At 31.9% G+C, this 72,089-nt stretch overlaps 5 protein-coding genes across 10 annotated transcripts; 3 read left to right on the forward strand and 2 right to left on the reverse strand.

Annotated features, from left to right (window-relative positions):
• Nucleotides 1–3,551: 3,551 nt before the first annotated feature.
• Nucleotides 3,552–8,357, forward strand: LOC123203492 (G-box-binding factor 4). 2 transcript variants are annotated; one of them, XR_006499307.1, is made up of 4 exons: nt 3,552–4,558; nt 4,646–4,717; nt 6,551–6,706; nt 7,731–7,865. XR_006499307.1 is itself a non-coding variant. In XM_044619844.1 (4 exons), exons 1-4 carry the CDS (start codon nt 3,830–3,832, stop codon nt 7,809–7,811), a joined length of 912 nt encoding a protein of 303 aa, XP_044475779.1. In that variant the 5' UTR covers nt 3,556–3,829; the 3' UTR covers nt 7,812–8,357. The 2 variants fall into 2 exon arrangements, 1 of the variants encoding a protein (XP_044475779.1); XM_044619844.1 differs by having other exon boundaries at nt 3,556–4,558; nt 6,551–6,580; nt 7,731–8,357.
• A 9,147-nt stretch (nt 8,358–17,504) lies between these two features.
• LOC123203102 lies at nt 17,505–21,149 on the forward strand. Of its 2 annotated transcripts, none has more exons than XM_044619281.1 (5): nt 17,505–17,638; nt 19,139–19,389; nt 19,472–19,587; nt 19,686–20,090; nt 20,787–21,149. In XM_044619281.1, exons 2-5 carry the CDS (start codon nt 19,251–19,253, stop codon nt 20,853–20,855), a joined length of 729 nt encoding a protein of 242 aa, XP_044475216.1. In that variant the 5' UTR covers nt 17,505–17,638; nt 19,139–19,250; the 3' UTR covers nt 20,856–21,149. The 2 variants fall into 2 exon arrangements, with proteins under 2 accessions (XP_044475216.1, XP_044475215.1); XM_044619280.1 differs by lacking the exon at nt 17,505–17,638 and adding an exon at nt 18,763–19,029.
• A 1,635-nt stretch (nt 21,150–22,784) lies between these two features.
• Nucleotides 22,785–24,685, forward strand: LOC123203665 (cilia- and flagella-associated protein 251-like). The gene is made up of 2 exons (XM_044620111.1): nt 22,785–23,171; nt 23,242–24,685. The coding sequence occupies exons 1-2, from the start codon at nt 23,021–23,023 to the stop codon at nt 24,576–24,578; spliced, it is 1,488 nt and encodes a 495-aa protein (XP_044476046.1). The 5' UTR covers nt 22,785–23,020; the 3' UTR covers nt 24,579–24,685.
• A 1,543-nt stretch (nt 24,686–26,228) lies between these two features.
• On the reverse strand, nt 26,229–33,573 carry LOC123203514. Of its 4 annotated transcripts, XR_006499310.1 has the most exons (6): nt 33,032–33,573; nt 31,930–32,415; nt 30,649–31,161; nt 29,978–30,090; nt 28,016–28,275; nt 26,229–27,094 (listed from the first exon to the last, which is right to left on the reverse strand). XR_006499310.1 is itself a non-coding variant. In XM_044619892.1 (5 exons), exons 1-4 carry the CDS (start codon nt 33,476–33,478, stop codon nt 30,007–30,009), a joined length of 1,530 nt encoding a protein of 509 aa, XP_044475827.1. In that variant the 5' UTR covers nt 33,479–33,573; the 3' UTR covers nt 26,229–27,094; nt 29,978–30,006. The 4 variants fall into 4 exon arrangements, 3 of the variants coding, with proteins under 3 accessions (XP_044475827.1, XP_044475828.1, XP_044475825.1); XM_044619892.1 differs by lacking the exon at nt 28,016–28,275; XM_044619893.1 differs by lacking the exon at nt 26,229–27,094 and having other exon boundaries at nt 27,744–28,275.
• A 5,711-nt stretch (nt 33,574–39,284) lies between these two features.
• On the reverse strand, nt 39,285–40,863 carry LOC123203711 (protein ROH1-like). Its single transcript, XM_044620159.1, has one exon. The coding sequence runs from the start codon at nt 40,714–40,716 to the stop codon at nt 39,541–39,543; it is 1,176 nt and encodes a 391-aa protein (XP_044476094.1). The 5' UTR covers nt 40,717–40,863; the 3' UTR covers nt 39,285–39,540.
• Nucleotides 40,864–72,089: the final 31,226 nt, after the last annotated feature.

Below are 72,089 nucleotides of genomic sequence, written 5' to 3' on the forward strand. Positions count from 1 at the left end.
CTATGTTGTAGTTGTATATTACATCTATATTAACTATATACATACGACATGTGAAAGGTCCCGATGAGTTTTAATAAACGTCATCAAATCGTTCCCTGCATAGACAATCTATTTGGGCAATAGTATTGTATAGTGGGTGTGTGCTATATCACCACAATATATCAATGGATGACATTAGACATGGTAGATATACACATGGGTAAACAATGGAACCATTTGATAGTTAGAGAACTGATCAAATGTTATTATATTATATTGTTTATCGAACGTGACCGCTGAACGATGATCACATGGACATTAATATGTAGTCAATGATACATCGTGAATCATACTAGTGTATAGATCCTTTGACTTGAGATATCACAGTTGTGCTTTGTTCCGGAACGTATGATTCATACGGTGTATACCACAAGGCTAATCATGTCTCGTTCAGAAGCCGCTTTGATCATATGTTGCTTGAGCGAGAGGACAAGTGATGATCATACAGGGATCCATCAGCTCGACTGCTCCTGAGTTCCCATACGAATATCGAGAAACATGAAAATCTAATACACTGGCCAGTGTAGATAAAAGAGCACATGAAGAGAGTTTCGATGTGACACGTTATGATATATTACTTGATATTCGAAAAGATTAAATATTGGATTTTGACATTCCATGAATCCAAGTTTAATCGGGATGTAATGACGGAGGGATTGGACTACATGGTAAGTGTGAGTAAGAAATGTTCATTTGATATTATGTGAAGCTTGTATTTCATTGTGATGTAGGGGTCATGGGACATTGCTAGATGATACCACATGATCAATGGAAGCTTCATTTTGTAGCGCAAAATAAAGTATATCGGTTAACGACAGTTTTAGGTTATATAATGATATAATGAAACGTATCGTTTGATATGAGACCCACGACTACGTCACTATGAACCTTGAAGGTCACACTTATATTTCAAAGAAGAAAATGGTGTTATGAAGCTAAAAATATTTATCCATGATTAGCTAGCACTTTCCGAAGATAAAAATTGTGTTTTTCGAATAAGATTTGGAAAAGGGGCAAAATTGTCATTTTACACCTTTTAAATTGTTTAGAAAGTTAAAATGAATAATTTTGGGCATAAATGAATTAACATGTGTCAAATTCCAATTTCTCTTAATTTTCAACCAATGAAAATTAAGCACATGTTGTAACTTGATAAATATCAAGTTTATTGTAATAAATGTGAGGCAAAAATGAAGAAATATATGCATTTTTCTTTTCTTCTTCTTCTTTGCCGGGAAAAGCTTCTCCTTTCTTCCATTTTTCTTCCTTGAAGGGTGCAAGTCAAGAGATCACTTATTTTAGTGATTCAAGCTTCTAAATTTCAAATCAAATTACAAGATACAAAATAGTTTACATGTTTCTATGTTTTATTTCTTGAAAAACCATGTAAACTTTATAATATCATTGTTACATATGATGTGAAAATAAATTAAAATTTTTAATTTTCTTACCAAATTCCTTCACTATCGACGAAGACAAAGAGATCTAGAGTCCAAATCTCTTCATCGACAAAGAGATCTAGAATCTCTTCATCGACGAAGAGACTTTGTCGTCGTCCTTTCTAGATTGTGGAAGATAGTGGTCAGAGGGGAATAAAAAAATTCTAAGATTTTGGAGGGGAGAAATGTGACTTTTTAAAGTTAAAAAACTTTAGGAGGGGTGAAATATTAGTTTTTACAACTTAAGACAAAAAATATAATAAATTTTATTATTTTTTAATATTATTAATAAAATAATGATTTTATCTCTATTTTTAACGAAAAATTTTAATTTTAGTTGATCAACAGATAAGACTTCGAGTTTTTCAAATCTCAAGGGTATGACTTTTAAAATGCAACTAAACTTGGGTGAAATAGTCCTTTGGCCTTTTAAATCAATCCGATCCTATCTATTTTCTTTTCTTATTAAAGTCTAATCTAATTTCATATATACAAATATTCAAATAAGTTTCAATAACATGAAAAAGCAATAGTATATCTACTTATTTTTAAGTGTATATGAGTGAAATTTATTTTATTTTTAATTTAAAATTATTTAATTATTTAATAATATATATCAAATATATACCCATTTATATGTTTAAAATAAATGTATATAATTTTATTAATATTAAAATAAATAATTTATATATACACTTTTCTAATACATAATTAATATATCAAATATTATTTTTATTTTAATTTAAAATTATTTAATTATATAATAAAACATCAATTATATATTTAATTGTAATAAATTATATATTTAATTACATACACTTGATTGGAGGAATTTTATGCATTACAAAAGACTCAATTACAAAAGTGACGTGGAGATCAATTAGCACACAGGTACAAGAAATCCAACGTACAAATCACCTGGATGGCTTTGCTCTTTTTTGAATTAAGGCCAAATACTTTATTCCCCCAAGGTTTAGTGTAAACCAACTCACCTTATTAACTTTTACAAACTCAAATATTTATCCATTTATTAGTTTTAATTATTATAATCAAGAATAAAATTATTATTTAAAGATTTTTATTAAAAAAATTATTCCCTTAGTTTTAAAAATTAGTCATTTCCCCCTTAACTTTATTTTAAAAAAATTAATCTTTCACCCCTATCATATATCATTTTTAGGGTTTTATATTTTAGAATAAATAGTCGTCCTCCCAAACTTTGAAATATTATACTTACACCTTAAAAACTTTATTCCATTTTTTCAATGATCGTTCTTTTTAGCTTTCCTCTCTGAAAACATTTTTCCTCCCTCCCCGACGGTTTTTCAGTGCAAAACCATCAAAAATTTGGTTGAAATGTCCAAATTTTCGTGCATGAAGCTTCCTAAAATGACAATGAATCATGACAAAGATTGTCGTAAAATGTTGATCTTCGACATCCTTCATCTTTGGGAAATGTTGATCTGAGTTTCCAGAAGACCAAGGACACCGAAGATTGACTTTTTATCTTTTCAAGAAGTTCTGTGCATAAAAATCTAGCCATTTCGATCGGTCTTGATAGTCATCCATGGTAAAGGAAGTTGCTACTAGTATCAGTGGTTGTTCGTGGTAGAGGGAGAAGGCTGTCTATCGTTAGAGAAAGCTTGTTAGAGAAGGAAAGTAAAAGAGAAACCCTAAGAGCTAAATTGTTAGTTTTCAAACTCGGGTAAAAGGGAATTTGTTAGTTTTTAAATCTAAGAAAAAAAGTAATAAAATTTTAGATTTTTTAATATTTTAACTAAATAATGATTTTACTCTTAATTGTAATAATCAAAACTAATAAATAAGTGAATATTTGAGTTTTCAAAAGTTAATGGGAGTGAGTGGGTTTACACTAAACCTTGAGTGGGAATAGACATTTGGCCTTGAATTAACAATGGGCCACTTTAATCCACAGCCCATCACTTTTACAAATATCATAAATAATTTACCGACCATTATCAAATCCACACGACACCCTAACCTAACCTCTCAAAATAAAAAATCACACATGAAACCCACATGTCACATCCCTTGTCCATCCATTTCCATCAATTCTTAATCTCACGGCCTATATCTCTCCCTTTCGTTACAACCATCACACACCACCGTCACTCTAACACGGCACCACCACGAACTCCACGCGCTCCATCACACTCACTGAGTCATCAGTTAGCCAGTTTCCCTGATCCCAACAGCATCAGAAAACCAACCAGAGACCCCAAAACAGTTCCCAAACCCTATAAAACACAGTTTTTTATTTTAATTCAAACATTGCACGTTGAAGAAGCCAATTCCAAAGGGAGAGAATCTTTCACTAGAGGACTCCTGAAATGGCGTCCTCTAAAATCATGAAATCTTCTAATTCGCGGAATTCGGATCTCTCCAAACGTCCTTCTTCTATAAAACTGCAGACTCAACAACAACAATCACCACAGCAGCAAACGCCCTCTTCAGCAATGACGGTGGACGGAATTCTCCGCGACGTTTATAACTCGACGGCAATGTCGTCGACGACGACGGATGCCACTCTGCTCGACGCGCAGATCACGTTGATCGACACGGACGATCATACTATTGGTAGTAATAATGGGACTAATAATCAGAGTGGTGAGCAGAACGGTGTCGTTTCAATGAGTTTGGGGAAGAGTGTAGATGACGTGTGGAGAGAGATCGTTTCGGGGGAGAAGAAGGAGATGAAGGAGGAGGCGCCGGAGGAGATGATGACGTTGGAGGATTTTTTGGTGAAGACCGGGGCTGTCGATGACGTGGAGAAGGAAAGTGGAGCTGACGTCGATGTGAAGTTGCCGATTACGGAGCGTTTGAGTGGCGGGGTCTATGCTTTTGATCTGGCCCCGTCGCCGAGTCCCTTTCAAGTGGAGGGAGCGATTGTGGGGTTCGGAAATGGAGTGGAAGTGATTGGTAGTGGTGGTGGAATGAGTGGAGGAAGAGGGAAGAGAGGGAGAGTGATGTTGGAGCCCTTGGATAAGGCGGCGCAGCAGCGTCAGAGGAGGATGATCAAGAATCGTGAGTCCGCTGCAAGGTCTAGGGAAAGGAAGCAGGTTGAAGATTGTGCTTTTTCTTTTGGAAATTATTTTGTTTCTTAGGAAATTTTTTTTTTATATTATTTGTTTATTTACTTTTTGCAGGCCTATCAAGTGGAATTGGAGTCATTGGCGGTGAGGTTGGAGGAGGAGAATGAGTGTCTGTTGAAAGAGAAGGTAATTCTACTGGTAGAATGATCTGAATTAAGGATTACTGTTTATTTGATTGTGCTTTTAGCTACATTCTATACTACATTTTTTATATTGGTGATAGTTATATAGTATCTGAGGTTCTTATGCTTTGGTTGTTTGGTTATGTTATTCTCTGTTTTGATTTCAGGTAACCCATTTTGAGAAATTGCCATTGTTCATTGGAGAAATATTGATCAAGATTAATGAGTAATTTGAAATTATGTGGCAGGCAATTTAGCAAATATATAAATTTTTATCTCAAATAGTATCATTTATGATCAGTAGATTTTCAAATGGTTTCACTAGTTATGAGTTCAATGTTATTGTGCTGTGTGAGCACAATTATGCTTAGCTGCCTGGTATTCTGCTGTGTAAGCACATATATTAGATATTTGTGCATATTTGTATGATTTTATTTATTTATTTATTTTTGGATGGAAGAGTGGATCATACACTAAAAGCAGATATCAAACATAGTGCATTTGTGTTCCTTTTGTGACATTGCTATATATCTTATTCTATGTGGGTTATTTGGTCAAGTTATGAAACACAAATGTATTCTTATCCCTAAGTTTTTAAGTAATTTGGTATTTTTACTATCAAGAAATATGCTTTTCCCTTTTAATCTCTTATTTTCATATTCTAGGTCTCCTCGATCTCATGTTTTTCAATTCCATATATTGGTGTGCCTTGACTTGTCTGGTCAGTCTCTGTAATGTTAGGTACAGATGGCAAAGTCAAGAACCTCTTTACGGTTATGAAATATGAATTGATTTAGTTCATTAACCTTTTCTTGGAGAACTAAACCTCATTGTTTTAATGCACATTGAATAAGTTGGTTTGGACCATCACAGTGACAATGTCATGACAACATCAAAAGCTGTATTTCTTCATTATGCTCTGTTCTTTTGTTAAGCCATTGGTCCCTAATTGAAATTTGAAATTTGAAACCCTCTGGATCTCTCAAACTTCATCAATTAAGTTGATAGGAAATTTTTGGCTCCTCTTATTAGATGGTCCAAGGAGCCAATCCAATGCATATTCGTTTTCTGTTGGCTCTGTTGATGCACATTTGGTTTTGATTTCCTAAGTTTGTCTGGAAGTATATAAAGACAATGTGATGATGATTATGTCACTGTTTCCAGAAATAGTGTGTATGCATGTTACACTACACTTCTCTTATTGTTTATGGTGTTTATAGAGGTTTGTAATGCCAGTAAGTAGGAGAGAAGACCAGGTTTAAAAAAGAGATTGAAAATTGTTTGTCTGATTGGTTAGGATGGATGTAGTTTTGGGTGAAATGGGTTTAAAAATGGAAGAACTTTTGTTATGAGTCACTCTCTTTATTGTTTTGTTCAGACCTCCCCTTTTTATTGAAACTGATACATAATGTCTCAATGAGAGTAGCCATGAGAGCCTTAGATAAATTTAGCTTTGTTATAACATTTTCTATCATTATTATATGTTTTTGCATCTGATTCATACTTTAAAAAATATATATCAACTTAGTGTAGGTCGGTAGGTGAGTTATTACTGATTCAGTTGCAGTCAAAAAATGTTGTTATATTGAATTTGTATATATTTATACTCTATTGTTTGGTGGTGCAATATGGTTTAGATTCTACTTATGTCCAGTTTGATTTATATGATAGTTAAATTTGTGTTGTATAAGTGAACAGAAATATGTTGTCATTTGTTCAAGTTGTACTATTTTTTTCAATTGATGTTTAGGACCATGTATTCTGTGTCAGTTTTCTTCAAGCCGTGTTGTCAATTTGGTTTTTCTTAATCCTGACTAACCAAAATCTTCATGTGCAGGCTGAGAGGACCAAGGAAAGGTATAAGCAGGTAGAGTTTTATCCTCTTCTTCAAAATGGCCTATCATTGCATTTGGTATGAGGAAATAATCTTCAGGTTAATGATGAAGTAATTCAGGAATTAAACAGGAGATATACACATCTGAGCTATATTCAGGTTTGCAAGTATATTTGTAATAAAGGACCAGCATAATTGAACAATTATGTGTTGAGAATGATAGCTTTGTTAGTAAGCATACAAACTTTAGAAAATCTTAATATGTTATATCATCTGTAATCATTATGATTTGGATCACTTTAAATGAAAAAAATTAGTTTTGTAAATTAAATATAACTGATTATTACATGTTATCTTCTTTAATGTTTTTTAATTTTGTAATAGTATATATTATTAATTATTTTAGTTTGGTTTTTGTGCTATGATAAATCTCTGAACTTCATCAAATACAAATGTTTTAAATTGCATGAACACAAAACTGTAGAAAGTTAAATAGGTTTGATTGGTTTAGTTTTTTGATGCAACATGTTTCTCTTTCAGAGCCCTTATCTATGATACAACTCTCATGGCGTTATCAAAATTTATCATTATCTCTTATCCAAGTACTTATGAATCTAGTTAGGTCATCCTTGGAAGTATTTTTCTTTAAATAATCTAACCTTAAGGACCATTTGTCTTCAATATGCATTTTTTATTGTATGAGTAAATTGTTGAACATGTAATTGTTGTCATATGTTTGGATTTTGATGATTGTTGGACCTGAACAAATGCAAGGGATTGATAAAATGAAATGGCCCTCGACTTACATCCCTGAGTTTATTGGTTTTATTTTTCTTAGGCCTGGGAAAGTTTTCTAGATGTTCCCCGACTAATAAATTTTGTGGTGTACAATTTTATTCTTGAGTCTCCTACGTCAACATCTTATTGTGCTTAAGAAAATTATGTTTGCATGGGTTCCCCTGTAAAATTTACTAATTTCATTTATTAGAAACTGTGAGAAGAGCTTATGTGAAGGAAACTGGTTTACTTATATTATGATTTGAAGGAAACTGGGTTTGATTTAGTTTTATCTTGTCCTTACTGAGAAAAAATGAGGAACAGGATAGATGGGAGACATTAAATTAGTAGGACCTAGTAAAGTGAGTTACTCCATATCTGATTTTGTTGTTGATTTTTCCTGTAGCTCATGGAAAAAGTGGTTCCAGTTGTTGAGAAGCAAAGACAACCTCGTATTCTTCGGAGAGTTCGCACCATGGAGTGGTAGGTCATGTTTTGTTCGGTGTGTAATGCAAAACAAAGACCTTTTGCTGACCTAGGTATGAAGTATGGCTCCAACTTCATTTCAGTGAAATATCTTTATTTTAAACGTACCATTTCAACCAGATGATCGTAAGAGAGCAGTAGAACTGATTATTATTAATACAGGTGAAAATAGATTCTGTTTTCTGAGTCATTGAGAATTCCTTACCATTAAATGAGAGAGAGAGAGAGATGCATTGCACCTAGTGAGATAATGTATATGGAGTAAGTAGATTTATGTAGTTAGGGGTTGTTGCAATGCATAACTTGTCTCTTAAAATTGCTGATATGTTTTGAGAAACAAAAGATTCCAGATTAGTATGCTGTATTTATGTGTGGATGAGTAATGTCAACTCTTTAACACAGTATAGATTGGTGAGATTTACTTTGTGAATTTTCTGGAAAATTTGTTCCTTTGTGACAAATTTATGCCAATTCTGGGAAATCTCATGTAATATTTTCTGACATGTGAATAAAGCTTTGGGACTTGAGAAAACCCAATTTCTATCAAGCGAAGGACGCCAAATTATTTGCTAATCTATATTGATTACTAGTTCAATATGAATCTGTAGATTTATAAATTTTCTGCATTCAGATCAGTTTGATTCCTTTTTCTCGTCATCGATATGATTGAAATTAGTTTCTTGTACGGCTGGATTTGAACCAAACTCGTTTGAGCTCGAGCGAGTCCGAAACGTGCCAATCCTAAATAAGCTTGAGTTGTTCGTTAAATTCATAAATTAAAAATTTTGATATAAAACAATATCATTTTGATCAATACGTATTAAAATGACGTCATTTTAATAATAAGTTAGTTAAAGCTCGAGCTCGAAACGAGTCAAGCTTAAGCTTGTTTGTAACGAGCTTGAGCTCAAGCTCTATTTTTGCAAATTGTGTTGAGCTTAAGTTTGACTTGATTCAAATCAAATCTTAGTTTCTTGTAAACCTTTATACAGAGGCATAACTAAGAATAGGAGAGTTTCCCAGCAACAATAAATGTGTTTTAACAGTTGATGTAGCCTCCAGGTAGATGCTCCCGTTGATGGAAATGAAAGAGCGGCAGCCTGCAGGTGCTCATCTAAAGTTTTGTCCTCCTGTTCCGAGGCAACTGCTTCTGAAAATTTTATTTATAAGCACTTTTGACCCTCTTCTTTTGCATATGCCTTTTTTTAACGAGTGACGGTATAAACACTTATAATGAGTACTAATTTAAACATCAATAATAATATATTATCGTGTAATTAGATATTATTTTATCATTTATTCAAAATTATTTAGTTATATAGTAAGATATTATTATTGATATCCAAATTAATATTTGTTATAAGTGTATATAATTTTATTGTTTTTCAAAGGGTTATTATCACTTAACTGCCTTTAAGTTCTGAGTTTTGTTGACACCCTACAGGGTTAGAACAGTATCTTACAACTCCCCTGACATTTTAAAAATTTGTCCCACACCTTTCTTAGTGAATGCGGTTAAGTACAAGCCACTGTAACTAGTAAGGAAAAAAATAAAGGAGAGGTCAGGGTGTTATCAAACCAACTTATTTTGATTTCAACCCTTGTGCCTAATCACAGTTAAGTTTTTGAAGATGAACACCCAACAATTCAGCAGGTATCTTGTGCTGCAGGTGTACGGATTTTTTGCGCAGCCAGAGGTAGGGGAACTTTTGTTATAGAAGCTTTTAAAGAGAGAGAGATTATAAAAGGGAGTGCAGGGAAATTTCGCTTTATAGATTTTTTTTTTTTATAATCTTTATAAGTCCATTTATTATGCAGTATTGTTTACATTGAAGAAGGATATTGAAGGAGATTTATCTTTCTTATTAATAAACGATGCAAAGGGGAGGTTTGAGAAATTTTTATGAAATAGAAGGGCAGCTGTGGAAGCTAGTTTATATTATATTTATCACAATCAAAATTTAAGTCTCGGGGATAATAATACTTTTTTAATAATAAAATTAATATATTTATTTTGAGTATATGAATAGTTATATATTTGATGTGTATTATCAAATATTAAGGTAATTTTGAATTAAAGATAAAATAACGTCAAATCTCATCGTGACATATTATGTGTGTATTTATTTGTATTTAAAATGGATACTTATAATATTGAGGTTGGTCCACCCATGAGAGGTTGATCTGACCCATTTTTACAATATTGCTCATGACAATTGAGGAAGGTTGAGGGCAGTTGGGATTATATTTAAAGTCTCAAAAGTTGTCGCTCTCAACTCCCTAGGCATGTAAACTAAAATGTAGAAAACAAAAATACTGTTCTCCTCTCTTATCATTTTTCATAGAAGAAATCACACTCAGAGAATTAATCTCAACAGTACATTAAAGAAAATTAGGTTGTGGAAATCTAATCATTATGCTTTGGATCATCATCAATCACTCGTTTATATTCTAGGTATGTAAACTTGATTTTATATTTAATTTTCAATATTGGTATCAGAACGTGGAAATTAGGTTGATGATTGACCTAAAATCATGCTTGTGTTTATGTGGAAATTGATTATGGATTGTCTTGATTTTTATGGCCTAATTTTATTAAATTTGGATTTGGGGTTTATATTCAATTTATGCGAATTATATGAAATTGGTGACTTGAATCATGTTAGGAGGAATCTTGAATGATTTTTACATGATTTGCATTTAAAATTACGTTGAATTTAGCCCTAAATCTATGAAATCAAAGCCAAAAATTATTGAAAAACCGTTACCTTTAATGCTTTAGTCTTGTTAGATTTCACGGAGTTTTTGTTGGAATTTGGTTTGAGTAGGATTGTTGGCTAGAGCTTTATAAAAGCCCCAACCTTTCATTGTCGTTCGATGGTTGGAAGACAACCAATTGAACTGATCGAAAGGTTAGGATTTTTTATGCACATATGGGTTGCAATTGAGTTGGAAAAACTTGATTATTTGACTTATTGGTTAATATGTTGTCTAAGCCCGTTGGTCAATGGGTCAACTTACATGGCAATTGGATAGCTCAATCTGAGTCAACACCTAATGGTTGGTTGACTACTCAATCGTCCATGTTTGACTGGCCACCGATCGAAGTCCTTCAATGGCATGTGAAGAACTTTTTTTTTTGGCATGTGTGACATTGTTCTAGCACATGACAGTATGTAGGAACACTGTTTTAGCACATGGCAACATGTGAGAGCTAATTCCAATGCGTGGCAATGCGTTCAAGCTCGAATTGGCATGTAGACTCAAATCTAGGGGCTCCCATTTCACATAAAAGCTTGAATGACCTCTTTTCGTCTTAAGCAAACTCGTAATGGTATTTCTGAACATATGCGTTTAATTATATAGTGCAAAATAACATGTTAATATATATTTGTTTGTGTTATTATGCATGTGTAATTTATTCTTGTCAATTTTTCATGTATAGGATGAATATGTTGACTAAGACCTATTATCTAAACTTTAGGATGATGTCATCTCACAATCTAAATGCACACATTGGGACTATGGATGAGAGATATAAAAATTTAAAATATAAGTGCATATTCTTAACCCAAAATGAGAGGATATATGCTCTATTGATGTCTATGTTTGATCATTTGACTCTTACAATAATTAATCTTGCCTGAAACAAGAAAGCAAATAATTTTTGGGATTATGTGGAAGGATTACAACTTGCTAAAGAGTGAAGATAAATGTAAAAAAATCCACAGCTTTTTCTATTCTCTCAAATCAATGAAGTGCGAGACACATAAGGTATCGCAAACAATATAAGAACTCTATCGTGGATAAAGTAACTCCAAGGATTGTTGGGAAACAAGAAATGGTTTTTCTTCAAAATGATTGGAGACCAAACTATAGTTATGAAGATTAATTAATAGTTAGAATTCCATGTTTTAATGCTTATAAGCATCGATTAAGAATAGTTTAGAAGTTGGCCCTTGTCATAGTTGAAATGATAAGGTTTCATGTGTATAATCCTATAACATTAGAATTTCTTTTTCTTGTGATGAATGTTATTGCATTACAGACACACACATCATTGTTATTTCTATTTGTTTATTCATTCAACAATTGTTATGTTGTTTTGTGGGAATTCTGAGATTGATAGAATTTAATAAAATTTTCTTATAGAATTAACATTGACACAATTGGATTAAATTTTAAAATATTGATCATTTAAACCATAAAAGATTATTGAAAATATAGTAAACTTTTAATTATATATCTTACGGGAGATATTTTTTAATTTTAATGCACAATTGTGACAATAGATATATATATATATATATATATATATATATATATATATATATATATATATATATATATATATATATATATATATATATATATATATATATATATCTATATATCTATTCATTAGTTAATGTTGTGTTTAATATGTCTATGTAGTCATATAAACAATAACATATAAAAATATTATTGCTGATTTGAATAAGAGAGAAATTGTATGGGGCAATAATAATATCTGATGTTTGAAAATGCATTACGTATTTGACAAACAAGAGGTTTTGGAGGTCATGAATCAAGAAATGAAATAGCCCCAGTTAGCTAATAGCCAACATCATAATAATATCTAACACAAGCATGATATGGACACATAGGACATGTGAAAAAAGAATAGCTTGATTGCTCGAGAAATTCCAATTGGTTATATGAATGACAACCTAACATATGAGTACAAACAATATAAGACTACATATGCCATGTGGGTGACATTAAAGGAAAAATTTGGAAGAACCAATGTCTCCAAGCTTAGGTAGTTAACTATCAAATTCAACACTTATAAAAGGTTGCCAATAAAATGATGAAACAACATATGAGGGAAATGTTGAATATGATAACAGAGTTGAGAACGACTGTGTATAACCTGACAGATGAACAGTGAATACATGTTGTTATACAATCTCTTCCCGATAGTTGGGAAAACATGAAAGTCAACATGATCCATAATAAAAATATCAGGACATTTTTAGACATTGCTCGTCATCTTGAGGTAGAAAATAAGCGCTTAGAAGCAACTAGACTATGTGCTTATGCATATGTTGCTGAGTCTAACTCTAAGAAATTCTTTGGCTTCAAGTAAAAGTGGCGTAAGTCTAAGAAAGGGAAGGAGATTGTTCAAGGACTGATGAATAAGAACAAGTAATTCAAATGCAAAAGAGGTAAGTGCACTGGAAAGAAAGATAAGACCAAAATGACTTGCTATAACTGTGGCAAGAAAGGTTACTTACCCTGTAAGTGCACAAAGCCAAAAAATGTATTGTCTCATTCTCTCTCAAATTATGAGATTTATGTTTCTAGTATTGTTTCATTAATTGAATCTTATTATGTGGACTATAGAGTTAAGACTTATAGACCATATAGCTCGTGATAGGGAAGCTTTTGTAGAGTTTCGTCAAATCCCGAAAGAGATACGATGAATTTATATAGGTAATAATACAAAAGTTAAAGTGAATGAGATATACACATGCAAATTAGTTTTGTGAGGTGGCAGACCTTATCCCTACATGAAATCCCATATGCTCCACAAATTCAGTGAAATTTGGTATTTGTGCTTGTTCTTTTAGAGTTAGAATGTAATTTACATTTCTCTCAGTCCTGCTCCAGAGAAATGTAAGTTATATCTTAATTTTAAAAGAACAAACATAAAAACCAAATTTTGCCAAATTTCTGGTCCTTATAGTACTTTATGTAGATATAAGGTCTGATTACCTCATAAAACTAATTTACATGTGTCAATCCCTTTCATTTAAAATTTTGTATTGTTGCTTACATAAATTTATCGTGTCTCTCTTAAGATTCAATGAAACTTTACAAAAGCTCCTTTGTCGCAAGCTACATAGTTTGTGACTCTTGAGTTTATAGTCCATATAAATAAGATTCAATTAATAAAACAATACTAGAAATATAAATTTCATAATTTGAGATAGAATGAGACAATACCTTTTTTGGCTTCGTGCATTCACTGGTAAAATGACCCTTATTGCCATAATTATAGCAAGTCATTTTGGTCTTATCTCTTTTTCCAATGCGTTTACCCTTTTTTCATTTTAATTGCTTGTTTTTATTCATCGGTCCTTGAACAATCTCCTTCTCTTTCTTGGAATTATGTTGTTTTCGCTTGAAGCTAGAAAATATCTTAGAATTGGATTTAGTAATATATACATGAGCACCCGCCCAACTACTTCTAGGTTCTTGTTTTCTAGCTCAAGATAACGTGAAATGTCTGAGAAGGTCTTGATATTTTCATTATGGGTCATGTTGACCTTTATATGTTCCTAACTGTTAAGAAAAGATTGTGTAACAGTCTATACTTGTTGTTCATCTGTTAGGTTATGCCCAATCGTTTTCAGCTCCATTATCATATTTAACATTTTTCTAAGATATCGTTTTAACGTTTTATTGGTGACCTTTTTATAAGTGTCGAATTTGATAGTTAACTACCCATGCTTGGAGACAATGATTCCTCCAAGCTTTTCCTTTAATGTCACCCACATGGTATGTGTAGTCTTATATTGTTCGTACTAATATGTTAGGTCGTCGTTCATGGAGCTAATTAGAATTCTTCCAGCAATTGAGCTATTCTTTTTCCATGTGTGAATTGTGTCCATATGGAAGAAATTAAGGCTAGAATCTTGCTGTGTAGGTAACATGGTGGCATGCAGATTTTTGGCTAACGATCATGGTTACATGTTCTAAGTTTGTAGGAAGGCTTACCCATGCAAAGTTGTGAGACTAGGGAATTTTTTTGTTGTCTTGTGAGTGTGATTTTAGGGGCTGATTTTATTTGCATGAATCTTGAAGTTGTAGCAAGGGTGGAATTTATTTACTTTGTGTTATTCATGATGAAATCCCAAGGGGATGGAATTGGCCATGCTATGAAAACCATGGAGAATCTGTGTGATGCTTGTTATGAATTCTTTGTGGGACGAATTTTAAGGTGCAGCCAAGGAATTATTTTGAGTATTAAGCATGGTGGTTTCTTGGCTTTGTAATTCAATATTTTTGTGTAAAACTTATGAATCTTTGCTGCTCATGTATAATAGTAATTTGAAGTCGTTGTATAATAGTTCTTGATGATTTACGAGAGAGTTTATGTTGTGATTATGCCAATAAAATGTAAGAATTGATGTACATCATATTATATGTCTTAAGCTTATGGAATTCATGAAATCTTGTTGAATGTGTTAAAGATTTGGTAATTTGACCTTGTATTTCATAATTCAAGTTAAAGAAAAAATATTTAGGATGTTTAAAGGTTTAACATAGATAGCCTTGATTGATGGATTGTCAGAGTTTTGCCAAAAGATCATAGATAACAGTAAGGAACGAAACTCAGGTTTGTGACACGCGACTGTGTGTAGATAACACAAGCCCGTGTGTCAAAATTTTCCAATAAAAGAAAAACAATAAAGCATAAGCATGCTCGACTTGAGGAGGTCATTACACAATTGTGTGTTATGGGATACTCACCCCGTGTATGACTTCTCCAACAATAGATGTAAAAGGAAGAACAACCAAGTATTATCAAATTAGAGAGACGCTCGTTCCTTACAAAGTTTGCCCCCGTGTTTAGTCCAAGGAGAAGCATAGAAAGATATAAGAACACACCTTTGTAAGTGAAGGTCATGGGAAAGAAAGGTTAAGAGACATATGCATAAGATACTTTAGTAAGAGGAAAAAACTATTTTACCTTTAAGTTGTGTACATATAGGAGAAAGAGGAAATAGAGAGAATAAAAGACCTTAATAAGGTAATAAAAGATAGTTAGACATAGAATAAGTATCTGACTATATGGAAGACGAGATAGACCCTGACTGAGTCAAATTCTAGTAAAAAATTAGGAAAGTTAAGGTAAGTGGTACACATCTAGATAACTACTAGCTAAGTGTGTAAGTAGCGAGATATGTGAAAACGATAGGGCTTAATGAAAGATAGATACCCATAAGTGCATCATGTACTTGGCATCAAAGTGCATTAGCCATATAGTTCAGGTGTGCACGGTAAAGGATTGTGACATTTCAGTTAGTTTCTCACATGGTCAACGGAATGCATTACATACGTACATGTGGTCAATGGGATGCATCATATACGTACTAGTGGTAAAGGTCATCCAAAAATGATTTTTAGATAACAATTCCACAGTTAGCATACGCGGCAATGGAGGGACTATCACTAGATTTTTCTGTGTGACCAGGGTATCACAGTTAGCTAGCCCACTAGCTGTTTGGCTTGTGCACAAGACATAATAATGAGTAGACATGCAAGGTGTCATTTGTTTTCACTAAAGCTTCATATATGTCGAGTTCAATTTAGGCCTTACTAGACTATGTGAGATTACCTATTTTAAGGCATAAGGGTGCCAAGTTATGACCATGTAAAATCTCCAGCATTAGAACGCCAATTTTAGTTATGTTTTGCTATATGCCAAGAGGTCATTTATTTATTAAGTGTTTTCACTCACGCTTTGTTTTTTGTAGTTTTGTAGGTAAAGATGAGTAACAGGGCATGTGAAAGACTAGCGGTTCAGTCAAGTTGTTGCATAGGGGTAAAAGGCAAAATCAACATTTTCAGAATTTATGTCATTTATATGTTTATGTTTTTAATTATGCATGTTATGGATTTTTGATTGCTTTCAAACACTTGATTTGTAATAATGGAGGATTTTAAAGTATTTATTCAATTTACACATTTTGCACGTTTTTAAATATAAGTGAATTAATTACATGCTCTTGAATTGCGTTGTTTTTAATTAAGAAATCAAGTAGTTTATGTCTCTTTGGGCATATTCCGTGTTAGGGTATGTTTTAGGAGAGGACTGTTACATAAGGCTTACCTCATGTTGGTATCCTTAGACTCATTATTGTTATTCGATATTTATTATTAGTGTTTGTTATTTTAGTTTAACACATTTGACTACATGTGATATGATTTATAAAACATGACTAAAAAAATAGTTAAATTTAAATTAAAAATTTCAAGTAAAAGGGGAAGACTTATCTATTACGTATGTCCATTGGTCAACCGATCTTGTCACTTATATGAGAGATATAACTTAATTATAGATACATAAGAAAATAACACAATTATTTTTTATGGATTAAAGTTGGTGTTATTAAATAAGTTTAGAGTACAACTAGACTAACAAATTATTTTAGTTTTACATATATATATATATATATATATATATATATATATATATATATATATATATATATATATATATATATTTATTTATTTATTTATTTATGTATGTATGTATATATATATTTTAGGTTGAAATGACTATATTATTTCTAACAAATGTATAGTAATTAACTCTCAAATGCATATTGGTCGTAAAGTCACATTATACATTTATAAGTATGAAATATATTGTTGTGTGAGATTTCTATGTATAAGTATTTAGTCCAGATCATCTATCATGTGTAAGTGAGAGATATTAAACTGGATTCACCCATGATTGATTGACTCGACTTATGTCCAATATAAATAATAACATTTTTACAATATTGCTCATGGCAATTGAGAAAAGTTGAGGTTAGTTGGGACTATATTTAAAGTCCCAAAAACTGCCACTCTCAACTCCCCAAGCACATAAACTAAAGCATAGAAACCAAAAATTCTGTTCTCCTCTCTTATCTTTTTTCACAGAAAAAAGAACACACAGAGAATTAATCTCGACAGTACATTAAAGCAAATTGGATTGTTGAAATCTAATCATCACATTTCAGATCATGATCAAGCTTCGGATCATCATCAATAGCTCAATTTATATTTCGGGTATGTAAATTCAATCATGTATTTAATTTCCAACATATAGCATTACTCCTTTTTCAAAAGCACTTGCGTTACCCTCAATCCCATTCCCATTATCTTTTTACTGTTAATTGTTCTTTCAATATACTCTAGAATTTGTTTTATATATATAAAATGTTATGGTTCAAGGAAATAAAAATTGGAGGGCAAGTGTTGGTTTTTGTCTTTAATACTGAGAAAAATCTTGTAGTATCTTAAGTCACTTTATGTCATTTTCCCGAAGCCCTTTTGTTCTTGTTCTTATTGTCATATTAATCTTGTCTTTGTCAATTTCCCCTACTTCCAACACTACCATTTCTTTGACAAAATATTTACCCCTTTGTAATTGTTTTCAGGTCCTCTGTTTTAGAAAATTAGGAAGAGAGAGGATTAAAAAAATAATATTGTATGTGACATGAAGAGAATTCTACTCCTTTGAGAGAGCAGTTCTCTTCAGAAGAATCTTGTATATCTCTGCAATTAAATCTTGTTTTTAAGTTATTTAAATTTTTAAGATAGTACATCCTGCCTTGTAGTTTTCCGGGAAAGTTTTTAGTGTGAGAATCTTGGGAATATTCATCTTGTGTGTCGTAAAGGCATATATATTTTTTTATATAAATAAACAACTCATGAATTCTTAGTTAATTCTCCATGGTACACAAATTGATAAGTGTTTCTGCTTTCAGTTTGTCTGTAATATGGACATGTTTCTGGTTTCCAACTTGCATATTTATCAGTAATGTTTCCCTGTAGAAGTCAAATTTTATTCCCTCAAAAAACCTCAAAATATGAGCACCATTATATATTAAACAAAGCAATAAAGAAGTGAAGAAAAGATAAAGATTTCATAAAAGAAAGTGAATTAGATTCCTGATTCCCCACCTCCCCAGAAACAAACATTTGCTATTGTACCTAAAAGACTAATAATCACAAAGCTAATCATTTTAGAATAATAATCCCCACCATTTTTTACAGTGACAACCCAATTCAATTCAAAATTTATTTCATTTCATCTCATCATCTCACCTTTTTTAAAGTTGAAGAGGTTTGTTTTTTCACAAACAGAATCATTCCAACTTTTACTGTTTAAAAAATAATAAATCAGTCACAATCTCCCAGTTCCATCTCTGTCTTCCATGTTCATTCAATGCTCTTCTTTGTTGAAGACCCACGTAAATTAAGAGTTTGTTTTTGAAATATTATCGAAAGGGATTAGAATACTTACTCTCATGTTCGAAATCCCATACTTTTGCCACTCAAAAAACCCTGAGAGTTCATCAATATGTGTTTCAATGCTTTAGTAAACAAGAATTCAGGTTTTAAGGGAAATACTATCTGCAAGAATTTTCATTCAATAAATATGTCAAAATCTGAAGGTAAACTGTATGGTAATGGTAACATTACTGTTAGGCATCCACATTTCTCAAAATTTTTTTTCTTTTTCTTTAATGTGCAAAAACCTTTTCTTCTTTCTCTGTGATCCAGTTGCCTGCCAGCGAGATAAAGTCACAAAGGCCTCAACCCGCTTGAAATCTAATCATATCATTCACCCTTCTTCATCTTTTTCACCTTACTAAAACTACCCTCACTTCACTTCATGAAGATCTCATCCTTCCTTCTCTTCTTCTTCCTCTCTGTTCTCCCTCTTTTATCTCAACCTTCTCAGTCCACAGCCATTCTTGTTGATGGTGTTTCAGAGTGGAAGAGCCCAACCGTTCATGTAGGAGACTTCATCAGTAAGTAGTTTTGTTTTCATGTTTTCTTTGTTTTTTCTGCCTACTTATATAACTGACTCCCACTTTATCTCTTTTCTTTCAGTTTTCAAACACAAGTATAACTACAACCTCTACATTTTTAAGAACAAGAATGCCTGTAATCTCTGCAATTTCACTCAAGCTACTCTTCTCACCGAGCCCAACTCCACCTCTTATACGGCAAGTGTCTCAAAAATCTTGTTTTTTTTTTTTTTTTTTTATGGTGGCTGCTTAGGAATTTGGCTGAAAAATATTTTTTTTGAACTCAAATTATGAAGTGGCATCCTTCACGCACTGGTTTCTTCTACTTCACGTTCAACAATGGCTCTTTCAAAACGTGCCAAGCCTCTCAAAAGCTCGCCATAGAGGTCTCATTACCCCAAAATGCAAGTACCATTTCTCCACAGCACCCTCCAATGGATGCTCCGGCACCAGTTTCAGGTGGTGTTGTTTCGTCTTCTCCAGCATATCCCTGGCCTTTCCGCCCCCGCCAGGAGGCTGTTTCTCCAGGTTCAGCACCGTTGAGCCATGGCGCTACTGCTCCTGTGACAGTGCCATCTTTGGTGCCGGATGCAGGAGGCGGCATGCCGTTTATTAATAGTAATCCTGCCATTCCTTTGCCTACTGGTGAAGTGGATTCAGCTACCATAAGACCTCTTCCAACTTCAGGCCAATCTAGACAGGTACATTCATGCAATTAAATTCAAAATTTTACACTAACAAAAATAAAGACTCAAATATTTATTCATGTATTTCACAAATCTCTGAGACTAAGAGGGTTAATATAATGTCAAAGTTTTTTACAGTTATCATGCTTTCAAAATATGTTTGTGTAAGTTCTGAAACAAATGAGATTTATTTAATCAATAAAACTTTATATACATATTTTTTAGTATACAATTAGATAAATAATGTGTAATCATGTGATTAAATATTTTTTTATAGTTAATTTAAAATTACTTAATCAAATAATAATATATCATCTATATATATAATTGTTAACTCAAAAATAACGCGCACATATTGCTCTTATTTTCATTATTTAGTGAGAAATGCAGTAATTTTTTTAAACAATTTGCCACAGAAAATTTTATTGAATCGCTTTGTTTTAGTTCATTTCTCATGTCAGGACTGCTAATTCGGAAAAATCCAATGTCTATAACTAGATTTTCAATATTTCATATATAGATGATTTTTCTTTTTTTCAAGTGAGAAAGTGTGTGAAAATGGAGGGTTGAACTTGAGGCAAATTGCGCATTTTTTTACTCTCAACTTAATTGGTACTTGTTAAAAGTGACAAATGTAGTGGGAATAGTTTGACGGATAGTTGATTGGGAGTTGTTTTTCATAAAGTTTGTTTGGTTGGGTGGAAAATGCAGGTGGCGGTGGGGTTTCTTGCAGGTCAAATGGTCATCTTTTTTGTAGTTTTCCTTTTCCTGATGCTGTAAAAAGAAAATTCTGTCATCTGTAAAAGAGCAATCCTATATATACATACTTTAGACATAATTGAGTATATAAATTATGTATCATTATGTGATTTGGAATTATTATCCAATTATGTCCTCAAAAGGGTGTATTTTTAAAGTTTGTATAAAAGCAATTAAACAATTACTTGGTAGTAATCAGCAGTAGTAGGTTTGGTTATTAAGAGAGAGTAAAGATGATTATTATAAGAATATGTAATTTACTTTCACCATATTGTATGGTAGAGTGATTGATGTTTTCTGATTTTTACTTTGGAATCATCATTTATCAGTAAGTAGCGATTTGATGTGTAGCTGTGATTAGATTTGGTTTACCATGCCATTGATTGCCTACTTTTTCCTTTTTGCCTCTTGAGACCCACCTCTTTATTCTCTTGCTTTTCTCAATTGGAACATTGACCACATTTTGAATTCCTAAGGCCCTTGCCTGTTATTTTTCCTTGGACATATTTGGGAGAAGGTACTACACACTAACACTGTAGGATGAGTAATGTTTTATTATTGTATAGTTGATTATTGAGTATAAATTATATCCAAACTGACAGGGTTATAATTTTTGACCTTTCAGTGATTATAATAGATATATTCCTATTTCAGTTTAAGACATATTTATTTGAAAGTTGAAGATATCTTCTTGATTGATGTGTAATATGAGAATATTTATAGAAAATTCTTGATAAATTCCTTTATCAGAGAGAGTGTAATTCTTATCTCGATTTGAATAGACTTACTTTTTTCTCGCAAAGAATTGAATAGGTATTGTTTGATCACTAGTTGTTTGTTAAAACATTTTGAACTTATTCATAGATGAGCATCGAGTAGGCTTTATGTGGGCTATGGATTACTGTATAACACTATGATACTTCCACTCCGTTAGCTTATTAGTAAGCTAAGATTGAGTGATTCAGGAGAAAAATCACTCAGTGTCGCATCTAAAAGCTTACATACAATCTAAAATATTTAACTTATTAAGTGATGTTATTTATCCATTCTTATAAGTCTAACATTCAATATATATCCATTGGATGTGATGTGAGATAGTAACTTCAAATATACCAAAATTGGATCTTAGCTTTATAAAATTGTTGATACAATATTTCGTCATCAACTAATGTATGTGATTCAAAGCTTTATGTAAGATATGTTATAGTTGAAATGATTAACATATGAGAAGAGTTAAGTTAATCTACTACAGTTGTGTGTGAGAGGATAAATTAGAAAAAGTAAGAAAATAGATAAAATATAAGATTTTATACATGGTTAAGCTTGAAGGTCAGATTGCCTCTGTCCACAATGTTAACACTAATATAAGTGTAGTATAAAAATATTATAAGATAATTTGTACAACAGGAGTGTTTATTGTGTTTATATACAAGATTCATAGAGAGAAAAATATATTTGAAACTCTCCGAATTTAGAATCTTATTTATAATTTGAATGAGAGAAACTTATATCTATATCAACAACGTATTGTTTAAAGAGAATTTATTGTTTTGCTAGATGAGCATTACAATTGCGATTTATAATTGGGTTCCTCTTTTGATAGAATTACAATTGCAATTTTGAATTGAAGAGAATCCTTCACTTTACAAATGGTAGAATTAGAGTGGCTTGATTGCTAGTCCCTTGTTAAGATATCAAAGCTCTCAAATAAGATTTCACTAAAATGTGAACTTGGGGCTCGATAAGTGGTTGCCACATTTGGTTGCGCTTCGAAGATTAACTTTAGGGAGAACTTTGTGACATTATAACAAAAACCAAAAGAAAAAATTATCTAATATATACTATTAGATAGTTCGGAAGCACCTGAGACGTTGCACTTAACAAATAATATAAAAAGCGTGTTGTTCTGAATTTGGAACCGGTTCTAGCTCGGATGTGAAATGTAAGCAACATATGACATGAAATTGTTCAATTTTGCTTTGCTTGGAAACCATGACTTCCCACCAAAGGCAAAAAGATTGCATTTGGGAAGCAATGAATATATCCATTTCTCTTGTGAAAAAACACCACAAATTTCTGTAAACTAAGCCTGTTAAAATGCTTTTGATCTTCATGTCTTGTTTCATTTCTCCATTATTACTAGCAAAAATCATTACAGTTTTGGGGAACCAAAAAAGAGGACAGCAATGGAGCTTGAATTGGCACTCAAAATCACTCATAACAGGGATGATTCAACTTCCAAAATGGCAGATTTTAGGATCACAAAAGACTCTTCTGGCCCTCTTTTCATGTCTACAGAAACTGAATCCAAGTTCATCCTCACTGGCCATCTCAAAGGTATTGTTAATTTCCATTTCTTTTAATTAATCTCATTTCTAATGCTCAAGAATGATTAAACAAATTGCAGGTTTCAGAAGAGAGAACATTGATGTTGAGATAAATGAAGCTGGGAACCGAATTGCAATTAGTGGGAAGAAGCCTGTTCAGGAGATGGTGTTGACGGGTTGGGTTCTGTGCAGGAAAGAGGTGGAGATAAGGGCTTTTCGGAAAGTTTTTCGGATTCCAGAAAGGGTGAAATTAGGTAAAATTAAGGCCAAGCTTAATGATGAAACATCAACTCTGACAATTGTTATGCCTAAGTGGGAGAAAGGAATTCGTGGGATTGGGATCGAGGAAGTGAACGAAGAGGAGGAAGATAGAGCAAGAACTGAATCTGATGAAATTCCTGGAATTGAGAAAGCAAAAGAGGAAATTCAGAAAGAGTCTGAAAGGCCAATAGACAAGAAAGAAACTGACCAGGTTGTAAAAGGGGAGTTTCCTGAAACTATACAACAAAAGAACGAAGGTTTGGAGGATTCTCGTCAGGTTTCGGATAAAGTAAGTGATGGAAAACCTGAAGCAACAAAAGCTGAAGAGTTTTCCGGAGGAGAATATACTCGAGAGGCAGTAAAGGAGAAACCTGAAAAAGCCAGGGAAGAAATTGCTTCTGAAGAGCGAGAGGTAAAAGCTTGGGATTACATGGAGCCTGAAGGTAAAAGCTCGGGAAAAAAGGATCAGGTTGCGGAGAAATTACATAGAGGCCCAGAAATTGAGTCTCAGGCGAGTGCTAAAAAGGTGGAAGCATCTAAGCAAGAGAGCGATGGTTCACAGAAAACAGAATCCCCACCAACTGAAGAAATTCAAAGAGAAAACCTTCCTGAAGAAAGAGCACAGTTGCAAGAATTGAAAGGACAAGCTCTTAGTCCGGATAATATTCGATCTAAAACTCCTGGAGACAATCAAATGACTGCGCCAACAGGACACCCAAGTTCACCATCCAATGCTATTGAAGATCAAGAAACAACTAAAGAGAACTACCAACTGGAAGATGAAATCCCTGGAGAATCACCAAGGCAAGAACCTCGAAAAGAAGTGCTAGAATCAGCAAAACTTGAATCCCATCAGGAACCTGAGCAGCAAAAAACTTCAAGTCCGAATAACTTGGCAGATCAACACAGTGAAGAAACTCAACAGAAAGAAATTGAAGGAAAAATAACTAGAGAAGAAATATCTGAAGAAAAAGTAGAGGAAAATGAATCTCAGGAATTGGAGAAGCAGAAAGATCTGATTGAGGAAGCAGCCCAAGTGAAGAAGCATGTTGGGAAAAGTTCCAAGACGTGTCGTCCTCTTGTTGTTGCAGGATCAGCCTTACTTGTATCTGTTTTAGTGTTTGCTTTCCATTTCATTAGAGCTAAGAAAAGATAAACTAAATTATAGCTACGAGGTTGTAATAAATCAAGCATACTTTTTACACAAACTGTGACATTATTTATTCATAATTGAATCAATAATTTATTTGCTTTTTTCTGATAGAACTATACTGAATTGTTTATCAAAGATCATTTCTCATATATTTTAAGATGCTGCACTTTCTCCTAATCAAAACTAGCATATAAAATTGTTGCAACATGATGGAATATGTAAGCCTTACATTAGGAACAAAAATGAAAAATAAAAAGGTATATAATGCAATGGGTATTTAAGTTAAATTGACTTAAGTTATTTCAATAATTGAAACCCAAAACATGTTAAAACCTATAATTAATAAAGTTGATTGACACAGTTTAAGATTTTTAACATGGTATCAGAACTCGTTATAGGCTAGCCTAGCTCACAACATGCTTCAAGCTTAGCCAAGTGTAGCATGGCAGTGTTGGAATATACAAGTTTTTGTATTGTGTATTGCACTTGAAGGCCTAACTTGTTTTAAGTTAAGCCAAGAAAAGCCAACCCATGTATGACAAGTGTCAACTAGTGGCTAGACCCTCTTTCAGGTTGAGCCAAGAAGAGTCATTAAACCATCTTTCAGGCTAAGCCAAGAAGAGCCATTAAACCATCTTTTAGGCTAAGCCAAGAAGATAATGAGCTAGACCCTATTTTAAGCCAAGCCAGACCCATGCGCAACAAGTGTCAACATGTGGCTAGATCCTTGCCAAGAAGAGCCAAACCCATGTATGGTAAGCGTAGGCTAATAGAAATATATAAGTTTATGTAATGAGTGCTGCACTTAAGGGTGAGTGTAATGTTTCAAGATGAGCCAAAAAGAACAAAACCCACGTATGACAATTGTCAATTGGTGGACTAACAAGACCTTGTTTCACCGTCACATCTATAAATACATCCAAAGAGTATTTTTGCCATTTATCATGTTTGATGAATCTTTGTGCCTGTGTTATTGCGAAAGTATGCAATCAATTGTGCATGCAAGAAATGCACACCCGTACATGTGATGAAAGGACACTTTTTTCCATCATGTGGTGTAAATTTATTCTAAAGTATGAGATGATGTATGTCTGTTCATGATGAGGCCACACACTCGTACACTCGATAAAAAGATAAAAATTTATGTTAGTTGCCATGTACAACCATGCATGAAGAAGTATACGACCATGCATGAGGTCAATTATTGAATAAAATGTGTCCCTAGAGATCATGAGACATGATAAGGATGGATGAAATCATTTGGACAACCATGCATGAAGATTGCACAATGTGACTGATGTTATTTAATGAAAAATATATAAAAGTTGGCCTCTTGCCCAAGAGAAGGTACGGCAAACTCATGCATTTATTCTGCAAACATAGAGCAAACAAAAAAGACAGATAAAGTAACTCATACATTTATTCTGCAGACATAGAGCAAACAAAAAAGAGAGATAAAGTTCAAAAGTGCTAGGTAGCCGGAATTTGAGTTGCCAGAGAGAAAAGAGCGATGCCAGAAAACACCATTACAACATAAAGAATTAGCATTTGCCAAATTGTTTTCATTCCAGTAACTTATATAAAGGCATTTTATAGTGTAAATCTGAATAAATGATTCAGGAAGTTCATTTCGTATGCTGAGAATGATAATGATGATGAATGAACACAATAACCTTGTTTGTTTGGTATGATCACATTTCTGCTACCAAAGTTGCCATGGAGGCTGTAAAAATGACAGCTCAGTTTTTGATGGGAAAACTAGCAACAGGCTCAGTAGACATTCGGAGGCAGCCTGCTTATGAGCTATGATTACTTGCAAGAACCGGTATTGACAACACAAGTATAATTGCTAAGGGAGAAGCCATTCCATTCCTTGTGACAGTACTAAATTCCCATGATCCAGAATACAAGAAAATGCTGTCACTATCTCAATCTCTCAATTTTCGACAACAATAAGATCTTAATAGTGGCCACTGGAGCAATGGATAACATCATAGATGTTCTGGAATTGCAGCAGCAGCCATACATAGCCTGTCGATGATAGATGATTACAAGGCTTCAATTGGAGCACATGCTAAAGCAGTCCCAGCCCTACTTGGGCTCCCGAAAGAAGGCATAACAACTGGAAAAAAAGATGCTGCAACTGCATTTTTCAATCTTGCAGTATATAATCCTAAAAAGGATAGTATTCTTATGGCAAGAGCAGTTCCTCAGCTCATTGACCTGTTAATGGATGACAAGGCAGGGTATAACTGATGATGCCCTCAAGAGATACTAGCTTTACTTCAAGGTTGCTCCCAGGGGCGGTAGGAGATAAGGAAAAGCAGAGTATAACTCAATAACTCTCCTGTTAGGACTGTGCAAGGATGGAGGAGAAGAGGTAGCAAGACGTTTATTAATAAATCCTTGGAGCAGGCCTTCACTTCAAAGCTTGGCTGCTGATGGGTCTGTGAAAGCTTGCAGAAAGGCTGACGCACTCCTTAGATCACTCAACTGATGCTGCTCTCAATCTCACAATCCTGTAGGATAACAGCATCAGAAAACTCAGAATCAAGAAGTGTATATATGTGGATTTCTCAAACATTTTACGAGTGCTGATTTGTCCAGTAATTGAGACTCAAACGTTACTGCTTCATTAATGAATTAATCCCTATTTTACAGTGTTGTTTTGATGTTTGAGCTCACACTAAAACTAAAATTAAAAATATGTCCAATTAAGAAAAAAATCTCTGGATCTCCATCTCTGCCCAAAAGCATCACTAGTAGCTCTTCACAAGACAGTTAACCAAGGCAAACTATATGTTCAGACTGCTTGATCCATTTAAAATTGTATTCTAAATATGAATCAAACAACTTAGATCAATTGGTAAAGGTCATTTCAGAACACAAGTCCACTGGCTTATAATTCACAATATAGTACAGTAGAGTAGCTTATGATTCACAGCACAATCTAATTAGTAGACAGTCCAAAAAAAACTCATCTATATAAGCTCATCAATGTCCCGTTTGAATGGAGAGAGATCCACTGCCTCTAATGTTTGTCTTTCAAGTCAATAAAACTGTAGATATAGTCTTTCCTATTATATGATGTACAGTGTTTTCCCATATTTCCTTGTATATCTCATAGGCTTCATGTATAAATTCAGCAATGTATCAATAAACAAATATATACAAAAATTATTTCATTAAATTATTCACATGATTTAGAACATGGAAAGAAGAAACAAAAGACCCATGCATGAGGGATCGTTTAGAAAGAGTCTTTCTCAAATTTCAAACATGATATAAGCCATGTTAAATTGGAAGCTTACAAGAACAAAGACTGAAAGTTGTCCTAGAAGCTATGGAATATCAAGTGATGGCCACCACATTGACTCAGCCTAAAATTTATAGGAGACGAGACAAATAAAGAATCAGAAAGAAGATGCAAAACTTCTTACATTTGAGAGAAGATTTGCCACTTTTCTTTCCTTTCTCCATTACTTATTCTGAGCCACAGGAAGATTTGCCTGCTATTGCCTGTTCGTCTTTTTACTCGAAGGGATCATGTTATATTAATATGGAACGAAAAGTGGAGTTCAGGATATTTCCGTCTTTTAGATACCGGGCCGAAACTGGAGAAACCCACCTTGGCTCAAAACAAATCCATAATTGTAAACCCATAATTGTTTCCTGCGGCGGTTCATCCTCTCCGGCGACTCTGCGTTAAAAAATTGTGAGTCCGTGGTACTGTGAATTTTGTTTCAATCTTGGATCCCGTCGACTTAAATTCTAGATATTGAGTACTGTTGATTGCTTGTGAATATTCGTTTGGCTGGTGCTATAAAATAATTATTTTGTGATTTTTTTTTATTATTTCTATTATTTTATTTGCTTTATAATTTATAAAAAAAAAAAATCAATTATTTGTGATATATAAGATAATATAAAAGACAATTTGATTATTAATACTCTTTAAATATTAAAAAATTATCAAAATAATCTTAATTTTATTATATTACTATTTTAACTTATCAATTTTTTAAAACAAAAATATTCACATTTTTAATTAATATAAAAAATACCTCATAATAATTATACTTAAAGGTATTTAAAATAATATTTTAATATTCTTTTATTTTCTCTAATTAAACACAACAATTATTTATTTTTATCAAATTTTATAAAATATAATAATAATAATTTATAAGTCAAAAGGACTTATGCCCACCCAAAGTTCATTACATTCTTAAGTTGAAACTTGTTAATTATTAAAAATTTAAACATTTATCCATAGGTGATTAAAATTAATAGAATCAGTTAAATTATAGAAATAAAATCATCATTTAACTAATAAAAAAATAATAAAATATTATTCATTTTCTTTTTAGGTTTAGAAAACTAATAATTTATCTAAAGATTAAGTTTTAAAATGTTACATTTTCCCTATAAGGTTTCTTTCTTTTTCTTCCTCTCTTTTTTGATGTCATCACTAATCGAATTCTCTCTCTCTCAGCGTCGAAAACCAAACGAAGAATGTCCTTATCACTGAAGGAAGACAAATCATCTTCGTCACTAGAGGAAGACAAAAACGAAGACAATTCCTCTTCATCCAATGACAAGAACGTTCTTCGTTCAATTTTTGATGCTAAAAAATACAGTGAAGAGAGAAACCAATCGATGACGGTGCCTAAAAAAAGAAGAAAAAAATATAACATTTCAAAATTTAATCCTAGAAGAAAATTATTAGTTTTCTAAACTTACGAGGAAAATAGATAGTATTAATTAGTTCTGTTAATTTTAACAATTCACAGATAAATATTTAGATTTTTAATAGTTAATAAATACTAATTTGAGAATGCAACAAACTTTAGATGAGAACAAGTTCTCTACCTAATTTATATCTAGTAATTTTTAAAATAATTTATTTTTGCAATAATCTTTCATATTTAATAATAAAAAATTACCCAAATCAAACCCACCAAATGGGTTTGAAAAGAAGGGGAATAATTTTACGACAATACATGAGTAAAATATTTTTGGAATACGAAGGGGAAGCAAAAACGAAAGCAGAAGTGGGCAGCCTAAAACACTACCCAACCTATGAATGCGTATCTACGTGAGAGTCTGTTCAGAACATTTTGCCATGAAACCAACAAAAGAAGAAGCATGGTTGTCTGGAATGATATGTTTCAAAAATACAACATTCAGTGGTTTTGTCAGACACCCTGAAAGAAAGGGGCCAATACATGCATCTAATTGCTCAGATACCAAAATTATTAACTCTATCCCGTGCATCCTAAAACATCATGTTTTATGATATGAAATTACATTGGAAAAAATATTAAATTTCCTTGGTTCTTAACTCAGGTATCCAGCAAAAACCACAACCATCAAACAGCCGAAAAAAAAAACTCAATTACCTGAAATGACAGGCTTTTGCCAAAGATTTCTAGGATGGAGCAGATATGCTAATCTGAAGGCCACTTTTCCCATGGTCATGATCAAACTTTTTCAGTATGTAGCAATAGTTAACCTGAAATAGGAATCAGGTTTGTCAATTAAGGAAAACGTCTTCCTAAAATAAAAAAGGAAAAAAATGAAATCAAATAACCACTCTTCTTAAGAAAAATAAAGAAAAGAAAATAACAGTTGTTATACAGAAATTTCTTGCGGATACCTCAAGGGAAAACAATTAAGATATCTATAGTATTCATCTTTCCCGGTTACAAAAAATATATTTTCCCAGAGTACTTTATGATGAATGACCCATAACATAAAAATCCAATTTCTTCCTCAAATACCACAGACCTAGAGCAGATTGCTTGATTAGTAGAATCACCGTGATATTTTCAGAAATGAAGTTATTAGTAATAATATTGACTTCCAATAATTTTTAAACTGTGCTACAGTGACATGTCTCATGTTGATAAAGACACTGTTTCTGACGAATTTTAAATAGCAGTATGGAGAGTTGCCCAAGCACCTCCACGTCAATTGACACTGTATTAGGTAACCTCCTCAATCGTGCAGCAACCTGGACCAAGGCATTTCTTTTTTCTTATATTTATAAACTTAACAACAGATAGCTCACCTCTAGGCGGAATAGATTTGTGGGAAAAACAATGCCACCACCTAAAGAACTTCGAAAAGAATCCAAAAACTTTGGCAAAGAGAAATTCCGGTACTCATTCTCTGTTAACTTGGCAACACTCCCAGCACATGCAAACAAATGTCCATGAATTCCTTTTTCTCTAAACCACCTCAAAGGAAGATCAAAAGAAAGATCTGCAAAGGCAGAAACAGCCAGGTCTCCTCCAAGAAAATCCCTTTCAGCAGGGTCTGCATTCTCATCAGAGGAATTGCCTGTCATTTGCCTTCTTGGCTCAGAAGGACCCAGTCCCCTAGTTTTAAACCCCCAAAATGCCAATGGCCCTCCTAAATGGCAAACTGGAGATAAATTACCACCCAGAAAGAATCTCTCAGGTATGGAAGAAGACATGCTCAAGAATCCTCTTCCAAGTGGGAGAAGAACACCACTGGATACCCCAAAATTTAGGGCAGTATGATAAAATCCAAATGGGACAGAAAAACGAAGATCAAGCTCCTGTTAATATGATCCAGAGTCATTGTCAACAAGCTTAAAAAACAGATGAACCTAGCATAATCCATGCAAACATAAACCAATCATTCATGAAACTTGAAGCTACGATGAAACATACAAAGAAGCAGAAACAAGTCAGATCCCATGAGCAGACCACCAGTACTTCACCACAAGATACTAATTTATTAGAAAATATTAATCTCAATGTGAAATTAATGCACAAATCTACAGAAACACATAGATAAGATGGCAAACATAACTTTCAAATAAAAACCAATCGAATAATGCAAATAAGTACAGCAACCACTTATTTCAAGCCACAAGACTGACTCCCATGTTCCTCACAAAAACAATGTTTAGATTTTATTCCGCTAACACCTAATAAAATTATGAAAGCACAAAGTCAGCAATTACAGGAACCATGCATGCTGAAGGGTTAACACATGTCAACTAAATCTACCATATCAGGTTTAAAGTCAGGGTGTGGCTTTCATTCTAAATCATAAATATAAACTCCCAGAGTAAAGTCATTTAAGTTGTACAATAAAGAGAGAGGGCCACATAAGAAGAAACTAAAAAGCACAAATATCCAGTAACAAAACCCAACACAACACGTGTACCACAATTCAACTGACAGATGTACGTGTCAATAACTTGACATGACTACAGTATTATGAAAGTGTTAAAAAAAAAAGAGAGAAAACAATTCTGCAATCAATGAAGTTATCAAACAAGTGCAATCAAAAACAAGAACAAGGTTAAAAATTAAACCTGTCGCAAAAATCTCAGGGTCCGATTATCCGGTGCAAGGCCGCCAATTTGCATGGTTGAAACAAAAGCATATCCTCGAGTTGGCCTCAGATGAGAATTTCTCTTGTCAAACCTAAATGTATATTTTAAAGATGAAAGAAAATCATGTCCTAGCTGCCTTCTTATGGACCTGGACGACATTTGTGATGGATCTATCAAGGTCCTCCATGCAAGATTGTATCCCAAGTCATGATACTTAGATGAAAATAAGCCGAGTGACAGCCCCAATGATTTTTCTTTGTAAGAAGAAAATTTCAGCCAGTCTTGGGATAGTAATGATACCCGTGCAGTCAAAGGACTCACTAGACCTTTAAATCTGGGAATATACACACCAGCACTTACCTCTGCTGAGCAATCAAAGCCATATGCCAAAGAAGCATCCCACAAATCACCATAACCAAGAAAGTTTTTGTACTTGAGAGATCCTTCAACTGATGAAGATTTGGCCTAAAAAAGTGTTCTAGGGATTTAGAAAAAATATTTGAGAGGTAACACACTCATCAACACACTGGCTTTCATTATACATACAAGCTTAGCTCATTAAACAAAGACAAAAAAACTGAAACATCACAAAGATACAAGCAAATCCACCGTCACTTAGATACAATACAAGTGTGAACTATAATAGTACACCAAAGAATAGCCGAGGCAATTGCAGTAAAAACACTTAAATGGGATAAATATATCTCATCATGAATATCTACAAAACACATCAATTATTTAAAAAAAAAATGTCTAAGACTTTCTCCAATTACGCAAACATAATGTTTATACTTTCAGTAACACAATTCTCATTCTCATTTCTTAAAGTTCCTATAACAATAAACATTTAGACGCCATCAATCAACTTATCGAATCATAATTTCCTGCTATCACCAATGCCACATCAATGCCTGCGCTGCACAGCTAATTCACAACATATATTTAATGCAGTTCTTCTCCACATTTCAGCCAATTTTACTTCTGCTTGTCCACAAGTTTCTACTTTACTAATTCCCCATTACATTAACAACAAATTCAGAATTAGGCAACAGGCATAATTCATGCACAAATAATTACATACCTCTCCCTTGGAGAAAGTTCCGATTTGACCAGAAAGTGGACTTTTTGTTTCAACAACTTCGATGATCACATTTGCCGTACCCGGAAGCTCCGGTGGACCAGCATCGACCGTGATGGCGACCGAATCAAAGCACTCGAGCTCTCGCAGTTTATAATTAACAATACTGGCCGCCCGGATTATCTCTTGCATTGACGTGGCATTCTTGAGCGCGTCAAGTTCCGCTTCGATTAAAAACTCCTTCGTCTTCGTGTTTCCTTTCACAATCACATCGTGCACGCGTAGTGGAACTGTGTCTCTTTGCATCCGGCTAAACAATTTTACCATCTGCTCGCTCGGTGGGGCCGGTTCGGATTCTCCGTCTAGGTCTTCGACCTCGTCCTCGTCCTCGTCCTCATCGTCTCCATAGCTAGGGTTAATTGATTCAGGTTTCTCGTACGGGGTCGCCATTGATATAGGGAAGCGCAAATGACAAGTGAAGTGACAATCGCCTAAATAAACAGTTAAAGCGGCGGATTTTGGTTGGGTAACCAGTTAACAGGAAGTGCAAAGTTTTTCTTTCTTTTTTTTTTTTTTTCCTGATATTTAGGTTTTTGCAAAGATGTCCTTGTACTTTAGATTTTTTATGTATTTCAGTATTTACTTGTAATAACTGAAAAGGGAATGAAATTAAGATGAATAATACTATATGCATAAATTTATTTATATAATTTGATGATAATATCAGATTGAATGATTTTAAAATAAAATAATAGTATCTGTTTAGATTATTTTAAAGTAAGAAAAAAAGTGTACATTAAATTGAGGGAGGATCTTAGTCATCAATGATGTAGGCATGGTATAAAACTCTGAAACGAAGTTTACCTCCTCTCTATCTAGGCCAGTTACTTTGACTTCACGGGGGAATGCATTCAAAATGGAATTAGAGTTAGTAACAATGATTTTGAATGTCAGCATGTAAATAGTTTAAGCATTTATATATCCAATTTCAATTTGGAAAACACAGCTCAAGAAAGATGTTGCTTCACCTAATTTCATCTTAATGTTGATAGAGACATCAATCTATACATATGGTGGGAATTCTGAGGTGAACACTAAATCTATATCTTAGCTTTGAAAATATATTGTATGATAAAAAGATCAAATTATACAAATAACTGTGTTGTTTTTAGGTTAAAGAGTCCATCAATGACATTTCATTAATTAGGTGGTTCTCATGCCTTGTTAGATATTAATATTGGTCCATATTCGAATGACTAACGGGTTGGGAGCTTGACAAGAATCTATCCATTATCGACATAACAGAAAGTCTATAAATTACACATAAAAAAAAGTTGATCAAACTTTAAAGACATAAGATTATTCTAGATGAATCCAATCCTAGTTTTAGATAGAAGATTTGGAGTCTGGAGATGTCTTTTGGCTAGAAATACAATTTTTATTTCACTTAGGGGCCAAAGTGTAATAATCATAAGGTGTTTAAGTATAATAAAAATTATGGAGGTTAGACTTTATCCAATTGGATAAGGATAAATTTGAATGGATAACCTTTTGCCTATGTACAATTATACATGAGTCATGTACAAACGTGCATAGTCCTAGATAAGGATAATTCATTATCCATATCCGCCCCAAAAATTTGACCATATATGGGCATACATGGTGTCTATATAAGTAGACGCAATTTCATAACTTCATAACCTTTTCTTAGAGTGCACGCTCATGCCTTTGAAACACCTCCTCGTGCACAAGCCTCTTAACAATACGATTGTGCATATTCAAGCCTCTTGAAGCCTATGCTTCATGTGGATACCAAAGTCGTCCCTCTTCTTGTGTTTGAGAGCGATTGCAACCAAGTTTCATGTTTGTCGAAGTGAATGAGATGTCAACACAAGTTTACTTCTTAAACCTCTTTTTTTGTTGTTTATATATTATGTGATGATTGTCTACAAATGGATCCTGTAAGGGTCAAAAGGGGTTTCATTTGTTCAAAAATTTTAAATTCATTTTCGTTGTCCCTTGAGCTTTCCTCATAACTCAACAGTGGTATCAAAGTCATATTTGAGTGATCATCAAGCAAATTTTTGTTATGTATGTTATGAATTCAATTGAATTGGTTAACCCTTTTATTTTGATATTGAATTCATGTTAAAAATGATTGGTGAGTGTATTATCGTACGCCCATTCAATATCGAGCCAACATAAAATTAATTGTTGAATTGTTGAGTTATGAAGTTTTAGTTTTTTGTTGAATAAACTATTGAATTATGTATGTGCAGTTGTTAAATTGATTCGATTATGTATCACAATTTTGCATTGTCACTCGAAATCGTTTTCATTACACAACAAAACTTACTAACATAATTTGAGTTAGGTACATTTGACCACCTTTTCTCGAGAAGCCCAAAGGGCAATTAGGTTGTCACACATGTTTGGTTTATATGTTTGATGACTTCATCCAACCTATGAATCAAGGTTGGTTATAACACCAATGTCCTTAGACACTACAAATGTTATTCGTAACGAGAGTCTTGCTTTAGATGTCTATAGGTTTTATCCATTGAATGTTGTTTCGTAACTCAGATTCATTGGTTTGGGTCATCTTACCTATTGTAATCAAACAACAATCTAGTTTAAGAGTAGTTGTAGAAAATTTGTACTTCTTTTTTCTCTCCTCTCCCTTGTCTCTTTACTTGTATATATAAGACTTCTTTGGACTGAAAAAAGTACATTCGAATTTCATTGGATTAGATCACCGTACGTATTCATAATTTAAGTTTAAATGAGAAGAAATATTATTGTTATCAACGATATCTTTGTTAAAAATATTATTAATATCTTCATATCAGATAAGTGTTATGTGATACCCTTAGACAAATCTCACATTGACAAAACATGAAAAAAATGTTGGGTCTGTCTGTACTCTGTTTATATATCTCACATTGGTTAGGAGTTGGAGAATTTGATTGGTTAAATAACTTGTGAGCTCTTTAAATTGTTAGACATGTTTTGGGTTGTAAAACCTAGAAGCAAAACCATAATAGACTGTGTGTCCAAAGTAGACAATATCTTGATAGTGGGTCAAGTTATTAGACCAGGGATATTACAAATGGTATTAGAACAGCTCCGTATATCCTCTTGAATGATAGTGGGACAAACCTCAGCAAGAACGTTGAGTCCCGTAAAATGGTGTATGTGATACTTTTAGACAAATCTCACATCGATAAAGCACAAAAGAGATGTTGGGTCTGTCTATTCTCTATCTATATATCTCACATTGGTTAAGGGTGAGAGAATTTGACTGGTTAGATAGCCTGCGAGTTTTTTAAATTATTAGATGAGTTTTGAATTGTAAAACCCAAAGTAAAATCATAATGGATTGTATGTCTAAAGTAGACAATATTTTGATAATGAGTCGAGTCATTAAACCAGAGATATTACATGTTATGACCATGTTTTGTCAAAAGTTTCGAGTTAATTCATTCTTTAGCAAAGGCACAACTCTGGAATGATATTTTCCCTCTTGTAGAATGTCATATAAGAGTTATCTAATTGTTTATCTCAAATGGAGCCACCATCAAGAACAGGATATACACGGAATGCAGTTTAAAAGGGCACATTTTGCACCGTCAAGTCACGGCAATGACAACAACGCAAGTTAACATCATTGTACGTCCCGAAATTCAAGGGAATGTGATTGCATCAGTATAAAGTTAATCGAGAGAGCGCTTTTTTTTCCATGTGGTGAAGCTTGACCTTTGAAAAATCGCCAGTGAAAAATAAAGCTAAAATCGAATCTCAGTAAAATTTTGACTTAAAAGCTGAAGTGGGTCAAAAATTTGCTGCCAGAAATCGACTCTTGGGCCCAAGAACAGTGCATGTTGATGATCAACTCAGCCTATGGACATAAATTTTCGAGATCAGAAGTGCAACTTGCAACCGTTAAAGCAGTTAAAGCAGCATAACTTGGAAACAGAGCGAACTTTTCTACATAATTATAAAGGGCCAAAAGATCAAGCTTTTAATTGAGACATTTCAACAAAGTTAGGTTGGATAAAAAAATCCTACAAGAGAGAAGAAAACAATAGAACTGTACATAAATTTAAACTTATACAATTATATATCATTATATGATTAGGTAATTTTGAATTACAGATAAAACTAATGAATATAGACTCAAATAAATATAAATTCAAAAATCTAAAACGCATACGTAATAGTTATCTATAGATCCCACAGATAATCTGCTCATTTTACTAGGTCTAGGTTTGTGTACAATTTCTATGCCTGTAATGTTATTCGAAGAATGATACTTTGAGAAAGTCTTCAATATATTTGTCTTTCACATTCAAGTAATCAAATAGAATATAGCATGTCACTGCTAGTCTTTCTTAGTATTATGTGATGGGATATAATAATTGCTTATACGTTAAGCAAAAGGGAAATGACTGCAATCATGAAACAATCCAGTCTTTCTTAGCATAGCATCACACAGAGAGACGATGCAAGTCATTTTCAAATAATTTAAAGCTCAATGACAACAGTGGCCGACCTTGCAAAAACATTGATGTCCAATCTTGAGACTGTATTTGAGCTGTTCAATTCTAGCCAGGAAAAGAAAACAAACCTTCTGAGTAATAAAAGCTTACAAGTTATGACAGCTAACAAGGTTTTCTGGTGAGGGCCACTGCTCTGGCTACCGCTTCTCCTGAGTCTCAGAAATGGGACAGCAGAGAGCAAGGGACCCTTTTAACCACTGAGATAAAGACATGAATTTGGATGAACTTGAGGCACGGAGTTAAAGTTGAAGAACTTAGGATTCAAAACTGTCACGTTGACTACAGCTGAGATGCCTTTCTGTATCAAGAACTAGAAACGATGACAAGGGAGTCCTTATGAGCTCTTTCTCAAGACCGTAGATAAATTATTCTGTCGACAACAAAAGCAAATTCTAGCATTTATACTACGAGACTGCAAGATATTTGTGACAATCAATTGAAGGAGCTACAAGAGCAGGGGACACAGGAAGCCTACGGTGAAACAAAAATTATGTGCTGAAGCCACTATCATGACCATTAAACACACAAAGCTCTAACACATCCATATAACCAACACTTGAATCCATGTTTTATCCCAATATAGTAGAGCCTTCTCTGTTGATTCCTATTGAGCAGGCCAAATTGCCTTACTAATTAGCAATTCGAACAGAAAATATGGAATTAAGAACCAGCAGTCTTCAAAATACATGAATTTAAGTAATAAGGTTATACTCTTTTGTAAAAGAAACTGCAATATGATTATATTCATCTTGATGGTTCAAGTAAACACTTTCATGGAGATCAACAACATTATCTTCATCACTAACCACTAAGGATACGACAAGGAGCAATAAGGCAAACGTCATTTGACGACTATCCAACAGAATAATAACTAATGAAAATTATTGATAATATGTCCACTAATTCTGTTAAAACAACATTTTCTAGACTTCCAAATGGGACAGATTCAGAGTAAACAACAGACACCAGAAAATCTATTGATTGTGTTACCGAACTCCACAATTGAGTGCTTTAGTAATCTACCTAAAAAACAGATCACAGAATACCGGAGAAGAATTTCATTAGGAAGTAAGCAGAAACTTCAGCTTGTTTGATAATTAATGACAGAACATAAATCATGGAGTTTGAGAATAACTTATAAATATTTTCCTTTATTTTCATTCCTCGACACATTGTATTATAGGAAATAGAACACAGCATCAAATATTTTACCAGATCATCCATGGAAACTGCAAATGCAAGTAGAATACCCAACTACAACGGTACAAGGATGGGATCCCTTACTTCATATCAGCAGAGGTAATTAGTCCCATAAGCAAGAGAAGTCACAAAAATGTAAAAGTGAGAGAATGAACATCGTTTCTCATGCAAATAATGACAGAAGATTAAACAACCCCACAGAGACACAAATCAGTCAGCGCGCAAGAAGCAAAATGAATTCCAAAATCATCAACTCTTCAAAATTAAATTCACCCCATTAGGTAGCTTGGCCACACATTAGTTAAAATCTTTACAACTGTCTATACACATTACCAAAATTAAAAACATTGAACACTCAATCTATACTAGATGCAGTTTGTAATTGCACTGAAAACGATAACGTGACAACAACAAATGATAGTAACACTCTGCTCTTTGCCAAGGCATAGCATCAACAGAAGCCAAAATTGGGGAAAAACTGCCAAAACAAAATCAACTACAGCACCAAGATGCAATATAACCAGAAATTTGATTACACAACAGAAACACAAAAGATCCCATTTCAAATCCTACTTTCTTTACACAATATATGTTGATAAATACAACGAAAAATTTCCTCTTACCCCATTTATTTCCAGTGCCATCCACAAACACTCTATCTTTATCTTCCAAGCATTCCCAAAAAGCCAAAATACAACAAACTCATTTACAATTTTCACATTAGACACCTATAATTAAATTTTGAAATACAAACTATTCAGGACCATGCATCCTTCCCAAGCAATCAAGCCCTTCAGTTCGGCTTCGCACAATCTTATGAAACACCTCTCTCACTCGTCTCTCCAACGGGTCCAATCCCTCCTTTACTGTTTCAAAAACCGTTGACAATTCCTTTACTCTTTGTCTCACCTCGCCATCCTTTTGCTCGGCCACTGGATACTGAATTGAATCCAACAACTCATTCATCAACCTCGTGCTTTTCTCAATCTGATGAATCTCCTTCATCAACCCACAAGTATTTCTCCTCTCTCGTTTCTTGGACTCTTCCAATATCTTCTCATGCAAAGACATCATTGGCCCCGCCCAAATAAACTGCCTAGAAACAGGAAAATGCACTTGCAAACCACGATCCTGACAAGGAATCGCCGCCACAAGTGTCCACATTACAAACAACAACACTGAACTCATGGTGAACACCAAAACGGAAAGCCCGTTTGTAGCCGTAATTTCATTACCCCTTGGAGCATACAAATTATTCCCAATAGCCTGCAGCTGTCGGGCAGCCGACCAAGACCTCGAAACACTCCATGACAATGATCGAAAATGCCCCAAAATCCGACAGTGAGGCTCTTTCACGTTATTCCTCCCAAACGAACGGTTCCGATGAGCCAAAGTCGTGCCGGAATCTTTCTCATCAAGCATGCTAATCGCTAAATCAATGACAGCCTTCTTAGCTCTTCGAACCTGACCTTCAGACAGCATTCTCCGATCATCCAAAGCAACAAGAACAATCTGAATAAGCTTCTGCCACTGTCTGATTTGCTCAATCCCATCACGAATCGCATTACAAACGTCAAGCGCCTTCACGCTCCGTTCAAAATACTCAGCTATGAGCCGATCCATTGGCCCCTTGTGGAGCTGAGACCTATTATTAAATAAAACAACGCGAAACTCATCTTGCGATACAAGGAACAAGTCGAGAAGCTTTTGAACCCACGAGAGCGAGAGCAACTCGTCCGAACCGGACAAGTCCATCAAGCGGTCCGAAATTTTCCTCTGGAAAAACTCTAACTCGACCTCGAGGGAGTTTCCGGAGGCGGTGTCGTCGTTCATGGAGTGCACGGCCTGATCACGGCGGAGACTGAGAATGGAACGGCCGAGGTTGGAGAAAGGCAGCGCCGATGAGCCCTGGCAGTCGGTGGCGGGCATGATTAAATGAAAGGAAGAAATTTCGAGTTGGAAAAATAGTGAAATTTGGAGAAAATTATTTGAGAGTGAGAATTTTGAAACCCTAATGAGTGGAGAAGGGGATTTTATTGATTGTTTTGGGACGCCGTCATTAGGCAGTTGGAAACAGAATGCCCTTCAAACTTATAAACTATTTTTGGAATTAATTATCTATAAGAGAAATTTATTTATTTTCATTAATTATTATCAAATTATTTTGCTTCCAGGGGATTGAATTGAATATATTTTTAGTATATCCTTCCCAAATCATAACACATTATGAACGTGCTATGATTTTTCACTATTGCATCATGAATGCTAGCATTGTTATCACTTTTATAAAACTCGTGATATTTATCATATGATTTATATTAAAAATAATATATACCTTAAAATATATCAAAAATTGATATGGTATAATGTGTATATCATATAATATAATATGTATTATTCTATATTAGTAAAACTAAATTAGACATATAATTACAATGGATATAAATCAAATCAAGCTCGAACATCCTTTGATTTGAGTTTGATTTTAATATAACATGATTTAATTCAATTCGAATCAAATCGTTCGAATTTGTAATTTAAATTTATGGTTAAAATTCATAGTTTATTAACGAAACGATGTTATTTTGCTAAATAATAAGCAAAATCATCAATTTAAACGAAATTTGAGCCAAACTGAACCAAACATCCTTTAATTTGAGTTCAACTTGATTAAAAAAATGAATAAAATCTTCTTATTAAAATTCAGTTCAAATTTAATTAAATAAATTTAAACTAAACTAAATCAAATTGAGGTGACCTAATTCAAATGTAACTCAAAGTTTGAGTCATCCAACCGAATTTATTTTCTTTTATAAAGGAAGAATAATTTTTTTTAATTGTAATGAGGTGTTTAATATATAACTAAATATTTCTATTTTGTCTTTTATTGCATTACTTATTTTGTATAATAAAATTTAATTATAATTTTTAGTCTACATTTTTTTTTTACTACGATAGTAACAAATTAATAAAATGATTTTAATCTTTTATTTATGTTTTAAAATATTGGTGACATTAGATTGAAATGAAAAACAAAATATAAAATATAAAAAAAACTTTAATTTAATTTTTAGAATTTAATTATTTTATTTTAAAAATATCTATCATATAATACGATACGATACAATATATGGTACATAATATATGATATAAAAAATTAAATTTTTATTTGTCATACAATATATATTTAGCTATCAGGAATGCTTTTTTTTTTTCGGTCATTTTCTAAATTTTGTTTTGGCATAATAATAGGAATTCGTTAAAGAATATTAGTTAATTTGACATTTTTATTCAAGTTATATAATTTTGATTTACTTTCTGTGTTACTGACATAACCAAGAACCCAATGTAACATCCCTATTACATTAAAATCAGGAAATCTTATATCAAAATTATCTTAATTCAAGTAAATAATATTTTATTATATTATTTTATATTTTATTTAAAGATTTAAAATTAAAAATATGAAATTTTGTTATATAGTGGTGAATTTTATTTTATTAATTTGTAAATTATAATTTTTATTATTGTTTTATAATTAATTTAGTTATAGAAATGATTTATTTACATTAATTTTAAAGTCGAATAAAAAAAACTTTTAATTTTTTAGTTAAAACAAAATACTTCGATTTTCTAAAAAAAAAAATAGATGGATAAAAATGGGATAAATGGATAAGAATAGTTCAAACATATCGTTGACAACAATTGTTTATGGGTGGTTGGGTTGGTAGGTAAGTAGGTTTGGAATAAACAGATAAATACGATACTGTTTGTAAATATTATTTATATTATTGTTTTTAATATTGAGAATAAGGGTAAAATAGGTATAAAATTGAAATATATCAAATATATTGAAAAAAAGGTTAATATTGTATAACATAATTAAAAAAATTAAATTAATTAATTTAAAATTTTCGTTCATTAATCTTATGTATAGACGCCGTAAGGCGGCACATACGCAGTGGGCACGGCCAATGTGAAGATGTCTCAGCCCTTGATTCAGAATAAAGTGTCGGAAAATCCGACGGTGCATGCATGTTTCGCCAGGTAAAATGAGCCATGCTCTTTACTGACCAAGCCCACTGATTTTGGAGCACGTGACAAGTGGCGATTACACGTCAGTCCTCGTTGGAGCTACAGCGACTTGATCTTCTCTTTCTTATTCTGTCTTCTAGAAGTATACACCACTATATTGACGAAATTACCCCTACTAATACCAAAGTGGAATTTTTTTATGTTATAAAACTAAAACATAAATTTATAATTTTATTGAAATTAAAAAAATATATATTTTCAAGATAAAATGAAGTGATATTGAAAAAAATCTAATTTTTAGGGGTCAATACTAAAATAATTGATAACGTTAACTTTATATCAGTATGACCACTTAACTTCATGAAACATAATTTTCTCCTTATTTTTCAATACAATGGTAATCCTAACAATTTACAATATTTCACACATAGAATTTGAAAACATACGGGAAAAAATATTACATCCAAATATTAAAATTAACTGTAACTTCAAATTTTTGAATTAATTTTGAGAATGGATGTATATTATTATAGTTTTGGTTTACGTAACAATATACACATTTTTATGATATTTATGAGTGATTAAATAGTTTAATATGTGTTATTCTAAGTTGATAAATGATTTTTGGATTATATGGATGCATAAATCAAGAAAATAGCTTGAATATAGTAGGGACGTTTTCCTGAATTGCATATTGTTTCACCAAATCACGTATTTTCTCTTAGGGGTTAAAATATTTTTATTTTGTGTGAATCAAGGGAAATACATTTTCTCTTCATAATAAAGGATTAAATATTATTTATTACACAATGCGGGTTTAACTAAAATTTTTACACAATATGACATTCAAGGGAATTTTATAAGCAATAAGGGTCTTTATTTGATATTTTATTATTTTAAAAAAAAAAAAAACTTATATCTTATCTATTAATATTATAGGATCAATCAAAATGACATGTGTGATACTCATATTTGGATACGAAGGATAATAAAAAATGACATAGAATAATACAATGACTTATTTTGGTGGAAAACATAGTGGTTAAATTTATATCTAATGTGATATACAATGGTTTGGTTGCGTTATTAAGTCATCATTAACTTGTTGACTTTGGATAACATACTATCGAAATAGTTTTGAAACACTATATTCAATTTGATGTATTACAATATCAAGGATGGTGATGATGTTTCATGTTACATTGCCTTTTGTCAAACAACACCAAGCCATTAGTTCCTTTAATTGTGAGAGTTACTTCGAATTCTATATTACTCAAGTAATTCATTATCCTCTTCTCCGTAAGTAATTCAACTAACATTCTAACATATATGACCAATATTAAATATTTTAATCTAGTGTATGAAAAACAATATCAATTTTTCTTAATGACTAATATTGAAGTTGGGTCTGATGAGATAATATAAAAGAGGGTAATGAATCTCTTTGGGATAACCAAAAAGAGTGTAATAATAATATCATAGTTGATTATTCATACCTAACAAAAGTCGTAGGTTTAAACTTAGTGAAAACTATAGAGGAGAGGTTTCATAGACGGAAGAAAAATGGTTTAACTTGGGGGTGTTTTGATCATGATAAAGGAATGGATGATGGTTTGATAGATGAACTTTAACATATGAGACAATGAATAGTAACCAAGGTGCAAAGGATCAAATCTACCATGACTTTCTCAATTCATCAAACTTTTTGGTATTGTTACTTTCAACTTTTGAAGAAGGTCAAATGACTATGTCCTAACTGAGTTTTGATGAAATGATAATTTTTCACCCTTTAAGTTTGAAAACTCTATTTTTTTATTCGTCATTATTTTTGATAATAAAAACTATTAAATGAAAGAACTAGAAGGTCATTTTGCACCATCATCTCTTTGCACCATTTTGTTCTCTCAATTGTGGTCGAACTCAAGCCATTGTTGGCCATTTTTGCTAGAATTATATGCCTTTCACCACCATCGTCTCACATCTCCATTGTTGCATTTTATTTTACCACACTCCACAAGCGTCGCTTTTTATTACTGCTCTCACCTATCTCCTCAAATCATCACCGACACACATCATCTTCTCATCAACTCTCCCGCTCTCTCATTCTCCTACATCACTCTCTACTTACATCTCCATCGGAGCTCAATTTCGTAAATGATCTTTTATTATGTTTTGTAAAATACAATAGAAATTCAACTCCTAATTTTAAAAGAAACCAGCCTTCCCCTCATCTTTAAATCAGATGCAAATCTAGTAGTAACTACTCAACTTCCAAATCTGGTGATTTCCCCTGAGGTGCTTCCCAATAGCTAAAAAAGAAAAAAAATGAAGAAAAAACTTTAAAAAACTCAAATTAGGAACGAAAAAAAATATAAACTAGTTATAATGATAATATAATTTGTTTACATTATTAAAAGTGTAACTTATATTAATTTTATAATATATTATATAAAATAATAAAAATATTTTTTAATTATTAAAACTAATATATGATTCCTATGGATAAATTAAAAAAAAAGACTTTTAAGACATGCAATATAAAAATAGGTTCCACAAAAAAAAAAGTAAAAAAAATATATATATCATGTCATTGATCAAATGTCATCGTGAATCGATTAACTATTGGATTAATAATAATCACCAATTTAATTAATAATAAATGAGTATGATATTTGATGATAAATCAAACAGTTAAGATTAACGGTTAGCATTTCCACGAAGCAAATATACTTGAAAGGTGCATGCACCCACCCAGAAGAAGATCTGACCTTAAATAAAAAATAATTCATTTATTAAAATAGCCAAAAATATTTTAGATGGAAGGAAAGCTGTGGTTGTGGAGCGAAAATCTGATGAACTGTCATTGTCCCAATTAAAATGAAATGATTTTTTATAGTTAGAGCTACATTTCCACCCAAGGTTGGACGAAAATTCAACTTTTGATCGATTAATTATTAAAAATTTAAAATTTTACTTATAAATAATTAAAATAACAAAAATAATTGATTTTAAAAATAAAATAGTTATTTAATTAATAATATATTAACAATAATAAAAAATTATTAATTTTTTTATAAATTAAAAAAATTAATAATTTTTTAAGATAAAAGTTTAAAATTTTATATTTTTTGATATATCTTTAACATTTTTTTTTTTTTTCAAAATGACTTATCTTCATTAGGGTACGAACACAAGTCACCATGGAGGGTAATATGCCAGGGAAGGGAGAGTGAAATTGTTAAAAGAAGGGATAAAAAACTTTAAAAAGAAAAATATAAGATTTTAAAGTTTAATAAAAAAGATAAATTATTAATTTTTTTAAATTATAAAAAATTAAATAATATTTTATTATTTTTAATATATTATTAATTAAATTATTATATTAAATTCACGTCAAACATTGGGTGGGGAATAAACATTTGGCCTATCTTATATTTATACTATATGGGGTCAGTCCCTGTGACACATGGGGACAATAAATTATTATTTTATTTCTATATATGCAATAAGATTTGGGATTTGTTTTTGTCCATGACTTGAGTAGCAAGAAACCAGACCTTTTACCAGTAAATGGATTTTCTAATCAACAAAAGCTGACATCAAATGTAACACATGTTGGAAGAAAAAGAGATGGATATTATTTTAATAAACTATATGTTATTTTATTTATTTCTAATATATATTATATTAAAGAGTCAAAGAATTCAATAGAGAGAGCATAGACTAATGAAGGGTCTTTTTGCAATAAATTAAAAACTTCCATAGTAGGAGCCTTTGCCTCCACGGACTGTTGAAAGGACAAGACTTATTTTTTGTCAGCGATGAAGTCAAATAAACTTGCCTTTGTTTCACATAGATTTAAAAAAAAATAAAAATGAGGTGAGACTTGGAATATGAAAATTAGAGTATATTTTAAAATTAAATATTTAATTTATTTGGTATAGAGTTTATAATTTACTTATTCAAAATTAGAATTAAATTTCAATCAAATTAAATCTGAAAAGGTGAAACTTATTTTCAAGTGGGTTTGACTTGTGCTCACCGAATATGGAGTAACATTAGTTTGTGTTGGCTTGTTTGCGCCTAACTCGGGTTCATGTAGATGTGTCGGATTTGACTTGAATTCATATGAGATGTTTGACTAGACTCTCTTAAACGATATTGTTTATTTTAATTTTTTTTAATAATAAGAGAGCAAGCCGATCACGACTTTTATTCAGGTTTGAGCTTACTTTTGTTTTCTCTACTATTTTCTAACTTATATTCAAATTCGTATTCATTTACTTCATGTTTGTATATGAATTGGTTCAAATAAAACTTATTTTAAATTTAAATAAACTCGTTTTAAATTTTACTTTACTTAATATGATTAGTTTAATTTTGAAAAATCAACTCAACTTAAATAATATTTCCCGATTAAAAAACCAAAAACGAAACTTCTGACTTTGATCAAACATCTTTTCTGGAGTGGTTAGGCAAAATATGTCATCAGAAAAATCATGTGTATAAATAATGAACAATTAGCCACAATAATTGATTTTATGGTCTTACTACACTATTGAAGAGATGAAAAATATGATAAACATTATAAAAATTGGAATTTGGTAAATGTTGAATTTCACAATCAAAATGTTTTACGGTAACTTAAAATATCATATTTCATTACCACTCTCAAATCATGAATCTAAAATTCTTTGTTGTTGTAACTATTTTAAGATCCAATCTAAACTCTTTAGGGTTTCTGTAATAACCATAAACTAGTAAAACTCATTTTCAAAGTCAACTCCTAACGAGGGAGGGTTTAAAATATAATTATCAGTATTTTATGATATATAACAAGTATTTATAATACTATGCAATCCCCAGCAGCGGCATTAAAGATGAGAAGACGATGTGAAAGTTTTACCTGGGAATAAACTGTCTTGGACAAAGCCAAGAAAAGGCATAAATTTCTCCAGGCAGCAACGGTATTCTGCCGATTGAATCTTTATAAAAGCAGTACTAATTGATGAAACTGTCGTATAAATGAAAAGAGTAACGTAGTATATATAATTTTATATATAAATAATAACATATTATTATATTATTAAATAATTAAAAATAAAAAATAAAATAATATATTATTATTTATATATAAAATTATATGTAAAAATTATACATATAAAATTATTCAAAAGTAAAAGCGTTTGATAGTCACAAGAAAATCGTATCGGTAAAACCATATTATAAATATTGCAGATATTAAGTAGTCTAGACTTAATCAGAGTAGACTCGAATCTGACAATACTTTTTCCCTTCTCTATTGGTCTTAAAGACCGGAGAATCCCAATTCACATTGTTGAAGGTGACCATGCTTGACAATTACATAACATAAAATACATTAATTTCCGATACAAAAAATATATTCACATTTGTGCACGGGAGGATGGGAGGACATTCATTTTCCTTTTCGTCTCATTTAATTGAGATACATGACTGGAACATGTTTGGGTTCCCTGAAAAAACTGCTAGCAGACGGCTGCTGATATAGACTGGCAATGGAATGAGATTCTAAATACGATGATATCTTAAAGAGAAATAGGTAATTTTTTATCTAAGTTTGATAAAATGATAAATATATATTTACGGTAGGAGAAAAACCTAAATATTTATCAAATTATAATCTATTATTACACACTCTCACATTTTTTATTAGGATTAAATGATAAAATTATTATTTTATCAATAATATTAAAATAATTAAAATTATATCTTTTTTTTTTAGAAAAATAATATTTCCCCTCTTGATTAAGTTTTGAAAATTTTATTTTTCCCCCTTAGGATGCCACACCTGAAATCTGACCACTTTCTCAACGAACAGTGAACTAATGACAGAAGAACAGAGTCGTCCAGAGAATGACGAGTGTCATCCAAATCTAGACAATGCTCATCATCTAACAATGGGTCAAACCTGATCATTAGATTTGGGCTTTTACATATTTGATATATTTAAATTAGTTCTCAAATAATATTACAATTCAAATAAAATTTTCTCGTTAAAAAAGAAAAATGAACCACCCATTTTCTCAAACGAGTTTATATCACCCATTTTAGCCACAACATCAACCACGAAGATGCTCCCTGAATTGGACCATTCACCCAATATATACATTCCCGTGAGGGCACTCCACCACAAATTATAACGCGGAAAACATGTGAGATTGTGACCATTTCTGCATTTATTAACATCACAATAAATTCTCATAATTTAGACTAAAGTTAGTCTTTCTTAAATATTGGGTAAAAGCTGGAGATTAACGCAAATCCAGAACTAAATAATTCCATGTCACTGCATAATTACTAAGTTACAAATTTTAAGGTGGACTAGCATTAATGGTTGACAATTCCTTGATTAACTTACTTGATTAATAAAGATAAACTTAATATACTTTATGAATAATAATATGGATAAACAATATTAATGAATAATTTTAAAGTTTATTAAACCTTTGAGAGGAATCCGATAACTTTCTATATATTGCAAAGTGTTGGGAAATTTATGGCACAAAAGCAGCCAGCATGGTGGAAATATAATTTTTAAAAATTACAAAACATCATAATACCATAGGATATGTTTATAGAAATCATATTACAAGCATGTATTATACAATCATAGGGTGTTTCGAAGAAGTCATACCAATGTTGGCGGTTCCTTTGTCTTTAATAGCGATGAGAAATGGTTGTAATCACTATGAATCCCAAGTACAGGCTGCACCTCTATATCCACACGAAATATAAACATAAGAGGCTCAAACATACAAAGGAAATCTGCTAAGAAATCTGCGAACGGGTAGGTGTTTAATATACAAAGGCATGTTTAATGTTTTTAGGGTAAAAAAAAGTTGTGAATTTGTGAAATTACATCTCTTTATATAAATACCATATATGATCGTTCATAAAATGCATAACTATACATCCGATGTTTATCTTATCTGTATAATCCACAATTATCTAGATTTCAAGGTAGATAGAATTCATAAGTAATCTTTATCTGAGGATAATACATACCCATACATGATCCACGGTTTTGTATAGACAAAAATTATCTATGTTGACTTTATCCTTATTCAGTTGGATAAAGTTCAATATCCATAATGTCTATTACATTCAAACACCTCAGGATTACTATAATTTGATGCCTAAATGCAATAACTACACATTCAAAGACTTCTCAAAACTGGCAATTATTTATCTAAATATCGAACTAGATTTGTCTCAAATAAGGCTACAACTTCACAGTTCAATCAATCTTCACTTCAAAATTTGGAATTAATTTTGAGAATAATTGTGTATTATTATAGTGTTGGTTTACATAACAATGTATACATTTTAATGATATTTATGAGCTATTAAACATTTTAATACATGTTATTTTAAGCTGATAAATAATTTGTGGACTATATAGATGTATAAATCGGGAAAAATGCCTGAAAATAGTCAAGACATTTCCCAAATTGCAAATTTTTTCTCTAAATCATGTATTTTCTCTTAGGGGTTAAAATATTTTTATTTTGTGTAATTCAGGGGTTAAATACATTTTTCTACTTAATAAAGCGTTAGATAAAGTTTATACACAACTCAGGGGTTACATAAACTTTTTACACAATATGGCGATTAAATGAAATTTTTTAGCATGAGGATTTTTACTATTAGGGCTAGATTCAAGCCGAGCTAAGAGCTCAATTCGGTTTATATATAATTGAGCTCGAACTCGTCAAGCTCCTGAAAGCCAAGCTCGAACTTAATTCAAATTCGATTCGACTCATTTTTCGTTATTAAACGACGTCGTTTTAATACATATTAGTCAAAACGATGTTATTTTGTATCAAAATTTTTAATTAAAAAATTTGACGAATAGCTCGAGCTCGGTTAGAGCTAACTAGTTTCAAGCTTGTTCGAACCGAGCTCAAGCTTGGGCTAGAGGATAATACTATGATATTTAAAAAAAAAAAAAAATTATATCTCATATATTAATATTTTAGGATTGGTAAAAATGATATATGTTGTTGTCATATTTAGGTCCAAAGGATAATAAAGAATGATATAGAATAAAACAACGATTTATTTTGGTGAAAAATAGATCGTGGTTAAAATTATATTTGATATGACATACAATGGTTTTTTTGTACTATTAAAACCATTAATTTTTAGATCGGATTTTTTAACATCTTGAGTTTAATATCTTAAACGATTTTTTATTTTGTTTATCTTAAAAAAAACCAGTCTTTCACTAATCTTTACATCGGATTTGAATCTAATAACTACTCTACTTCCAATATTTTCTGTTTTCCTCTAGGTGCTTCCCAATAGCCAAGAAAACCAAAAAAAAAAAAAAAAAGATGTGGAGGAAAAAGAGAAAATATAATGTAGTTGTGATGAAAATGTATATATATATATATATATATATATATTAAAGGTGCATGTATCCAGCCAGAAGAAGATCAGAACTTAAATTAAAAAATAATTCATTTATTAGAAACAACAAAAAAAAAAAAAAAAAAAACTATTTAGATAGAAAGTTGTGGAGCTAAATTCTGAAAAACTGTCGTTGTCCCAATTAAATTTAAAGATTATTTATAGCTAGAGTTGCATGTTGTGGTCCTTATCATATATTTAAACATTGGGCAAAAATAAGTCTTTTGGCCAATATAATATAGGGTCAGTCTCTATGGCATGGGGACAATCACATTATTATTTTATTTTGGCCAAAGGAGTATTCCCCACCCAAGGTATACTCCATCCCTTCCTCCCTTTAACTTTGAAAATCTTAAATACTCACTCATGAACAGTTAAAATTAACAGAACTCTAACTTCTTAAAATTGTATCTCTTTTTACCTCCCTAAACTTTAAAAATTAAAAGTTTCTCCCAGCTTAAGTTTTAAAAAATAACAGTGTCCCCCTAGGGTTTCGTTTCTAGATCTCCAACACCATCTCCAACTCCATTGCTGGTGACCTCTCTCTCCCGAAGCTTTCTCTCCCTCTCACAATTTCTTTCCACCCATTTGGATGTCTGATCGATGTCGGAGGAGTCATGAAAGACGACGAAACTCTTCTTCTTCCATGACTCTTCTGACGTCGATTGGGCGTTCAAATAGGAGGAGAGAGACCGCCAGAGAGAGAGGAGGCTTTGGGACGGAGAGGCCTCTGACAATGGAGCCGAAAATGGCATCGGAGATCTAGAAACAAAACCCTAAGGGGAAACTGTTATTTTTTAAAACTTAGGCTAGAGAAAACTTTTAGTTTTTAAAGTTTAGGGGGGCAAAAAGAGATTATATTTTAGTTTATTTTTAATATTAGAGATAAAATGATGATTTTACCCTTATTACCGTTAATTTTAACTGAGTATTTAGGATTTTCAAAGTTAAAAGAGGATACTTGGGATTGCAACATACCTTGGGTGGGATATAGTGCTTTGGCCTTTTATTTTTACATAAGCAATCAGATTTGGGATTTGTTTTTGCCCGACTCAAGTAGCAAGAAACCAATCTTTCGCCTGAAAATGGATTTTCTATTTATTTTATTTATTTCTCTATATATATATATATATATATATATATATATATATATATATATATATAAATAAATAAATAAGAGAAGAAGAATTTGATGGAGAGACCATAGGCAGGGTTGGACTTGAATCGGATTGGTTCAAGCTTGAAAACTGATTTAGCTCAATTTGATTTGATTTGAATTTTTTTAGTTTAATTTCAAATCGAATTCAAGTAAAAAAGTTTAACTCATTTTAAAATCAAGATGAACTCAGTTTGGTTTGACTTGTAAGTTGGATAGATGACTTGATTCAATTCAAATTTGGCTCATAACTTGATTTAAATTATGTTAACTAATTATTGAATTGGTATTATTTTATTCATTATTAGATAAAAATGATATTGTTTTATCAATAAATCACAAATTTGAACTATAAATTCGAACTACAAATACGAGTCGTAGATATGAACCATAAATTCGATCTAAACTTGAATTGAATTATTTTTATTTGAATTATCTTTAATTTTAGCTTAATAAACTCAAACTAAACTATTTATTATTCAAATTAAACTTAAATAAAAAAGTATCCATCCTTGATTTGATTTGATTCATATCTAACCACATAAGCATAGGTTTGGCCACTCTGAGACTGGAATTTTTGGCCAGACTTGGTGGAGCTTGGGAATGGGACGTATGTCAGAGCCGCTGATTATTGAAGTAATGCCAGATACAAAGTTAAATTGTCTTCTTCTTCTTCTTCTTGTACAACAAAACTTGACTTTGATCAAACACCTTTTCTAGAATAGTTAGGCAGAAAATGTCATAAGGAAAATCATGAATGTAAACATAATGAACAACTAGCCACAACAATTGATCCTAGGGTCTTAATAAATTATTGAAGAGATGAAAAACCTGAAAAACATTTTACAAATCACATTTAAAATATTTTCGTATTTCATAATCTCATGAATATCAAAATTCTTTGTTATTGTACTATTTTAGAATCCAACATAAACTCTTCATTCGTAAAAACTAGAATCTGCTAGTAGTTCCAGTAAACTCTTCGTTTACGTGCCTATCTCACTTGTTTACAGCTCTTATAGGCTTTCTAAAATGCAATGATTAATAGGTCTTCACTTCAATTGCTCAAGTCTGCTGCAATGGCAATTTCATTGGAAGTAGTCAGTTAGCTAGTAAAACTCATTTTAAAAATCAGTTCGTTAAAAAAAAGTGTTCAGGGTGGAGGATAATTTTACTATGATAGTAAATACCAACTAGAATTACCACTTGCTTTTAGTCTGATTGATTGATCCAATCTGATTTTTATACCACTAGGGCAAAGAAAGATAAAGAAAAATTATAAAAATAAAAGAAAAAAAACATCTCTAGGATCATTAATGGCAGTGAAGAAGAGGAATAAAGAAATAAGTAAATAAAAATGAAGCAGAAGGGTCCAGATTCCAAATAAACTAATTCAATCTTGAAAATGATCTTTCTGATTTTAGAAGGACAAGGCCAAAGGGGTTGATCAAGAAAAATCTCTTGTCCTCATCGTAAGATTGTGTGGTTGACTCCGAAGATGATTGGCTAAAAGAATAATATTTTATTTTAAGAATAATTAATCTGTCATGGAAAAAGCCATGAATTTCTCCACTCAGCAGTGTATTTCTGCCGATGGAATATTGGACGAAACCTTTTGACGAAGTAATATAAAGAAAGAGCATTTGAAAGTTAGAAAAATTTCATATAGGTAAAAGCAAATTATAAATATTACAAATATTAAGTGGTGTAGAATCATAGAACCCAGTCACATCTCACCTTTCTTTTTCTGCTCTTCCTTGGCCTTAACGACTCAAGAGTCAGATTCACATTGGTGAAGGCGACCGTGCTTGACAAATACTAACATTAAATATATTAATTTCCGAAACATCAAATCTTTACCTTAGGCAGACCAAATTTGGATGGTCAAAACTGAAATCGTGTTTATTTATTTATATGGAATTTTGTGCACAGGAAGAAAGAAATACATCTTTCAGCGTACGTTTTGTCTCATTTAGTTGACATACTTGACTTATACTTGACTGGAACATGTGTGGCTTCCCTGAAATGACTCCGATCAGACGTTGATTGAGGTCAAGGCCTTCCGATTTAGTGAAAATCTTTGAATACTTTTGAAGTGAAAGACTAGGATCCTATATATATTAATATTTCTAAATTAATTTTTTTTTACTTAATTACTGTAAAATTTGTGAATATGGTGATTAGATTTGAGATTAGTTTAACCTCAAATGATAGTATTACTCATAAATTTTTTTTGGTTAAAAAAACACTTTGACCAAGAAAGTTGAAGATGAGACGATAGTTGAACCATCGATAGAAAATTCTGATAACGAGACTCTTCAACGAGTTTATATCACCCTATTTAGCAACAACATCAACTATGAAAATGCTTCTTGAATCGAACCATTCACTTAATAAGTAATATTATATATATATATTTTTGATATATAATATAAGTATATAGATAATATATTATTATGTGATTGAGTATTACTTTATCTTTAATTCAAAATCATTAAATTATATAATGATATACTATTTATATATCTAAATTATGTAAAAAAAATCTGTACGTATAATTTTATTATTTTACATTATTAACACCACAGTATATTCTCATAATTTAGTCTAAAAGTAGCGTTTGTTTTAGACACGGGGTAAAAGTTGAAGATTATGGCAAATTCAAAACTAAATGATTGCATGTCCCTGAATAATTACTGAGTAGTTTGTGAAGTGTGAATTTTAAGTCTGAAATTATATGGAAGATTAACATTAATTATAATTTTTACTTAATAAAATTGGATAATTCAATAGTTGATCATTTATGGATAAGCTTAATTGATTAACAAGAATAAACTCAATACACTTTACAAATAATAATATAGGCAGACAACATCAATAGGGGCCTAAGGGTTATTAAACCTTTGAGGGAGTCTGATAATTTACCATATATTGAAAAATATTGAGAAATTTATAGTGCAAAAGTAGCTAGCATACTAGAAGTGTAATTTTTAAAAATTAAAAAACATGCGCAAAAACTTCATAATACCACGGGATCTGTTTATTTATAGAAATTATATTACAAACATGTATTATACAATCATAGGGTGTCATACCAATGTTGGAGGCTCCTTCGTCTTTAGTGGTGATTGAATCATTATATGAATCCCAAGTGCAAGGCTGCACCTTGATATCCACATCAAATACCAACTTAAGACACTGGAACGAACAAAGAAAATATGCTAGGAAGTCTTTGATAGGGTGGCTATTTAAGATGCATGGGTGTGCTTAATGTGTTTAGGTAAAAAAGTTGTGAATTTATGAAATCACCTCTTTATATAGATATCATGCACAATTGTTTATGGGATGTACAACCGTGCACTTGCTATTTATCTTATATATATAATTTATGATTATCTAGATTTCAGGGTGAATAAGATTAACGAAAAATCCTTATTTGAGGATAATGCATACTCATGCATTATCTATGTTGATTTTATTCTTATCTAATTGGACAAAGTTTAATATCTATAATGTTTATCACATTCAAACACCTTAGGATTAATATACTTTGATCCCTACATAACATAACTTGCACTATGAGTCTAAAGACTTCTCAAGACTCGAAATCATTTATATGGATATTATAGGTAAAGTTGCAGGATGTGGTCCTTATCATATATTTATATAATACGCGACACTGAATTGTTTCCACTCAAGGTCTAATTCAATGCTAAACTCTTATTTGATAAATTTAAAAAATTCAAATATTTATCTGTTAGTTGTTAAAATTAATAAAATCCGTTAATATTAGATGTATAATCATAATTCAACTAGTAATATAAAAAAATAAAATTTTATCTCTTTTCTTTATTTTAGTTTTAAAAACTGATAATTTTTCATAATTTAATTATAAAAACTTACGTTTTCCTCTAGGGTTTCATTTGACCTTCCCTTAGCTGATAGCCCATCTTCTTTCTCTACTGGCACTCCCTTCTACTTTTTGAATTGTCCAGTGAATCGACCGAATTGTCATGGTTATTTTAAAACAAATGTGCCAGCTCTCCCTCCAGTCCTTCCAGTCCACTTTGAAATATAATTTTAAGTACAATCAAGAGATTCTTGGTTTTTCATTTTGCATTGAAAATCCCTTTACTGGACCTATTGCTCTTTTCATTTATTGATCCGTTTTATTATAATCTTCAAACAATCTTCCATCAATCTCAAGCACAAGAAAACAAAAGAAAAAGGAAAATCTGAAATTTTCAAGTAGAGGCGTTTTGGGTTTTCCTCAGATCCTAAGATTCCTGGAAATCGGAACCAGATTCACCTGATTTCCTAAGACCCAACTTCCGAATAGCAAGAACCCAACAGCGTGGCCAAAAATGGCAGCAATGAAAACACCACCATTGAAGGACATAACCGCAAGCATTACCATTCAAGAGCGTTCAATTACTACTTAAAAGAGATATACTCTTAAAACTAACGGATTATTAAATGTGGTACAATCAAAATCGATGAATACTCAGATATTTTAGTCTTTGTTCCTACCCAAACCGACCTTAACATGATTGGTTCTAGTTTCCAAAGTAGTGGAACTGACATTGTGTATGTAGGATGTGGTTCAACCACTTTAAGAAACTATAAGTGACCCAATAATCGATTATAGAACAGTATTTAAGGTTACATATTTGAATTATAAATTTGTTTCAAACTCAAACCAAATTTAAATTGAATCATTTTTATTCAAATTAAATACCAACTTTCTTTAATCTTTGCCTCAGCAAACTCAAACTAAATTATTTTTCGTTCAAGTTAAATTTAAATAATAGAATATTCGAACTCAACTCTCTCCGTACCCACCCCCTAAACATAGATTTTTGCCACTTTGATATTGGAATTAATGATGGGTCGGTTATTTAAAAAAAAAAAAGAGAGTTGAAGTTAAATTGTCTTCTTCTTGTTGTACAACAAAACATGACCATGATCAAACACCTTCTCCAGAACTGTTAGGCAAAATATGTCACAAGGAAAATTATGAATGTAAAAATAATGAACAATTAGCCACGATAATTGATTCTAGGGTCTTAATGAATTATTGAAGAGATTAGAAACCTGATAAACAGTATGCAAATGGGTTTTTGGTAAATGTTGAATTTCACATTTAAAATATTTTCATATTTCGTAACCACAGGAATATCAAAATCTTTGTTATTGTAACTATTTTAGGATACCATTAACAAGTAAAACTCATTTTCGAGATCCAAAGGGTGTATAGAGCAGAGGATAATTCTATTGTTCTTTGTTTAAAAAAAAAAAAAAAAAAAACCACGTGAAAGTTTTTAACTAGGAGTAAAGTGTCTTGGCGAAAGACAAGTAAAGCCATAAATTTCTCCAGGCATCAATGGACTTCCGCTGATTGAACCTTTTTCTCCTCTTTATTGGTCTTAACGACTCACATCGCTGAAGGTGACCATGCCTGACAAATACATAAAATTAAATACATTAATGGCCAAAGGAATATTTCTCACCCAAGTTGTAATTCAATTTCAAAACACTGTTATAGAAAAAAAATTCAAATGCATATCTATTTTTAAATTTTTATTAAATATAAGGATAAAATTATTATTTAATAAAATTATTTAAAATATATATAATTTTATCTTACTTTCTTATTAGATTTTGAAAATCAATATTTTACTCAACCTTCAACTTTTAAAAATAACTTTTTTTTTTCTAAATCCTTAAGTTTTTTTTCATCTCTCTGGCTATCGGTAACCTCTAATAACTTCACCCCAAACTTTGTTGGACAACCCTGAATGACGAAACGTTATCCCTTGCTAGACAAAGATCGTCGTCCAAGGAGCGTTGTTCATATTTAGACAACAAAATGTCATCCTGTGAAGGATTGTCCTTTGCTTGACAATGATGATGCCTTTAGCCGTTGTTTATCTTTGTTAGGAGAGAGTTGTCACTTGTCAAAAAAAGTGGTCAAATTTTAGGTTTGATATTTTAAGGAGAAAAAAAAATTTTAAAATTTAATTGTAAAAAAATTATTAATTTTTTAAATTAAGAGAAAAATAAGTTATAATTTTAATATTTTTGATAAAATAATAATTTTATCTTTTACTCTGATAAAGAATTGTTAGATGTATAATAATATGCTAAAACTTGATAAATATTTGAATTTTTTTATTTTCTTACCAAACCTTCGGTGAAAAATAAGTCGTTTGGCCTATATTAATTCCCGATACATCGAATCTTTACTTTAGTCAAAAACTGAAACCATGTCTATATACATGAAATTTTGTGCACAGGAGCACGTGAGGGTTCCCTGAAATGACCGCCAACAGATATTGAGGCCAAGACGGGTAACTAAAAAGTTTATTGAAAGTCAATCGAGGTGTCCACTGTCAGGTTGTTGCGAATTTTTTCAAATTAAATTAAATTAAAAAAAAAGAGATTAGATTTAGTTTAAATTATAATTTAAACTTACTAAAATTCATTTATTTTTAGATATTTTATACAAAATAAATAATAATTAAATTATAATTCACAAGATATGAAATAAGTATATAAAATAAATATAAAATATACATATAATAATATGTAAAAATAATAATAAAATAAATATAAAAAATAAGTGATGCACTTAATCACTTATTGAAAATGACAGAATTTTGTTGCCCACAAGTGCTAGCTTGAGTTACAAATGTAGGGGTACCTAATCAACAAAGAGGGCATGAACTCAAAACCTGTCTGTGATATATTAAAATTAAATTTTTAATTTACTTAATGAAATGGTTGAGAGGTTTATTATTGGACTCAAGATTTTAAGTGTGATCGGTTTAGTCCTGAAGGGAAGATTTGACTCAAGTAAGGATTCTTCCTTATTAATAAAAAAAATTCTATCAAATGGTTTGGTAATGACTAATCATTCAAATGATATCATACATATCATTACTAACGTTATTTCTTCATTGGAATAACCCAACTTTCTTATGGTGGGAGAGTTCAAGTTCTATTAAGGAAACATAGATATGCAATTGAAACAAATCACCATAAAATTCATTGATAAGAATAAATCTAAAATACAAAAGTTTAAATTAAAAAACAAAATTAATGTAATTATATTTCATCGGTTAATAAAAAGCCATTAACATTTTCATGGACTCCATATCCCAACTACCATAAATGTTTTGTTCATGTCTTCATCAACAATTTCTGTTTTGTCTCTCCCTTGGACTTTATCTTAGAAACTAATTGCAAGGTTAAATACCTCTGGACAAGGTCTCATTAGAAGAGAAACCTTGTTTCAATGGAAAGATTCTAATAAGGAGAGTTTTCACGAATTAAAAAGAAGATTTAACCATAACCCTGACATTATCTTTATCAAAGGATGATGTAGAGTTTGATATCTATGTTGATCTATCACACAATGTTATGAGAGAAGTATTAATGCGACGAGGTAAGGTGATAACCTATTCCTTGAGATAGCTTATGGAGTTTGAGAGTAGATATCACACTCATAACTTAGAATTTGTAACTTGTTATTTGCCTTGAAGATTTGGAGGCATTATTTATATGGTGTCAAGTGTAATATCTACACTATTCACAAGAGTTTGAGGTACTTTTTTCACCCAAAAAAAGTTAAAGAAAATATAACAAAGGTGGTTAGAGTAGGTCAAAAAACTATGATAGCAAGATTAGATACCTACTAGGGAATCCTAATGTAATAACAAATGTTTTTGAGTAGAAAAGTATCTCTATACAGATTTCAACCTATAGAGAGATACAAGAGAGATTTTCAACAAATTGAGTTCGTAATTGAAGCATTGACAAGATTAGAGATCAAATATAGTTTATTGGAAAAGATCATCTTTAGGTAGTTTTTTTAAGATTGTTGTAGAAAGACTAGTAGACAAGTGACAAAGGGCCTTGAAACAAAATTTCAGATTATTGATGGTATCATGAGGTTAAAAGTTCATGTGTATATTCCTATAGATGATGAGTTCAAAGAGAGGATTTTAGTTAAAACTCATAGTATATATTATATTGCCAATCTTGGGAGTACAAAGATGTGAAAAGTCTTGAAAATGAGTATTTTGTGGTTGGGTATGAAAATAAGTAAGTATGAAGTCAAGTGTCTAGCATACTAATAGTTTAAAACATAGCACAAGTGACCATTTGGGATGATATAGTGTCTTAGTATTCCAAAGTGGAAGTAGGAACATATTTTTATGACTTTGTTATGGGTCTCTTAAAAGTTTAGTAAAGGCACAATGTGTTGTAGCTTACAATGGACAAATTAAAAAAGTCAATGCATTTCTTGCTAGTGAAGGAAACCGCAACGACATATCAGTTTGGTTTGATTTATGTCAAAGAGGTGGTGAGGTTATATGGGGTAGACAAAATCATTTTTTCAGACAATGATACGAGGTTTGTATTTGCATTTAGGAGAGGCCTTCAAAAATCCTTGAGTACAAATTTGTCCTTTAGTATTACCTATCATTCATAGACAGATGGTCAAACAAAAGAAACCAACTAGGTGATAAAGGATATGTTGAGAGCATATTGCATGGACCATAGGGTAAGTTAGACAAATAGAGTCCCTTTGATAGAGTTAACCAATAATAATAACTACCAGATGACAATTAAGATAGCCCTCTATAAGATATTTTACGGTAAAAAATGTAGATAACTTTCTTAAAGGGATGTTATGGCACAGTGAGACTTTTCGACATAAGCACTCGAGTCAAAGATTACTCATTAGATGATTGAGGATGTCAGATTGATCAAGAAAAGGATGAGACATACCTAGAATTGATAGATATGTTATGCATATCAAAAGAGAAAGGAATTGGATTTCTTAGTGAGTGATGAAGTATTTATGAAAGTAGCTTCATAAAAGCATGTAATGAGGTTTAGTAAGAAAGGAAAGTTAGCAAAGATATATATCAATCATTTTGAGGTGTTTGAAAGAATTAATATGGTAGAATACAAGCTTGGGTTACCATCAAACATGAACCATATTAATAATTTGTTCCATATCTCATTGTTAAGTAAGTATATGGGTGACCCGTCTCGCGTGTTAAGGATAGAGGGGATAGAGTTGCCATAAAATTTGACTTATTAGTAGCGACTAGTGCAAATTCTGGACACAGAGCTAAAAGAGCTCTGTAATAAGATTATTCCACTAGTAAAAATCCAATAAATGAATCACAATATGAAAGAAACTATTTGGAAATGAAGCAAGACATGAAAGAACACTACCTTGAGTTATTTACATGAATTTCAAGGACAAAATTCTTGTAAGGAATAAGGAAATGTAATACTTACAAGTTGTATTAAGGTTATTTTAATAAGTTCATGTTTTTTTTAACTTGATTGATTATGATATGTATGCGTGTTATCGAAAATTATGTTCAAGTTAAGTTATAAAAAGAAAAGGAAGGTTAAATGATCATTTTTTAAGGTTTTGTGGCCTTAGGTAGCAGAATTGTAAATTAGAATTTTTACAAACATACTACAAAACCCTACTCAGATCCCCCTCATAGGATGTCAAATACACAACAAGTATAAAACACTCATAAGATGTTTTAGAAGTTATACATGTGTTGGTGGCTCCTTCATTTTTTTTACAGTTGCTAGAAAGGCATTGAACTCATTCTTAGACTAATCATAGGCTTACACATTGATATCCACATGAAGCACAAACGAAGAAAAGGCTAAAATAGTGCACAATGGTCTACTAAGACATGATGTAAGGGGAAAGTGTTTGGTTGCACATGTGTGTGTATGTGTATATGGCTAGGGTTTCACAAAATTAAAAAATCGTGAAAATGTGTCTATATATACGAGCATACATTCTTGATTCCTAATCCTATACAATTTGTGATTGAAACAGATTTTTGAGTGCAAATTAGGATGATGTGTTATCTTTATCTGCCACTACATACGAGCATACATTGAAGCATGTATGAGAGTGCATGTACCATGTGCAGGTGTACATTGCTTCATGTACAATCATACATATTTAAGAATCAAATCGAGCTTAATCCAACCCATCACAATTCCATAAACACCTAAACACATTAGGATTATTACACTTTGGTCCTTAAGTGATATGAAATACACTTTAGGTCCAAAGACATTTCTAAGACTCGAAATCTTTTATCCAAAATCTAGATCAAATCCAAATTTGATAATCCTATGCCTCTAGAGTCTAATAAACTCTTATGTGTGTAACCATAGGCTCTCCACCAGGTTGATAATGACTGAATTCATGTCAAACTTTTGATTTGACATCCATCTAATACAAATCAAGATTGACCTCTAGCAAGACATTATTGACACCCAATTAGTGAAGTGTTAACACTAGACTTCTTAACTTATCAATGATACGATTACTCGTACAATTTAATTTTTTCATCATACAATATCTCTTTAAAATTAAGGTTTAGATCAAGTGTCTCCCTTATGGATTATTGATTTACATAGATTGACAACCGTCAATGATCAGATAGTATCAAATCAAGCAATAACTCAATCCCACTATGACAATAATGCTTTAACTAAGATATTAGCTCTCGTGCTAAAGAATGGAAAACCTCTATTGATCCATCATAGCCTTCGTACATATCTGGATATGACAAATCATCACCTTTTTGGCAATCTTCTTAACAAACTAAGTTAGGCTGGTGTCAAACCAACCAATTATTGTACAAAATGATTTAGTGACCTTAAGTCTAAGGTCACATGCACCTTTGTTCATTAAGAGGATATATTTCATGAACACTAGAGTAACCATTTATATAAAATCCTTTTGCTGGGTATGTCTGGTGAACATGTCGACAATATATACTTATGTGTTACACCAAGTTGTCACCGAACAACTTTGACATAAGAGATTTGTCATCATCTTTCGATGAGGTCGTTCAACATTATAATAGTTTTATCACTATTTTTCATGCTCTTGGTTATGGTAATACCAGAGCTATGGACGTTTTAAGAACGACCACCTAATATGCATATATGACCCTCACGATCAGGTGTCACCCACTAATCCATTTATTATAGTTCATTATTAGAATAATTATCTAATTTGTAAAGACAATAGAAGATAATGAAATGCCAATTTTATTGATAAAAAAAGTCAAAGATAACATTGATTATAACGGTGATTATTGGCTTTAGGATACTATCCTAACATATTTGAGAGGTCTGATTGGTCATTCAATATTGAATAGATGAACAACCCAAATAATGACAAGTCAATATATAAGTAATTTGAGAGAGGAAGGATTGTTCTAAAGTATAAAATATTCATTTTAGAAATAAAAATTTTAGTTCAAATTTAAGATCCCCAACCCTCAACCATAATGGGGAGGGGATTCTTCAATAAACAGAAAAAGGGGATGGGAAAAGGGACAGAGATGAAAAATACCCCTACAATCGGAGACAAGAATATATGTATCTCCTCTCCATCTTGCCCTGCCCTGCCCTATCTCCATCTCTATATATTTATATTAATATTTTTGTTTAAAATACTAATATATTCTTATAATTTTAAATTATTTATATTTTTGTTGTACATATTAAGGTGGGTAATATATAATATTTGTGACATTTAAAATAGTTTATTGATTTTAATTTTATTATTTAATATATTTATATTATGTTTAGAGGGTACAATAAGAAGATTTTTTACTGTAGGGATAGAGAAGAGATTATTTTTCATGAGAAGAGGATAAAATTTTTTTTTTATTCTTGTAATAGGGATAGGTTAAAAATAAAGATTAATATTCCATACAAAGACGAGAATGGGGATTAAAGTCCCCTCTCTGTTGCAATCTTTACCCATTTTGATGATTATCTACTCAAAATTCTATAAAATGAGATTGATATTCTACTGAAAAATAGACCCCATTATTTCCATATACGCAGTACTTTCCAGACTTGTAGATAGCAGATTTAAACTTGTAAAACAGAAGATTCAAACCTATTGAACAGAGAATTCAAGCCAAAGAATGCCTCCAGATTACTCAAGATGGCAGATCTCTCACAAGAAAAAATATCAAAATAAGATCCACAACTTTCAGAATGTAAATTCAACAAACAAATTGTAATTCAATACTTAATGAAAAGGGAAATAACATCATCAATTCTAGTAGCAATCACAACATCTAATTACAAAAATTAAAACTGCCAATGCAATAACAATCTAATTAATCAAAGCAACATAACAACAACAAATAAAAGGACACAACAACAAAGCCTTAAAGCAATTGAGCTAACCAAGAGATCCTAAGAATTTAATCAAATCTGGAAAGTCTTCTTCACACCGTCTCTTCTCTTCATACTCATATTTATAGGCAGCCTTTCTCTTCCACTTTCCTCATGGCTGCCTAATTTTTTGCTCAATCTTCTGCACACGTTGGCCTCTTTCCCGCTAACCCATTTCCTCCCAAATGATCAGGGCCACTTCCAGCCACTTGTTGCACTTTCTCCGCTTCCAGCATTTCATCTGAATTTTCTAGAATATCCTCATCAGCCTTGCATCTAAAGACAGTTCCAGCTGGATCATCTTGTGGGCTGCTCTTTTGGATTTTTGTTTTGGGCCTGCGAACATAAACTCTGAAAATGAGGCTTCCATCACCCTTGCTTCCAAATTCTGTCGTCACGACTTTGAAGAACATATCAGAAAGGAGATTCAAGAACAGACTCGATGCTTCCGCAAATGTTTTTACTGTGATAGCAAATATCGGCTAGTGAGGGAAGAGTGTCCAAATGGTTATTAACCACGTTCCAGTCATCCCTCAAATGAAGAGAATCAATTAAGATTGCTACAGTTTCAAATTATGTACATCTAATTTGTGAGGTGGCAATTATTTCTTCGTGAATTCAAGCCAAAATGCGAAGAAATTGGTCTCAAATTATTGCCACAAGATTAATATCTCCATGGAACGAGCTAGCAGTTGGTAGACTGCTGCTTTCAGGGATGAGCTAAAAGATGGGACCCTAGTGTTGGTCCTTCGTGACATGACCAAATATCAAGAAATAATGATAAAAAGAAAAGACAAGAAGTTAGTCTAACTAATCTTAATTCGAGATGATTTATCCAATTTAACTTTAAATTAATTTGGTATTATAACTAAGATGATTTTTGGCCTTATCCAAACTAAAATTATCATCAGTTTTTGCTCGAATTGATTGATCCGATTTAATTTTTTATAACAGTGGGGCATGCAAGATAAAGATAAGTTATAAAAATAAAAAGAATCTCCAGAAGCAACAGCGACATTGAAGAACAGGATAAATAAATGAATTAAAAAATAATAAAGCAGAAGAATCCGGATTCCAAATAAGCAAATTCACTCCTGAAAATGATATTTTTCTAGAAGAATGAGGGCCAAAGGGGCTGATCAAGAAGAATCTCTTGTTCTTCTCCTAAGATTGTGTGATTGACCCCACATATTATTGGTTTAAAAAAAAAATCTTCTTCTTTAAGAATAATCAAACTGTCATGGAGAAAGCCAAGAAAAGCCATAAATTTCTCCAGGCAGCAATGGATTTCTGCGCATTGAATCTTTGTAATAGCAGCACTAATGGAGGAAACTTATTGACCAAGTAATATTTAAAAAAAAAGCATTTGATGGTTAGAAGAAAATCATATGGGTAAAAGCATAATATAAAGGGCAAAACACTATTTTTTATCCAAGTTTTAGCTCAAATTTAAAATCATACTCACAACAGTTAAAAAACTCAAATTCACACCCATAATCCAACTTATGTTAATTTTTACTATTAGAAGTAAGAGTAAAATGGTTATTTTACTGTTAATATTAAAAAAATATAAAATTTATTATCTTTTTCCTCCTAGATTTAAAAAATAATAATAATTTCACCCTTGCCTAGAGTTTTCAAACTTTAAAAAGTAACATTTTCACCCTCAAACCAAGGGTTTCCATATTTTTGAAACTATAGCCGCCCCTAGAAACTTTCAAAAATAATAGTTTCACCCTCACTTTTCAACTTCAGCTTTCAGCGTCCTCTCTAGCATTCTTTGATGCTTGAGCCAACAGTAAACATTAGTGCAACGAATAGATGTCTCTCTTCGTCTTACGATGGTGTGACAAAGAGACTCTTTTCATTGCACAAAGGTGCAACGAATAGATCTTCGTCTTTTTGTTGCACCACCTTTGCCTGTCGGGTCAAGAGAAGAAAGACGCTGAAGAGAACGTCGAAGGATGCTAGAAGCTAAAGTTGAAGAGTGGGGGGTGAAATTGCTATTTTTGAAAGTCTGGAGGGCAACTACAGTTTAAAAAATATGAAAGTCCTAGGTTTGAGGGTGAAAATGTTACTTTTTAAAGTTTTCAAACTTTAGGTAAGGGTGAAATTATTAATTTTTAAAACCTAGAAGGAAAAGCTAATGAATTTTATATTTTTTATTAATAGTAAAATGACCATTTTACTCTTTCTTCTAACAAAAAAAAATTAATAAAAATTGGGTTATATATTGGAGTTTGAGGTTTTTAACTGTTGTGGGTGTCCTTTAAATTTGAGCTAAATTTTTGGTGGGAAATAGTTCTTTGCCCTAATATAAATATTGCAAATATTAAGCACTCTAGTATCACATTATCCAGTCACATCTCACCTTTCTTTTTCCCTTTTTTGCTTTTTTTTTTTTGGGGACCTAACCTAAACGACCAGAGAATCCCAGTTCACATTGCTGAAGGTGATCATGCTGGACAAATATACAAACATAAAATATAGGGAAAAGGACTATTTCCCACCCAATTTTTAGGCTATTCTCAAACTTATACCCATGAGAGATGAAAAACTCATTTTCCCATCCATAGGCAAACTTATGTTAATTTTTTCTGTTAAAGGGAGGGATAAAATAGTTATTTTACTGTTTATATTAAAAAGTTATAAAGTTTATTCTCTCCGCCCCTCAGGTTTTAGAAACTAACATTTCACCTTTACTTAAAATTTTAAACTTTAAAAAGTAACATTTTCACACCTAAACCTAAGGTTTCCATATTTTTTTAAAACTTAGTCGCCCCCTATATCTTTTAAAAATAACAGTTTCACCCCTATTCTTCAATTGCATCTTCTAACATTGTCTTCGACCTTCTCCTTCTCCTGGTGTGACGACGGTGGTGTGATAAAGAGATCTTCATCACCTTGTTGCACGGTGTGATAAAGAGACGGAGATCTCTTCGTCGCACCACCGTGCGACAAAGAGGTCTCTCTTCATCGCTCCACCTAGATGACGAAGGATGAAGCTTCGTCGTTCGTCGTCGCTTGTTACGTCATTCATATGTGACGACGAAGTGTCGTCCTTCATCTGTTCTTCCAGATCTAGATGACGCTTTGTCGTCCAGATTTGGGTGACGAAAGGTCATCCTTCGTCGTCCTTTATAGTCGGAGATGGGAGATCAGTGGAATGCGTCGACCGTCAGTGGTGGCCAAAGAAGGAAGCAAACCCTAGGGGTGAAATCTAAACTTTTCTAACTTTAAGGATGGGTTGAGGTGTTATTTTTTAAAACCTGGAGGGGAAAATGGTGAAATTTTAAAGTTTTAAAGTTTATAGATAAAATAATGTTTTTACCCCTGTCCCTAACTAAAAATTTAAACGACAGTTTGGTCATAGATGGAAAAAGGGGTTTTTCATCTCCCATGGGTATAAGTTTGAAAATGGCCTAAAAATTGAGTGGGAAATAATCCTTTTCCCTAAAATATCCATCAAATCTTAACCTGAGCGAGACCAAATCTCGATGGTCAAAACTGAAATCATGTCTGTATATATGGAATTTTGTGCCTAGTATTAGAAATACATTCATTTTCCTTGTTGAGTGCGTTTTGGCTTATTTAAAGATTAAAAAAACTTTGTTAGATACGTGAATTTTGGGATATAGTAATCAAATCCGTAATCACTATATCAAATATGTGAGAGTTTCGTTTTGTATGATCTTGCTATTTAATCACAAATTAATCAGTTAAATTTTAAAAACAAATATACATCCACAGGGTTTGAAAAACCCAAACTCCCACCCCTAGGCTAATTTTTGTTAAAATTTTCTATTAGAGGTAAAAGTAAAATTGTTATTTTATCTCTAAATCCTAAAAATTTATATTATTTTTCACATCTGCCATAACTCATCCAGCGATGGCCACAGCCTCAGTTCCTCCATTTTCCTCCCTTCTCTTTTTGCCATAATCGATGACATCCAATTACAAGCACCCAAATACCAATTAACGATGAAACATGATGATCGAAAATGAAGAGGCAAATTTGAATCAGTGACAAATGACAAGAATCCATCGTATTTTTCATCAATTTGACTTTAGAGGAAGATGAATCGTACGTCAAAAGCTTTGTTTGATGTCAATTCAAAGAAAAATGCAATGGATTTGACAACAACAATGTCTGCTAGCAATCATTTCAGGGATGTAGCAACCTTAGGTACATTTAGGGGTAATTTAGTCAGTTTGGCATGATCCAGGTCTTCCGAGAGGTTTGACAATGTTGAATTATCAAAGTCAAACTTGTGGGACCCTTATGCTAATAATTTCAAATCATGCTCGCAGGATTTTTGCAGTGTGAATCTTAGGGATGCTCGTCCCACTTGAAGGGATGGTTGTCCTAGGTGTGCTTTCCAACGATTATAAAACTTCTCTTAGTGTTGCATTAAGGGTTACGCATTCTAACCCTAAACTCATTTTTCACAGAGAGAGTAGTAAGGATTGAGAGCCTTGGAAGGCTATCAGATTTTTACCATGAGAAAACTAAGTATCTTCGGAAAAGAGGTAGACGAAATTATCTACCAGCAAACAAAACAAACGCACAAGTGATGATACATCTAGTCAGCAAACAATCAATTTAGCCTTTTTCTAGAATATCCCCTAATAACCCAACTGCCTTATGTCAATATACCTTAGTGTCTCAGACACTTATCAAGTAGACGTCTTAAACGCCTCTTACCATAAATAAGTCATCACTCATAATGCGCTTTGGTAGGACGTCTTAGACATCTCTTACACCTTGTCAAGAATCGGGATGAACATCCCATACATCTCTCATACACAGTATATTCTTGAAACGAACGTCCTAGACATCGCTTATTCTAAACCCATATCAGAATGGATATCCCAAACATCTCTTACATCCTTTGACATCGCACGAAAGGCAAAAATGTCTTTTCTCTAGCCCTCGATATGGTATACTTTCATACCATAGGGGACGACCATCTTACACTAGGGAACAGTCGTTGTTTCCCCTTATGAGGGATGGCTGCACTAGAAAGTGATGGGATGACCCTTCCTCTCTAACCTAGTTCTCACATGTCAAATAGTTTATGCTTTGAAGTCACCTATCCAACCATTATGCTTAATGCAACCGCCATCTCCAACCTTGTGATGGGACGGTTGTCCCATTCCTATTAAGATGAGTGTCCCCCACCTCTAAAAGCTATGAAATCTTGTCGATTCGACAACAACTCCCACAACTAAAATATCTCGAATCAACCCAAGACTCCCCTACTTTATTCCATTAATCAAAACTAGTCCAAAGACACCTATAGCACAACAATCACAACAACCCGTAGCAAAAATCAAAGAAATTCATATATATGTTCTTCATATCCTATCATCATCATGGCCATATTCACGTACAATACATACATACATACATACATACATACATACATACATACATACATATATATATATATATATATATATATATATATATATATATATATATATATATATATATATATATATATATTTTGCAAACATCATAATATAACTAATCTAAATACAAATTATATAGATATGTTTAGTAAACGTCTACTTGATAACTTGGGTGAGAAATAGTCCTTTGGCCTTCATTATAATTAAAATTAAAATTACCTTTAAGAGGATTTATACGATAATAATCAAAATTCTATGAATTATATATGTAATCAAGAAAATAAAATAATACATGTGTTACCTTCATTTCTAACTTTAAGTAAACCCTTGATGCAACTTTTATTCTTCACCTATAATTTCATTTAAAATTCACTTAAAAATCAATGATATTTGACAATAAATTCGTCATAATACAAATAACCATACGATTATATTATTTTTTTATATTTTTTAAGGATTAAATTTGAATTCATAATGTATTTGGGGTAGACATGATTTGCTCCTAATTTCAATAACTCTAATAATATGAATAACTTTAATTTTAATCTCATTCTTTCATCAATTTATCATCATATAAGTGAATTTGAGCTAGGAGTATAATAGCATGTTTGGTTTATTCAGTTTTGCTTGAAATTTATTTGGAAATTAAAAAAATCATGGGTAGGAGCAATGGTAAGAGGATCATGTCTACCTTATTTTTCTTTATCAATTCTCAGTTGTTATTGTGAATTTAATTATAAATATGATTGTTGATATTGTTTCTATGATTTAGGGTTAGGATTTGTGCAAAATGTGGAAAAAATCTTGGATAAAAGTAAGGTAGGAGTAAATGCTCCTAGTCTTTATAAGGTAAGACTTAAACTCACTAGGGTAACTACAAATGTTACAAAAATCTTCCCTTTTTTGTAACTTATATTAGAAATGTGTCTCCTAGTAGTAGATAGATGATGTGGCTAGTTGTTGTATGTAATTCAGATACTCAATTTCACCCATATAATGTTGTTTTCGTATATTTTTGTGTAATTTTATATTGCTTTCATATGCCTTTTGAATTCATACCCTCTTGTTGATGTTATCCCATGGGACAACAAAATTTTGTTATTGTCATTTGTCAATAACTAATTTAATGTATCATTTGTTTTTTATATTTATTTTATCATTTTCATTACATGTTTATATATATATATATATATATATATATATATATATATATATATATATATTTAATGCATTAAACAACTATAATTTAATTAATATTTATTTTATACAAAATATTTGAAAATAAATAATTTTTAATAGATTTAAATTATACTTAAAAACAGATTAAATCAATTTTTTTTAATGATTCGGTCGATATAAAACCTCAAATGGTTTACTCTTATCATTCAAATTGTTGTTTAGTACACGTCCAATCCATCGCATTACATTTTTTGTTTCGTTGCACTTCTATCTTTGATTGATTTCCAAAAGAGAGTTCAAAGCCTTCAAAAATCCTTCTATGTAGTTTCTTGTTCAATTATCAGTATTCTCTAATTCTCACTAACATATCTCATTATGTTGTTATTTGGAAATATCTATTACCCTATTTACTTTAAACAAAATAAAGGCCAAAGGACTTATTCCCAACCAAAATATGTTGATTTTTCAAGTTTCTAATTTTTTTAACTTTAAAAATCTCATTTACTTACCCATAGATGGTTAAAATTAATGAAACTCTAATTCATTAAAATTTTATCTCAATTTCTCCCATGAATTTTAAAAACTAATAATTTTCTCCCCTAAGTCAAATTTCAAAAAATCATATTTCCCCCTTAGGGTTTAGTTTCAATATCCAACCACTCTCTTTCGTGTCATCATCAATCATCAATCATCTCTCCCTCTTGATAGCTCCCTTTCCTTCAGTAATTTGCCTCAATGAGACCCTAACCCCTTAAACATTGTGCAATGTTGTTTGAAAAGACGAATCGTCTTCCTAGAC

This window comes from Mangifera indica, chromosome 19, assembly GCF_011075055.1.
Source record: "Mangifera indica cultivar Alphonso chromosome 19, CATAS_Mindica_2.1, whole genome shotgun sequence".
NCBI classification, from domain to species: Eukaryota; Viridiplantae; Streptophyta; class Magnoliopsida; order Sapindales; family Anacardiaceae; genus Mangifera; species Mangifera indica.

Bases quoted from the DNA above. Each gene is read 5' to 3' on its own strand.
- LOC123203492 (XM_044619844.1), top strand. From the start codon at position 3,830: ATGGCGTCCTCTAAAATCATGAAATCTTCTAATTCGCGGAATTCGGAT. The intron at 4,559-4,645 runs GTTGAAGATTGT...TACTTTTTGCAG, and splicing joins GGTCTAGGGAAAGGAAGCAG to GCCTATCAAGTGGAATTGGA. The intron at 4,718-6,550 runs GTAATTCTACTG...CTTCATGTGCAG, and splicing joins AGTGTCTGTTGAAAGAGAAG to GCTGAGAGGACCAAGGAAAG.
- LOC123203102 (XM_044619281.1), top strand. From the start codon at position 19,251: ATGAAGATCTCATCCTTCCTTCTCTTCTTCTTCCTCTCTGTTCTCCCT. The intron at 19,588-19,685 runs GCAAGTGTCTCA...CAAATTATGAAG, and splicing joins CCAACTCCACCTCTTATACG to TGGCATCCTTCACGCACTGG. The intron at 20,091-20,786 runs GTACATTCATGC...TGGAAAATGCAG, and splicing joins CTTCAGGCCAATCTAGACAG to GTGGCGGTGGGGTTTCTTGC.
- LOC123203665 (XM_044620111.1), top strand. From the start codon at position 23,021: ATGGAGCTTGAATTGGCACTCAAAATCACTCATAACAGGGATGATTCA. The intron at 23,172-23,241 runs GTATTGTTAATT...AACAAATTGCAG, and splicing joins CCTCACTGGCCATCTCAAAG to GTTTCAGAAGAGAGAACATT.
- LOC123203514 (XM_044619892.1), bottom strand. From the start codon at position 33,478: ATGGCGACCCCGTACGAGAAACCTGAATCAATTAACCCTAGCTATGGA. The intron at 32,416-33,031 runs GTATGTAATTAT...ACACTTTTTTAG, and splicing joins GAACTTTCTCCAAGGGAGAG to GCCAAATCTTCATCAGTTGA. The intron at 31,162-31,929 runs GTTTAATTTTTA...TCATATTAACAG, and splicing joins CCCTGAGATTTTTGCGACAG to GAGCTTGATCTTCGTTTTTC.
- LOC123203711 (XM_044620159.1), bottom strand. From the start codon at position 40,716: ATGCCCGCCACCGACTGCCAGGGCTCATCGGCGCTGCCTTTCTCCAAC.